At 52.6% G+C, this 70,514-nt stretch overlaps 2 long non-coding RNA genes across 6 annotated transcripts; both read right to left on the minus strand.

Moving 5' to 3' along the window:
* Positions 1-28,166: 28,166 nt before the first annotated feature.
* LOC114209807 (uncharacterized) lies at positions 28,167-41,659 on the minus strand. 2 transcript variants are annotated; one of them, XR_003609419.1, is made up of 4 exons: positions 41,128-41,659; positions 31,994-32,167; positions 29,574-29,752; positions 28,167-28,584 (listed from the first exon to the last, which is right to left on the minus strand). It is a non-coding gene; the product is annotated as an uncharacterized LOC114209807 (long non-coding RNA). The 2 variants fall into 2 exon arrangements; XR_015768967.1 differs by having other exon boundaries at positions 28,167-29,323.
* Positions 41,660-52,246: 10,587 nt separating this feature from the next.
* LOC114209806 (uncharacterized) lies at positions 52,247-57,567 on the minus strand. Of its 4 annotated transcripts, XR_003609417.2 has the most exons (4): positions 57,391-57,567; positions 57,185-57,308; positions 54,797-54,903; positions 52,247-53,823 (listed from the first exon to the last, which is right to left on the minus strand). It is a non-coding gene; the product is annotated as an uncharacterized LOC114209806 (long non-coding RNA). The 4 variants fall into 4 exon arrangements; XR_003609415.2 differs by having other exon boundaries at positions 52,247-54,903; XR_003609418.2 differs by having other exon boundaries at positions 52,247-54,903; positions 57,157-57,308.
* Between the last annotated feature and the right edge of the window lie 12,947 nt (positions 57,568-70,514).

The following is a 70,514-nucleotide window of genomic DNA, read 5'->3' on the forward strand; positions in this document are numbered from 1 at the left end:
GCATGTCCTCTCAGACTCCAAGCCTAGAGTGGATGACTGTGGGGGGACATCACTCAGCTTCCCTAGGCATTTCCCGAGGCCAGAATCCCTGTCACACCCCCTAGTCAAGGACGTGTCTGTGGGAATAACCAGGTAAGGTCTAGCAACCGTGCTTAGTTTCCTTGCCTTTGAGACTCCATGATACTGTCTTTCCTGAAATACCCACTCAGGCATGTAGCACGGACAGCATGAAATTCAGGGGGAGGCCCCTGCTCTAGAAGTAGGGGTGTTTGGCTTGGGGTCTGGCCCTAGCTCTGCTGCTCTCTTCCCGGGGCCTCCATGTGCTCACGTGGAGACCAGGATCTTGCGCTTTCCAGACGGGACTGGAGGAAAATTGACTGTGGTGAGCCTGTGGCTGGCACCTAGCTGGTGGCCTGGGGGCTCCCCACCTGAATGCGGTGGGTGTGGAGGCTGCTGTGGGTGTCCCGCCCAGATCCCTTTCCCCCGGGGGGGGGGGGGCTGTGAGACTTGGCTGCTAAGGCTCAATGCTACCAGCTTCTCCAGAGAAGTACGCTGGCCCAGCCACCTGGGGTACCCCTCCCTGACATTCAGCCCCGAGCTCCGGCCTGTCGCCAGTGACTGACCCGGGATGGGACAGGCCAGGCTAATGCCGCCATGCACACTCCCCAGTAACTCTTTCCACAGGGGTCCCCGTTTCAGGCTCTGCTTCCAGGAACCTAACTAGAGACACAGGCCTGGCCTACAATAACTCTGAGGGCACCCGGTGCCGGGAGCCTTGGCTATGGGGTGGGAATGAAGCTGGTCAGGCAGAGCCATCCTTGGCGGCAGGAACTCAGAGCAGACGGTGGGAAGAAGCGGAAGCTCAGGAGCCTGAGCTGGGGGCTCCAGTCTGGACAGGGAGGCAGGCCATGGCCGGGGCGGCTCGGCCTGCCTTCTCTCTTCCCTCGGCCCCCACCCTGAGCCTGGCCTCTAGAAGCCACATCTTGTTAGTCTTGTCTTAGAGATGTAGCAACTGAGACCGGATAGTCACCTCTCCTCTAGGCTTTTGTCTCTAGGGAAGCTGGGGCCTCTGCCAGCTCCAGAGCCTGGGTCCAGCTCACTGTCCCCTGCAGATGCCCAGTCTCCTCCCTGGGGGTTGGCACAGGCTGGACCCTTGGCAGGAAAGAACCCGGGGGAAATGGAGGACTGTGGGGGTGGCTGGAAAGGCTAGCCCAACCCATGCAGCTGGCAGCAGAATTGTGAAGCTGGGGAAGTGGGCTTCCTGCAAACGTCCTTCCCCTTCCCTGCTGGGAGGAAGGGGGCTCATCACCTCCCTCCCTTCTGCTGACTGCCACTCCCTTGGTGGATGGGCAGATGGGCCAGCACTGAACACAAAGGCAGGGGGACAACGGGGGCATTTCAGGCCCTGGCGTTGGCCAAGCTGGGGACTTCCTGGGGCTCCTCCTATCACATCAGGGAAACCCTGCCTGATCTCAAAGAGGAGGGAAGGCCTGGACACTTGGGCCATTCTCACCTCCTCCTGCACACACCCCTGCCTACCTCCATATGGAGACACCCCCTGGGCATTTAGGGAAGGGAAATGTGGAAGGGGTTCAGAGAGAAGCCAGCACCCGGCTGGAGGGCTGAGGAGGAGGAAGGGCTGGGTGCTGCGCTCACCCATGGGAGCTCCCATGTTGGACAGGGCTGCAGCGGCACTCCTGGGCCAGTGGCCGCTGGTCAGTCACTTCCAGTGCTCAGCCTTGGGGGAGGGGGGGCACCAGCACCAGCAGACACACTGGCCCTAACGGCCACTCTGAGAAGCCTGGGCTCAGCTGGAGGAAGGAGGCTGGTGGCCCTGTGGCCCCGGTGGCCTTGCCCTGAGAGCTATTGCCATTGTGCTTCCAGCATGTTTACCCCAAACCTTCCTTCCCCTGGCTGCCAGGAGTCCGGAAAGCTTGGCTCCCTGGGCTCCCAGGAGGGGGTGGTGGTGTGCATTTGAACAGGGAGTGACTTCTCGGTTCGTGAAAGCCTCAAAGCCACGGTCACATGGGGTCAGCAGGAGGGGAAGCTTGTGCACCTCTTCTGGGGAGAGCATAGCAATGTGGCTCTCAAACCTTGAAGATGTACATGCTTCCAACCCAGCAATCTACTGCTGGGAAGCGACCCTCAAGGAAATAATGGAAAGTTCCGAAGAGGCGTGTGCCTAAGGACGCTTCTCTCAGCCTTGCTTACAACTGCTCCTGCCAATGGGAGATGGTACATTCACACAGTGGAGAGCCTGGCAGCTACTTGCACAGTGATGGAATGATCAGCAAGGCTGCCATGAACATTCTGGGACATGTCCTTGGGCAGACATAAGCACACCTTTCTCTTGGGTATATACCCAGGATGGGATGCTGGCTCAGAGGATATGTGTATGTACAACCTGAGTTGATGTTGCTGAACAGGGAAGGAAGGTTCTAACATGTTCTACCACCACCAGCAGTGCCTGGGAGCCCCACTTGTTCTGCCCACAATCTTTACCAACACTTAGTATTGTCAGCCTGCTTCTTTTAGGCTTTTCTAATGAATATGGAAAGGTGTTTCACTGCGGTTTTAATCTGCATTTCTTAAATATATGTCAACAGAAAAATGGATAACAAAGAGTGATATGTTTGTAAGGTAGAAATATACACAGCAATTAAAAAGAATGAACTACAACTACATGGGTGAAGCTCAAAAAAACATTATGTTGAGTGAAAGAAGCCAAATACAAAAGAGTATATGCTGTATGATTCCATTTTTTTTTTAAAGATTTTGTTTATCTATTTGAGAGAGAGAGAACACAAGCGAGGTGAGGAGCAGAGGGAGAAGGAGACTCCCAGCTGAGCAGGGAGCCCAGTGCGGGACTCTGGGATCATGACCTGAGTCGACGGCTGACGCCCAACCGACTGAGCCACCCAGGTGCCCCAATATGATTCCATTTCGATGAAATTCCAAAATAGGCAAAATGAATCTAGGGTGATAGAGATCAGAACATTTGCCAAGGGGGGGTTGGTATTGACTGGGATGGAAATGAGGTAGCATTCCGCGGTGCCCAAAATGTTCAATACCTTGACCTAGGTAGTGGTTAAATACATGTCTACATATGTAAAATTTTATCAAGCTTAGTTTCTTTGCATTTTGTTGTATCTAACATATATTGAAAATTAAAACAAAGTATTTACCAAAAAAAAAGAAAGAAAATAACAGATCTGTATCATCCTGGAATTACATTATTACTTAATATAAGTGTAAAAAGCAGATTGCAAAATTCTAATGGACCTTTAGTGCTTCCCTCCTACACTTTTCCTTGGACAAAGTCTAGTGAATCTCATTTTAAGCTAACATAAAATGTGGGGGTTATACAGAATAATAGTCTTTGAAAAGGATTCAAAGTACATAGGAACCACTATATAGAGATAAGAAATAACTCAATTGTACATTGATGAGGAAACCAAATATTATAGTTTTCAGCACTGTATTTTGAAGGGCTGAAGAAACATGCTGTGTCCAGAGGGCCATGATAAGGCAGGAAAATCTGTAAATTATATGAAATGGAAACAGTTAAAGAAATTTGGGGTATTTCCTTCCCTCCCTCTCTCCCCTCCACTTCCTTTCTTCCTTCCTTCCTTCCTTCCTTCCTTCCTTCCTTCCTTCCTTCCTTCCTTCCTTCTCCTCCTCTTCCTCCTCCTCCAAGGCAGTTCTAGCAGGGAAACTTGTTTCTTGCTCTCTTTTCTGTGGATAAGATTCTTGGCAGGAAGAGGAAGGATAGAATTTAAACTCAGGTTGGGGTCCTGGTCCTGACGCTGCCACTTAGTGGAAGGGTGACCTTGGGACAATCCCTTGTCCTCTCTGAGCCATAGATTCATCACCTGCAAAATGGGGATGATAATGCCTGCCATGCTAGATTTTTGGCAGAATCAACGAAGCAGATGACTGGAAATATGTTGGTAAATGGCCAAAGAACCACGACCCCTCTGAAGTAGGACTGCCCTTGCCGTGGTGGAGACACAACAGACTTTCATGTCAGGCGCCCATGGGTTTGAGTCCCACGTCCCACACTTGCTGTGTGGCCCCAGGCATGGGGTTTAACCTTTCTGAGCCCTGGCGAGTTTGTCTTTAAAACAGTGTTGGAGAGGCTCCTGGGTAGCTCAGTCGGTTGAACATCTGCCTTCGGCTCAGGATCCTGGGATCAAGCCCCGCATCAGGCTCCCGGCTTAGCCTGCTTCTCCCTCTCCCTCTGCACCTCCCACCTACTTATGCTCATGCACACTCTCTCTCAAATAAATAAATAGAATCTTAAAGAAAAAAAAAACAAAACAGTGATGGAGACAGTGTCTGACATAAAGTTGCTGTGAAGATAAAAGGAGATCATGTTTATAAAGTAAGTAGGGTTGTAAGTGCCTGGATAGAGGAAATGCTCAGAAAACAAAGCAAGAGCAAACAGAAACCCACAGAATACTCCTAGATCCTTCTTATCCTGTTATTGTTCCCCACAGGACTGCACTGAGCCCCTCAGGGTAGAAACGGGGAGCAGGCCCTGAGGCCAGGAGCTCATCCTTCCCCTCTGGGGTGGGAATGGTGGTGACTGTTCTTGCCAGTCTGCCTGCCCCCGACATGGTCTGGGGTCTGCAATGAGTTCATCTGAGTCACCAAGCCTCATCTTGGTGAGGCTGGTTCCTGAGAGAGAGACAGGACAGTGCCTATCAAGTATTTCATTATGGGTCAAGGCTCCTATAAGGCCAGGAATGCCTGGAGGGTCTCTGGAACCCAAGTGCAGGGAGTCTGAACCAGGGTTCAGGGCTCTGCGGGGAATGGTCCAGGAGAGGGGCTCTGGAGTGGGCCCACCACCCCTGACTTGCCCAAGGGGAGTGCAATAGGGAGTGGTGAGTGGTGAGATGGGGGACCCCAGGCCGGAAGCATCTCCAGCCAGTCCCCATCGGGAAGTCCATTGAGCCACCTTCCATGCCCCTTAGCACTGTGGTATTTAGGGTAGAGGGTTGGACAAAATGATGGTCCTCACCTTACGAAAATCTCTGCCTTGGATGAGGACAGACAGAGAGACGTGCATTAATAGGTGTAAGGACAACCATATGACTGCCGACATTAGCATGCCAGGTGCACCCCTGAGCCCTGTCCACCAGCTGTCTCTTTGAATCACTGTCATAAGCCTCGGAGCCCGGTTCTCAGACAGGGGCCTGCCTGCTGGAAGCATGGATGAAGCAGCTCAGTCAGGCGGGGCTGAGAGGCGGGGGAGGGGAGGGGAGGCTGGCCACAGGGAGGGGCCTCTTAGCCCCTGGGGGGAGGGCCTGGCCTCCTGGCCTCCCTTGGAGGCTTATTCTCCGCAGCTACACTACCTCCCCACTCCCCCACCCTGGCTCCATGCTGCCCGTCCTCCCCTCTCTCTGGGAAATCCTCGAGGGGCTGTCTGTGCCGGGCTCCCTGATCCCCAGACTCCACAATCAGAGGGTTCCCCTCCCTAAGCTCCCATCCCCCACGGCCCCACTACCCTGGCTCACCCTACCCCACCCCCTTTCACATATTTTCAAAGCCTAAAGGACCTTGGAGCTGCCCTTTGTGCACAGATCAGAAAGCTTAAAAGTCAAAGGACTGGTCCAAGGTCGCCCAGCTGGTCCTGGCTGAACCTGGAGACCCAGACTTCCTGGGTCCCCAACCCATGTTTTTCCCACCACATGCCCCCATGTGGCTGCCAGTGAGGCTGAGCGGGCTGAGCTCTGGGCTGCAGGCTCCGGGATCCAGAAAAGACCAAGAGAGCCCCTCGAGTCCCCGGGGTTGAGCCAGGGTGGAAGCAACAGGACCTGAGGCTTTTCCCACCAATAAAGGCACTGTTTTTCCAGTTCTGCTCTATTTTCTTCCTTCACTGTCTGCAGTCATTTCAGCCTCTCCCAGTGTTGGATCTGCCCAAACTCCTGGTGGCCGTGGCCGCACCAGGAGTGCCACTGTGTGGCTTGTAATTGGGTGGGAGGGCCCGCGTGCGTGTGTGATGACAGTGTGTGGTGGCACATCGGTCGGTGTAGGCATCTGTCTGGCTGGCTGTGATGTGATTCAAATGCTGAGGCTCACATGCCCTCCCTCTCCCTCCCCATCTCCCAGCAGCTGTATCCCGCCCCTGGGGAAAGAATGTCCCTGGCAGCCGCCATGCCCACCCCAGGCTGGAAGCAGCAACACAGGTGGGGGACACTGCGTCCAACTGGCCCCGTGACAGGGCCGCCCAGGAGGAGACTCCCCTCCAGGGTCCCCCATTAGTGCTGCCTGCAGCAGCTGTCACCCTGAGAGACAGGAATGTCCTGAGAGGAAGTGCCTGGAGGCCAGGGAACCAGTCCACAGGAGCCCTGCTGTGTCTTGCCTCGGCCCCCGTCCAGGGGAGTGGGGTTGACCAGGGACCCCTGGAGCCCGGGGCTCCATCACCTATGCATCCCTTGTGCCCCCTCAACAGATATGTCTCAGCACCCACAACGTGCGAGGAGCTGGGGCCCTGCCAAGGAGCTTGAGTGCGGGCGAGTGGAAGTTTCCACACTAAACCCGCGCTGTCTGGGAGAAGGGGTTTCTCCTGGAGAAGAGTGCTGTGGGTATGAGATGTCCAAAGTCCACTGCACTAAGGGGATAAAACCCAGACACCTTCCACTCTCAGATTGGGATTGTGAGAAAAGCCCAGGAACAGTTTTGGTGATAAAGAGCAAGGCACCTGTGGCCTTCGGGGAAGGCAGGATGACATCTGCGATGGGTGTTCAAGGATGGGTGGGAGGCAGTGGGGAGGGTGGAAAGGGTGTCTGGCAGAGGCACAGCAAAGGCCAAAGTGTGGCCGTCGGGAGGGGGCACTCCTGGCTTAGTTGTGGGACCCCTTGAGAGGCCAGTACGTGCCAGCACATAGATGAACGTCTGTTTGTGAGGTGCGGTGATTCTGGGGAGAGGGTCTTGGCCAGAGGTAGTGGGGCAGAAGACTTCAGGAAGGAGGGGAGGACCGAGATGGGGGAAGGGAGGATGACATCCCTGAACCCTGGAAGGCCCTCCACTCCCTGCCTTGATCCTGAAGGCCAGAGGCCCAGGGACAGAAGGCCAGGGAGTGCTATCACTGAGAGAGCCGGGCCCCTTGGCTTGTGCCAACGAGGGTGCACAGGATTTAGACTAAGGAAACAGGTCGGTGCCTCCAGGGAAACCCGGGCCTGGCCTCGCCTCCCTCTGGCCCCTCTTCTCCGGCCCCGAGGGAGGCCCTTGCCCCCATACCAGCCACATCTGTGGAGCACAGAGCTGAGCGGAGGGCTCATTTTGCTAGGAACTGTGCTGTGTGACCTCACGTGAGTCACTCCCCCTCCTTGGGCCATGGTGTCCTCATCTACACACCGAGGGGCTTGGGCTCTGTGGGATCTCACGTTGTTCCCACCTTACTTGCCAGCCGTGATTAACTGGTAAGTCTCTGTGGAGGATTGTGACCCCAAGTCCAGGCAGGGAGGGATAGAGGCCTTGATCCATTAGTAATGTCTGCTGTGGCCTCCTGGTGTGGGCGGTGGTACACACGCCTTCCTATCTCCCGTCTTCACTCTCGCGACGTGCCACGTTCTAACGGGGGGCGGAGGGGCGGGGGGGAGAACCAACCTTCCATGAGAAGTGATTGTCCCAGGATTTGTGACAAATCTTGTGTGTGTTCCCCCAGGGCAAACATCTAGACGGAAGACAGGCATCTCCAAGCATCTCCCACTTGTCTGTGAAAAATGACACGGCTACAGTTTCATAAGGAAGAGAGAGGGTAAACAACCCTAAATCTGAGTTCTGGGTCCATTTGTTTTTCTGGCATGTTGATAAATTTGCACCTGGCTGCATTTCTGTATAACTAATACGAAGAAAAGTTTCGTCATTGGTGTTGCTTTGTTTGTTTTTTGTTGAAACAGAAAAAAGATATCCATAAATATCGTCAAGAAAGAGGAGACCAAGAGAAGTTGATGGGTTATATAATTGCGTTTAAATAGAAACTAAAATCTTAAGAACTTTAGTCAGAAAATAGAATATGTTGGTCACATACGTGTGTATGTTAGTGTTCTTGTGTTTGCGAACGTGGTGTACGTGTGTGGTGCGTGTTGACGCACAGATTGGGTGTATGCTCATGTGCGTGATATAAATGTGGCATGAATCTGTGTGTTGTGTGTGTGTCTGTGTGTACTGTGTGTGTCTGTGTACTGTGTGTGTCTGTGTGTGTTGTGTGCAGTAGGTATGTCTGTTGAGCACAGAAATGTACGTTTGTGTTCTGTGTCCGTGCTGTGTGGGGAATTATGCAGTGTGCATATTGAATACAGTAAACCGCAGAGTGGTGTATATGTGTGTAGGGGATGTGTACATCATATATGGGTGAGGGCTCTCTGACGTGTGCATTCTGGGTAAGCACATGGCATTCTTGCTCCGTGATGCCCTGGCCTTGAGCAGGGCCTGGTGATGACGTGAAGTAACATCAGAGTTTAAAATAGCTCCCTGTGGAGCCCGACAAAGACTGAGAGCCAAGAACCTTGAGTCTTTTTTGGTGCTTGCTCTTCCGAGAGGAAATCAGGAATTGCTGGAGCCTGTTTTACCTACTCTGAAATCCAGACAAGGAGAAAAGTGACTGGAGTCTTGGGGAAACCCAGCCATCAGCTCAGGAAGGCGGGCTTAAAAAGCTTACCATTTGCAGTTTCCGAGAAAAATTCGTCACCAAACTTTTCAGACTTTTTCTCTCCTTTCGCAAAGATGGGAAAGGGTTCCCAGTGGCCTTTTCTGGGGAAATCGAGCAAGTTCCACGATGGATTTGGGACACTCTTTTCCCTCTTTTAAAGAAGGTAATCCTGTGGTAGCAAAGGGAAGGTTGACAGACATCTAGAGCTTTCCACACAACTGTTGATAGTAAGGGTTGTGTCCCCCAGTGCATTGAAGGCCACAAAATGCAGCCAATTTCTTTTGACTGTCTTCAGGCAAACTGTCCAGAGGATTTCATTCCCCCAGGCCCCAGGCGTAGAGTGGGGAGTGAAGACCCCTTTGCCCTGTGCCCTTGCAAAAGTCATGGCCCCTTCTTGTCAGGAAGGGTTATGGAGCGGAGCCCTTCCTACTACCTAGGACTGTGGTGTGAGCCCTGAAATGACAGTCAGGAACGTTTTGCCGAGTGGAAGGGACAGTCCCCAGGGGCAAGGTTGTTCCTGGCATAGGGCCTGCCACCTAGTAGGTGTCCAATAAATAGTTGTTGAATGAATGAGTGGCCCAGGAGGTGACCATCCAAGAGAAACAGCCTGGTTTCCCCCCATGGCCACGCAGAGCTTCCAGGGCAGGACTGGGGGCGGACGTGGCCGCCTGTCCAGCTGTTGGATTTCCCCTCCTCGTTTCCGGTCCCTCTCCCAGAATCTCAGCTGGTTCCCACACCCTGGCTCGGGGGCTTCTGCTGTCATTGTTCGGCTGTTCTCAGGGCCCGGCCTCTGCCCGACTAGACCTTTCACTGGGCCCGGAAAAGGGGAAGGACAAGGCAGAGCAGGAAGGGGAAGCTTCAGGGACTGTTGCGGGAAAGAATCACAGTAAGAATGGGCTGATCTGGTGCAGCCTCAGGTGAGAAGCCAAGGTTTAGGGAGGGGTAAGGACGTTCCCAAGTTTACACAGATGGTGCTGGAATAATAATGATCATCGGAATTATGGTAGTAGTATATCGACCATATATGGGATGGTATTTTGTGAACTAGACTTTCCGCCAGTATCTTCTTGCACTCCTTAGCTCTGCGCACTTCCTGTAGCTAGTTTGCTTTGAGGCCCACGTGGAGAATGTGAGTATTTGCATGGCCCCTGGGGTTCCCGAGGGGACCCGGTGGCCATCAGCTTTGGGACTCCACGTGGGAAGCCTGGCCTTGACCTCATAGCATTGGTTGCCTCGGGGAATAGGCTAGACTTGTTGGATTTTGAGTTTCAAAAGCCAGTCTGTAGGACTTCCAAAATAAAAAATGATCGTTGAAATTTAAAACTCAGTGGGATAAACAGAGCTGGAGAAGGAGATCTGAGAATTCACCCAGAAGGCCTCACAAAGAGGTAAATAGTGGAAAACAGGGAAGAGGGAGAGCTAGAGAGGACAGAATGAAAAGGTCCAACCTATGCCAAGTAGAATCCCAGGAAGAGAGATCGGAAAGAATGAGGGGCAGTATTTAGAGAGACAATGGCTAAGAAATCTCTAGAACTGAAGACAGAAATCAGTTTTCACATAGCAGAATCACACCAAGCTCCGGGGCGTACCACGGGGCAATTCTAGATCTCCAAGAGAAGCCTTCCTGAGCCCCTTGCTTCCCAAACCCTTCTCTTCTGCCCTCTGACAGCCCTAACCACAGTGACTTTGCATCTCTATCAGTACTGCTTCCATCCGCCATCCTTTGGTGGGCAAGTTTTGCCTCCTCCATGAACCTGGGAGCTTTCTGAGGGTAGGAGCCTTTCTCCTAACCCCAGTCCTGGGGAAGGATGGCAAAATACCTGGTGAGAGATCTAGTTAGAGTCCTGGGCCCATAGCTCAACTTCTCCTGTCTCAGCTTCTTCATCTATAAAATGGAATTAGAAATACCTGGACAGAGCATCCTGAGATTTACACATGGGGTGATTTCCTGCCACACTGTGTTCTTGTTCTGTTTAATCTATAGCATTTTAATGTCACTATTTTTATTTCTAGATTCTGCCCCCACCCCCCAGCCAATTCTGCCTCTTCTTTTCTTTTTCTTCATATATTCATGGGGGGGAAAAAAAAAGTAAAAACAGAAAAAAAAGGGGGGGGCTCCTGTATGGCTCAGTCTGTTAAGCATCTGCCTTTGGCTCAGGTCATGATCCCAGGGTCCTGGGATCGAGTCCCACATCGAGCCCCTCAGCGGAGAGTCTGCTTCTCCCTCTCCCTCTGCTGCTCCCCCTGCTTGTGTGTGTGCTCTCTCTCTCTTTGTCAAATAAATAAATAAAATATTTTTAAAAAGGTAAAAACATACATTCATGAAGAACCATAAAGCGTTGGCTCTCAAATCTAGTTTTAGCAGGAGAGACCTTTCATCAAATAAAAATATATTGTTGGAGACCCAGTTCCAGCAGAATAAAGGAACTGCTGGTTGAATTGGGGTGGGTGTGGTGGGATGGAGACCCAGAGTCCAGCTGACTCATTTCCCCCTTTCCCTCAGACCACCCCTGTGGCACCGTGGCTGGAACAAAGTTAGAAAACCACCCATCAAAAGCTTTAATGCGGTGTTCCCCAAAATGTGTGTCTGGGAACCCTACTTCATGGCGTCCCATGAAAAAAGGGGTTCTGTGGTTGAATACATTTGAGAAACACTGGATTAACCAAAGTGAATTGAGTCTCTGCAGGATTTCTTTTAGAATTTAATACTCACACTGTGCACTGGGAGTCTTAAAGAGGGTAGCTGATGTGCTGAGTTCTGCAAACCTACCTGTTTTATCCAAGAATTACCCCTGTAGGCATGCCTGTGTGGCTCAGTCGGTTAAGCGTCTGCCTTTGGCTCAGGTCATGATACCAGGGTCCTGGGATCGAGTCCCACATCAGGCTCCCTGCTCAGTGGGGACCCTGCTTCCCCCTCTCTCTGCTCCTCCCCCTGTTTGTGCTTTCTCTCTCTCTCTGACAAATAAATAAATAAACTCTTAAAGAAAAAAATAGAATTACCCCTGTAGGCTGGTGTTGTGCAGAACACACTAGGAAAATGCTATATTGGAGAATAATAATAATAATAATAATAATAATAATAATAATAATTTTTCCTATGTCTCCCTTCAAGATCTATAGGGATGGACACTGAAATAGGAGGTGAGGCAATTATTACTCTGGATTGAATATGAGCTTTAGTCTTTTGTGACACCCCCCCCTCCCCATTTAGAAAAGGCCTGTGGGAAGGCCAGCGATTTCCAGGCCTTCTTTCTTCCCGTCTCTGTTCTGCAGCCACAAACACAGCCTGGCTGGGCATGGACATGGGTGAGCTCCCGTTCCACTGGTCAGTTCTTCTAACACCTCAGGCTGGGGCCCACTTTTGTCCCAGGGCTGAGCTGGCCCTTTGGCCCAGGCAGGAGGCCCCAGAGCCCCGGCTTGGCCTGTGAGAGCTCTGGGAAACCTTGTTCCCACTTGCCCATCCCCTTCCTGGCAACTCAAGAGGCTGCCCAGGCTTTTCTTTCCTCTTCTTACTGGCAGGAAGAATTTCTGGAAGTGCGGCTGGGCCAGTGACAATGAGGCAGGATGCCCGTCACCCTTACCAGCCCGGCCGCACAGGGAGAGCCCCCCCATCCCGAGGCCCGGGGCTCACAGAGGTAAGCCTCCCTGCCTGCCCAGCCCCACTTCAGACTCCCGGAACAGGACAGTCCCCTGCACAGGGCTGGAACGCAGGGGCAGGCGCCCTGGAGCGTCTCTCCAGAGGCCAAATCCCACGGTGGGTCTGTCGGGTCTCTCACCCACAGCTTTTCCCTCTTCCTTTCGTACATAGAACAGACAGCAAGGGGTGGGGCACCCCACTAGGTGCTGTGACGCAACAGTGATCAAAGCAGATCTGTCTCAGGGGGGTCTAGAGTGGAGTCAGGTGGTCCAACACGCAATTTGAGAATGTCGATAAAACAGCTTTGGGCTTTGACAGGCACGGAGGCTGCGGAAGCATCTAGTCCGGACTGGGGATGAAGGACCGCCTGCCTGGGGGAACACCGTTTATTATTAAAGCCACTTGCCCGGCTTCAGGGCTGCGGATCCACGAGGAGCTGAGACCCATCCTCGCTTTCAAGGACTTTCCTCTCTGCGTCACTCTGCGTTTCTGGTCTTTCCCTCTGATCCTTGCTCCGGCTGGCAGCCTCTCGCACCTTTCTGTCTCCAGCCCCACGTCGCCTTGACTCCCTGTCTTGCCCTGAAGAATTGCTATTCCCAGGACAGGTGAATAAATACTAGAAACTCAGCAGACCCCTCTGCAAGGCCCCCTGGCTTGGCCTCCCACACCCCAGGGCCCAGGGGGGCTCAGGGCCACTGCCCCCACTACCCACCCCTTAGGTCGGCTAGCTTGCTCTGTTTCTCTCCTTCGTGCCTTCGCTACTACGGCTACAGCCACGTCACTCAGCCATCCTTCCTTGGGGGAGGTTGGGCAGGAATTTTTGTACTTTAAAAAGTTGTTATTGTCTGAAGGGAAGCAGCCAAAGAAAGAGACGTGTTATCTGTGGACTGGACTTGGCTTTCCCTCATAAACGAATGGGCCTTCCAAAGAAAGTATTCAAGGGGGTTCTGGGAGGAGGGAGGAAGGGCCTGGGATGTCTGTGTTTCCCTTAGACCCACGAGGTCCTGATGCCAAAGCCACGTGCCTCAGCTTGGGCTCCTGGAGGGCAGGAGCCCTGCCGCTACCACCTGAGTGGGGCATGAAGGTGCAGAGACCCTGCCTCATCCCCCCAGGTCCGAGCAGCCCTCAGGAGCCCAAGAAACGTCTAGGGATGTTACAGGGACCAGTGTCCCTTCAGGCCCGTAATTCTCCAACTCCCTCCGACCCCGTGTACATACCAGGCTTCTTGCCCCTGCCTCACCTTTGCTCAGGTCGGTCCCTGAGCCTAGAGCAGCCTTTCCATCTCTCTACTTGCCAGTGTTCACCATCCTTCCTGGCCCAGGCCTGGTCGCACCTCCCAGCAGCCTGCCCTGACTGCCCGACCCCACGCTGGCCTCTCCTCCCTCCATGGCCATGTGCCTGTCACTTCGTGGGGACTGACAGCTCCATGCTCAGCCCACACAGTCACAGCCGCTGGGGAGGAGGGCCAGGGCGGCAGGATGATGGACGAGGCTGTAATGGCCCCCTTCCCCGCTGTGGCTGTGGTTAGATCTCCCCTCGAAGAAGCCCAATATTTTCCAGGAATTTCCTGAGGGGAGGGGACCGAGTATTCCGGAATGAGAGCCAGCTGTGGAGTTGAGGCCTGGGGGTGAGGAGCAGGGCTCTGGGCTTCCTGGCTGAGTCAGCGACCATCCCCAGGTAATTTATGGGCTGAGTCAGGGCTAGGGGCCACGGGGCTGGGGAGAGCATGGGGGAGTGGGGAAGGATGGGGTGGGGAGGGAGGGTGCCTCTAGGCAGTCTGTCATGGGGAGGGCAGCCTGACCGGCTGGAAGGGAGTCTGGCTGTCGGGCACAGACCCCCTTCTCCCCACCAGCTTTGGTCTCTTGCCTGGAGTCTGCAAAAGCCGCAAACCAGAGGGAGGAGCCAGAAGATGGATACAAGACTGCAGAAGGGGAGAAGCCTCTGGCCGGCCCTGGGGGCTCAGGAAGATAGAGGAGGCCAGGCTGGAAGTGAGTGGGCTTGGGCAGGCCTCAGGGCTGAGTTGGGGGTGAGGAGAGCCACTGGCGCTAGCATCCTGGCCTGCAAGCAGCCTGCTCCTCCTTCCTTCCTGGCCCAACCCCCTTTCTCCGCTGGAGCAGCCCATCTGGCTTCCATTCGGCTCCTGCCGTGGACCTGCCGGGTGACACGGGCTTGGTGCCTCCTCCTTTCTGAGGCTCAGGTCCTCACTCGGACAAGAGGACCTGGCTCCTCCAAGCCCTGAGGTGGGGCTGCTCGGCCGCTGCCAGGGAGTCCTGTCCAATGGCGGGAGCCTGCAAAGCAAGGCTCAGCAAAAGCAGGTCTGGGAGTGCCGCCACCTAAGGCCCACTGTAGGCCTTGACCTTGAATGGAGATGGGGCTGGGCTAGGAGAGGGGCCAGGGGAGGCTGCGCCTGGTTACTGTCCCCTGCAGGCCAGAGGAGCCTCGGGAGGCAGCACAGAGTGTGCCGTCACGCACATACACCCCACACACCCCAACTTCCCAAGAAACACCTGTCTCTGTCCGTCTCACCCAGCGCTGAGCCTGGGATCCCACAAGAAGACGGGTCCTGACACAGGCTCCGGGGAGGAACCCTCTCCTGCTGGCAGGGCAAGGCAGAAGTGTCCCCCGGGGGAGGGGACCCAGCTTTCCATGTCATTCGTGTGCATCTGCTGCATCGTCACACCTGGATGATTATCCCACGGCAGATTCCAAGCAAGGCAGGGTGCTGCGGGGTTGGGGCTCCACTGGCCCTGGTCTCGGCATCTCAGAGGGGCCCCCAGATTTTTGAGTGTCTTGCCCTGGCTCCCAACCCCAAGTCCCCATGCTAAAGAGAAGCCCCTGTTGAGGATGGTAGATTTCGCAAGCCCAAATTAAGACACGAGATCTGAAGAAGAATTTGGGGGATTTGTGATACCATGTTAAAGATACAGAAAAAGGAATCTCATTTTGTATGTGACTGAGGAACTGCTTTTCTTGGTAAGAATAGTCATGAGGAAATCAAATCTGGACAGAAGGGTTCTGGACACATATGAGGGTCTGTGACATGTAGCTTGACCCCGGACCAGTCCCGCCCCCGTCACCACCCGGTCCTGTCAGGTCCCCGTTGGGGAGAGGTGGTTGGGTTCTGGAATCAGTTGGAATCCAGCTGACAGGATTCTCTGAGGGAGGGGACATGGGTCTAAGAGAAAAGACACAGGGACCACTCCAAGGTTTTGGTCTAAGCAACTGAATGGTTGAAGTTACCACAGACTGAGACAGAGAATGCATTTGGTTGTACATTTAACAGATTGCTTTTATTATGAAAGTCCAGAAACTGGGAATGGATGGAAAGGAGCAGGGTGTCTGTGGGGTCACTGCCCACGGGGACCGTTGGGTCATTACACGCCCCCACCCCCGCCACAGGCCTCAGGGCTCCCACGAGGCCCCCGGGGTAGAAACAGGGAGGCTTACCTTCCTGCCTCCGCTATGGGACCTGGCGGGGGGGGGGGGGGGGGGGGAGGGGGGCGGCGGTGGGAAAGGGTCTGACCCTCCCGAATCCCCTGGGCTGGCACAGGAGACCCGGGGCCCGGGAAGGCGGTGGCGTGTGTGGGCCTCTGTCTACACAGACCCGCCTTTGGCCCACAGAGGCCCTTTCTCCTCAGACCTGGTGCGCTGTTGCCGCCAGCGCCTTCTAGAGGAAGCATCCACAGGACCCCAGGACTATACTTTGATTCTCCAGCCACAAACCCCTGCAGGCCTGGCTGGCCAGAGGCGTGCCTATGCATCCCGGCAAGTAAGCTCCTGGGGGACTCATGGCCAGAGAGGCTGTGAGGATGGCTTTGTGCGGCCGTTCAGGTTGGCCCTGCCAAGTCCCCCTGCCGGGAGAGGCCAGTTTGGCTGCCAAGCCTCCTGAACTTAGGTTACCTGAGAAAGCAGCCTTGAAGCCATCTGTTTCTCGTTGCTTCGCATGCTGTGGGCCTGCTTGCCCCAGGGGCCAAATGCCCTGTTTCCCCCCATCAGCAGAGATGAGGGACGAGGAGATAGCTCTGTGGGAGGAGCCAGGAGGACCAGTCTTTGTGAGAATATAGGTTCCTGGGCACCTCTCCAGCCCTGCAGAATCTGCGTCTCTGAATATTTACCAAGCTCCCCTGGTGATCTGATGAGGGTCAGGGGTTGGGAGCCCTGGCATAGAGGATGCATGCTGTGCATGATATCTGGGGAGACACCACACCTGAGGAGAGTCAGAGATGTGCCACACAGTTCAGCGGGGTGGGTGGGGTTAGGAAGAGTGCTCTGGTTGTCTGAACACAGGAGAACCTGGATCTTTGAGGGGCCTCAAGGGGGCTATTTGGGAGGTTGGAGCTGGGATTAGGGTGGGTCCGAGGTGGGGAATGGGGCCTCCTCAGGCCCACATGGGGTGTCCCCTGGAGCTGGTCTGTATCTCGTGACCTGCTCCTTCTCCCTGTAAACTCTTAACCCCGATCTGGAGGTGATCCCCAAGGCTAGGGCTCACCTGCCCAGAACTACATTGAATAAATAAATGTGCTCTGCCCAGATTTTATCTCTTCAGAATTCCAGAGCACAAGACAAATGGCCTCATGTCCGGCAAGGAGGTGTAATTCATCCTCTGGGGTGAGCCCCAAGCCTGGGGGTGGGGTGGGGTGGGGAGAGGAGAGGTAGATGGTTTGGAGCACGTGGGACATGCAGACATGGGGGCCAGCGGGCCCTGGAGCTCTGTGTGCAGGGCTCAGCTCTAAGACCTTCAGAATAACCCTGCCTTCCCAGGGCTTATGCAGGGATGGAAACCAAACCTAGCATCCTTTAATTTAGGGAGTCTATTTCTGATGTCTAAGAACACTTCAGGACCTAGAAATAAGTTTATAGCATAGTAAGCAGAAAAATGAAAATCTAATAAATATATAAAATAACGTGACTTTGGAAATATGTTGATTCATTTAAAATGTTGCAAGATTATACCCCAAAACATTGACTGGTTGTAAGATAAAAGGTAATTTTAGAGTTTTGGTTTTTAATTTGGTTTTGCTTATCTGAATTTTTAACTTTTCTAGAAGAGTCATGCACTTATTTGTACCCAAATGACACAAATTTTGAAAGTTATTATCGTTATTATTTCATAAACCAGAGCCTCTGAGATGTAGTTCAGGAAGGAGAATTTCTAGGCAGGAAAGACAGCTGGATCAAATAACCCTAGCTGTCATCTGCCCCCGCCCCCTTCTTTGGGTCAATTTCCTCATTTTTACCACCTCCCCATGGTTGGCCCCCCTGGGATGCCACTGTCCTTTCAATTCTCTGGACCAAGCACAGCTAGAGACCCAGGCTTTGGCTTCTTTTAGCAGAGCAAGGCTAAGAAACCTGGGAAGACATACCAGATGGTGTTCCTAAACCCAGAGGGAAGAAAACAGGAACGGAAACACAGTGCCTGGAAGAACTATGAAACCACCAGGTTTCCCCACGCAAGGGTGTGCAGTCCCACCTCCGCTCTCAAGTGGGACCCACCGTGACATAGAAGGAGAGAATGCTAGTCCTCGGTCCAGGCACCCCCAAGCCACGGTACTCATTTCAGAGGACTTAACGCCTTACACACGTAAAAGAGCTCCCAGGAGCTAAGAAGCTTCCAGACTTGAAAAGTAAATGAATTTACTTGGTATGCCCAGGTTTTTCTTAACATCATTCCACCCACTATCTGCCCAAATGAAGGCATGATAGGGAATCAGTGAATTATTAAAAATCACTGATCACATTAAAAAATGGGTAGCTCAGTCGGTTGAGCATCTGCCCCTTGATCTCAGCTCAGGTCTTGATCTCAAGGTTGTGAGTTCAAGCCCCGCGTTGCGCTCCATGCTGGGTGTGGAGCCTACTTAAAAAAAAAAAAAAAAAAATAGCATTTAAAATTGTAATATGAATACAGATTCATCATAAAAACTATTTAAAAATTTAAAAAAATGAAAATATCACATAATCATCACACTGAATGGAGATAAACATTATTGGTGTATAGACACATTTCAATAAAATCAGGAAAATATTGTGTGTATATGTGATATATACACACATAAAATTCTGATTTTATATATGGATATAAAGTCATTTACACACACATATAAATATATAAAATTCTGGGTTTTTTTCCATTTAAATTGCATCATAAGAATTTTCCTAGATCTTTGAAAATAAATTTTAAGTGGTTGCATGCTATCCCATCGCATGGCACACTGATTCTTAAACAAATCTCCTACTTATACCTAAGCTACTTCCAAATCACTTGCTATTATAAAGAATAATTCAATAACATCATTGCACATATGTCTTTGTATGCATCTCTGATTGTTTCCTTAGGATACCTTTTTAGGAATAGAATTGCCAAGTCAAGGACATGAATGTCTCCAAGGTTCTTGGCGTTTCCAATCAATGCACACTTGTTGAATTGTATGAATTTGAACAAAAGTAGGAAAAAACTCCAGAGCAGCATTCTACCATGTTCACTGCATGTTCTGAGACCCACCAAAGGTTCCAGGGGGCCCGGTGAACCCCCTCCATCCACCCTGTGGGACTGTCCTTTCGAGCCCGGGCAGAGGCTGAAGCCAGCTGTCCTTGGGGTTCCTTGGCTGGGCCGAGCCCCTGTTGCTGCCACAGGACTACTTCCCTCAGCTTCTCAGAAACACCCCAAATCCCGCTCAGAAGCCCCTCTGTGAGGATTTCCTTCCAGCCAGTTGCCGTGGCCCCCTGGGGAGTATACAGGGTAGGGGTCACGATCACCCACCCCCTCCTCAGACCGGGCATCTGAGGCCTGGAAGCCAGCAGGACGCCAGAGATGGAACAGGACCGGGGATTCGGAGGCAAGGCTCTAGGTCTCTCTCTAGCAGCCAGTGTTGCCAAACCACAGAGGGGCGCGTCCCGTGGGAAAGTGGCCCAACACAACCGGAGGCAGAGGCCCTGTGAGGAGGCTGGGCTCCTGCTAGAGTCATTTTCAACAAATATTTATTGAACATCTGTCATGTACCAGTCACTGAGAAAATAGCGTTGAACCCACGAGGCAAAGCTCCTGCCCTCAAGAAACAGCACGCGAGTGGGGGAAACAGGTAATAACCCCCCAAAATCATGTCCAGTGGGGTCAAGAGCTGAGAAGAAAACAAGGCAGGGACGAGTGGATAGAAAGGGGCACAGAGGGGTGGGTGACCTTGAGGTAGGATAATTCATATAGGTCTCTCTGGGTTGATACTTAAGCAAAAGCCTGAGGGAACAGAAGGAATAAGCTCTGTGAGTTATCTGGAGGAAGCCGTTCAAGGCCAAGGGAACAGCAAGTACAAAGGTCCCGAGGCAGGAGCAAAACTGGTATGTTTGGGTAGACGTCAGAAGCCGATATGGCTGGAACAGTGTGAACAAGGGACAGTGTAGGGACCGAGGTCATGGAGCTAGCACCATCCCCATTAGATGCGGGAGCTCCCACTGGGCCACAGGCATCAAGCAGGACACTGTCATCTGTCGTCAAGAACCCTTAAGGTTCGGGGACCTTGCTGTGGCAGGAGACAAGAGAATAGCAGAGGGCCGGGGCAGGTTTTTACCACCTGATCAGGTGTTTAGAGCAAGGCTGTGAGGAAGGAGGGTATGTTCTAGAGCTCTGTCCCACCGTGCTGGGTGGGTGCCAAGTGTCCAGGGTTGACCAGGCCACAGAGCTGCCTCCTAGAGGCTCACAACCCCGTGGGGCCAACAGTTGGGAGGAGCTAACAAACTGGCAAGGAAATCCTGTCATTTGTGACCACACAGCTCAACCTGGAGGACATCATGCTAAGTAAAATAAGTGAGGTCGAGGAAGACATGCCCAATCCGCATGGTCTTACTTAGGTGTGGAATCTAAAAAAGTCCAACTCATAGAAGCAGAGAGTGGGATGGAGGTTGGCACGGGCTGCAGGGTAGGGGAAATGGAGAGATGCTGGTCAAAGGGTCAAGGGTATGAAAGTTCAGTTGGAAGATGAATAGGTTCTGGAGATCTAACATATAGCATGGTGACTACGGCTAATAATTCTATATGGCGTGTACTTGAAATTTGCTAAGAGAGGAGATCTCAATTGTTTTCACACGCACCCAAAAAGGAGACTGTGTGAGGTGATGGATATGTTAATTAGCTTTGTTGTGATTATTTCATAATGGTCATGACCTTGGGGTCTGCGAGAGGGAGCCGCACGTTGGGCTCCAAGCTCAGCGAGGAGTCTGCTAAAATTTTGCCCTCTCCCTCTCCCCTTGCCCCTCCCCGTGCTCTCTCTCTCTCAAATAAGTAAATAAATCTTTCAATAAATAAATAACAAAATTAATAAAAGCTGGTTACACAACATCTTGTGAAAAATAAGTGCTACACAGGAACTTTCTGTACTTTAAGCTTCATTTTGCTGTGAACCTAAACCCGCTCTAAAAAATAAAATTCATTAATTGAAAACAAGACAAAACTGTAAAAAACAAGCGTATGGCATGACAGACTGGGAAGACTTCCTGGAGGAGGTGATGTCTGAACTGGGCCTTGAAAAATGAACAAGTGGACCAGATGTCAGCAGGCAGGGAAGGTGAGAAATGCACTTCAGAGAGAAATACTGGTGTGCTGAGGAGGGAGCAGGGGCACCCTCTGGCAGCTGGATATTGGGGTGCGGCCTTGATTTGGGATTATCACAGGGACAGGACCAGCCCCGGAAAGCAGACAGTGAGAAGAGAAGAGGTTGAGAAGATAATGCTGGGGCATACAGCCTCACTGTTGGTTGGGGTAGGGGGGCACTAGGGAGGGGCTGAGGGAGACATGAGGGGGATGAGAAGAGACAACGCACACAGGAAATTTGAACTAGAATGAGGGGGGGACAGATGCATCTAGAGGAAGACCCAGCCTGGCTGGAGACAAGTTGCTTTTAGGATTTTATTTTTGTCTAATCCTGTTGTGTCTCCTTCCCTCCCTTCTCCCCCAAGCCCAACGGGGAGATTAGAAGCATAATCCACATTGTCGATTCCATAAAGTATTGCTTCCCCTCACCCCTGCCACCCACCCGCCCCAGTGCCTTGCAAGCTATGTGAGTCCAAATCCACATTCTTAAAAGATTGGTTCTCATTGTATTTCCTATGGCCGGCTCTCCTTCAATCACAAAACACAGAGCTTATTGTATGATTAATTGTTCGAGTTCAGATAGTGATGCCCGGGTTAGAAAGGTAAAGATTTTGTTCTCAGCCTCCGGTTCCACTCAACCCCTTCTGAAAAGTTTCCTTGTTGTGCAACTGATTTTAGCTCTTCTACTACTTTTATGTGTAACTTCATTTTTTCCCCAGCTTGACGGAGAGATCATTGACAAGGGATCTACATTTTTAAGCCACAAGGAAAAGAAACCCAGAGCTACCAAGAATAATATTTTATTGACTTGGAACCAGTTTTGGAATTTATATTTTTAACCAACTACCCAGGTGATTTTGATGATCAGACAGTTTGAGGATTTTTTTTTTTTCCCCTTCTTTCTCTTCCCTTCAGTAAACTGTTTTTCAACTTTGTTTTTCAGTGAAAACCATTTCCTCCTCACCGTGGACTCCATCCAGAGGCTGCACCCATCTCTCCCACGTCAACAGTCCTGTGTCCTTGGCAGAGGACAGTGCTCTCATTCTGGGCCTTTCCCTTCTTCCTCGGCCAAAGCCCTGCCCCTGCACCTCCCCGCAGCTAATAAAAAGGCTGAGTTCCCCGACGCAGGGCAAGCTCCCACCCGCCGTCCCTCGCAGGGATGAGTGAAATCTGTGGGGGCCACTCTCGTCCCCATGGGCAGCTTTCCTGCCTTCACATGTTCCCAGAGCAGCTAGCTCATCCCAGGCCTCAGGATGTCCCTGGGCCCGGGGGTGAGATCCAGGCACGACCACCTTCCAAAGCCACATGGTTCTGAGGGAAACTGCGGACATGCAACAGTGGGGTGTTTCTGGACACTGAAGCAAAGAGAGTCTCCCCGTGGGAAGGCATGGATTGATTTGGGACAAAAGGCCCTTGTTGGCCCTGGAAGGCAGGGTTTGGGGGAGCCCTGTGCTAAGCAGAGGTGGGTGGGCATGATTCTCTTGTCTGCTGGGATCAGCCCCTCCGGCCAGTAGCCACCTGGCCCAGCGGTAGGAGACGTGGAGAATGAATTTCAGAGTCATTTCCACTGGGCCATGGCACCGAAACAGCTGCAGGAGGGGAGGCAGCTGGCCCTGCCCCCACCCCTTCCAGCTGAGCTACTCTGGAGGAGCGCCACCCTCCCCATGGGAAGGGAGACAGTCCTACTTGCTGCGGTCTCAGGGACCAGGGAAGGGGTCTCTAAGCGAACCCTCCGTTTTCAAGGGCACAGTGTGGCCTTTATTAAAATAAAATCCCATCACCACTTATTCTGGTGGCTCCTAAACCTGGCTAAACATCAGGATCACCCAGGATGTTTATTAAAAAGTAAAGATTAATAAAAATAATGAGCTTGGGGACCCAACCCAGACCTAATCAATCAGAATCTCTTTGGGTCGGGCTAGGGCTCGGGCTAGAAGCAGCATGAATCCTCCATTCCAAAAGTCTGAACCCATAGAATGGGAGCATGGTGAGGGAATGGTGGGGGTTCGGGTGACAGAGAACCATACAGAGAGTCACCATTCCCAGGGATCTCTACGTGCCAGCCAGGGCACCAAAGTCTTCTCACACAATCATCTTACTTAGTGGTCCAAACACACCCATGAGATATGTCTAGTTATTTTTTTAAAGATTTTATTTATTTGTCAGAGAGAGAGCATGAGTGAGGGGCAGGGGCAGAGGAAGAGGGAGAAGCAGACTCCTCACTGAATGGGGACCCCGATGTGGGGCTCGATCCCAGGACCCCGGGATCATGACCTGAGGTGAAGGCAGACGCTCAATGACAGCCACCCAGGCACCCCGAGGTATGTCCAGTTATTGTCCCCATTCAGCTGATGAGGAAATGGGAGCTCCAGAATTCATACGGGTCGTAAGAGGCAGAGCCAGAACTCCAATCCAGATCTTTCTCTGAACATCTCTGCCATGGAAGGAATCCTGGGAAATCTGGGCACCCCCGTGGGAGTTAGGTCAGTATGAGACCATGGGCTTTCTGGGCGCTTGTGTCTGGTGGGATCAGGTCCCCCGTGTGCATTCCCTTCACGTTCGTTCACCAAGCCCTTGTGGACACAGAGGTGGCCAGGACTTGACCACCCTCAGGACAGGATGGTTCACTGGGCTAAAAGCAGGAGAGGGGACTTCTGGTCCCAGCACCTACCACCACCACAAGCTGTGAAAGCGGCCCCCGCATCCCCCTCGGCAGAACTCTAGCGGCCCATCGGCTTTTCAAAGGCTTGCTGAGGAGCCCAGCCCCCCCCAGCCCCGTCTCCCTAATGCTTTCCTTTCCCACTCTCAGCCCCTCCAGGGCCGTGGCCTTCTCTTGTCTATAAGATAAGATCAGTCCCTCATCTCGATACAATAAGCTTCTCTGTGGGGTGCATCAGGGAGGGGATTTAGCCTCCCCAGACTTCAGGGAAGACTTCCTGAAGGAGGTGGCACCTGAGTCAGAGCTATCCAGGAGAGGAGTAGAAAAATAGCAAGTAGTGGGAACAGCATGAGCCAAACCATGGCTGTCTCTCCCTGCATGGTATGTGCAGGGCGACTCAGTGTTTTGGGGTGTGCGATGCAGCACCATCAGCCCCAAGAAGCCCTCCTGACACCTTAGGCAGTCTCATTTGGCTTCCACAGGGCTCTGGGGAACTCCAGGGACCAGTGCCCAACACACCGCTCGGGAGGGGGTGTTTGCATGGCTGTCTCCCCACAGATTTGTCACAGGCAGGGGGGGACTGACCATTTCTAGCTCTACATCCTGTGTCTGACATATGTCAGGGGAAGGAAGGAAGGAAGGAAAGAGGGAAGGAAGGTCTGGCTCAAAGAGGCACTTCACTTGGGAGGCCTCTGAGGGCACCGGCCTGACCAACTGGGTCCCGTGGGACTGCCCGGGCTGGCTCAGCATTGTCCCTCTCTTGCCCTTTTAAGTCCTGGTTGTGACTGGGGTGACCTGAGCTCTGGGAGCTGGATCCGGTGGGGACAACTGCAGGAGTGGGTTCCCACATCTCTGCCTCTCCCACTCAGGCATTTGAGATACCTACCCAGTGTCCTTGAGTTGGGTCTAGGATTCTTGTCCCCATGTCACAGGGGGGCAGTTGAAGACCCTGCCCTGAAGAAAGGTACAATTCAGATCCTAAACTAAGTTGGAGCTGGAGGAATTCTTCACATGTTGAAGATGCCTCTCAGGTGTAGACACCCCCTCAGGGTGCCAGATGCAGGGTAGGGAGGGCTTCCCTTCTGACGAAGCAGAGGAGACGGCATGAGGCCCAGAGACTCAACAATGAGTGGAGCCAGACCCATCTCGCCCAGAGTCCAGTAAGGCAAAGCCTCAGTGTCCTGACATCAGAGCTGGAAGAGGCCAACTGAGGCTGAGGGAGGGTAGGTGAGCTGCCCAAGACGCCCATAGCTGTAAGTCTCACCTTGGAGCTGAGATCTGAATTCGGGCTCACCCATGTTATTCCAAAGCCCAGATCTTCTTCACTTCCTCCCCCTCCCCTGGGAGAAAATGGGAAGACTGAGCCTCTGAGCTACAGCTGAGGGCCACATGCTGAATAACAGCTCCCAAACATGGCCAGGTAATCCCCAGAACCTGAGAATGTTCTTACATGGCAAGAAGAGCTTTGCAGTTGTGATTCAATTAAGGCTCTTGAGATGGGGGTCTGCCAGGGGGGCCCAAAGTAATCACAAGCACGGGAGACGCAGGAGGGTCAGAACAGAAGTAGGCAGTGTGTTGACAGAGCAGAGACTGGAGTGAGGCCCTCTGAAGACGAAGGAAGGGGCCACAAGCCAAAGGACGCAGGCAGCCCCTCGAAGCTGAGCTCAGCAAGGAGACGGAGAGCCTCCCAGAGCCTCCAGGACAAACCAGCCTTGCCGACACCTTGACGTTAGCCGGGTCAGACTGAGCCTAGACATCTCACCTACAGAACTGTAAGAGAATACATGTTTTGTTTTAAGCCGCTTAGTTTGTGGTGATTTGTTCCAGCAGCCACAGGAAATCAACCTTGCCTGGAGACACATGGCTGAGTCTGTGCTCCCATCCTGCAGCCCAGCTATATGGGATCCTTGCCCCATGCTGGATGGGACTGGGCAAGCGGTGCGGATGAGGCCCGGAGGGGGCCCAAACACCACACTTGGTAAGATCCCAGGCCTCTGAAAGGGTGTGTGTGTGTGTGTGTGTGTGTGTGTGTGTGTGTGTGTGTGTGTGTGTTAGAGAGAAGGGATGAACATGCCTTCTTCATGCATCAGGGGATTTTCTGGGCAGACGATTCTCTAAAGGCATGTCAACATTTTTCTCTCCGGGAAAAAATAACTCAATCCCTATCCAAAAAAGTCACAGTTATGTACACGTACACACATGGACGGATGTGTGGGTCCTAGACAGAAATGAACTATGCCACCTACTCCAGGAATCGTTCATTTTCACAGGGCAGGAAGATTTCACAAATCTTCACATTTTCACATTTCACGAGCAAAGTTGAGGAGGGCCGGGCACTATCAGCCAGAGGGCTGTGGACACGCTGTGACATCTGGGATGGGACAGAAGGCATCCCTGTCCCTGAGAATGTTGAGATTGCCCAGCACATCCCCATCACCTGTTTTTCTCTTTCCTCCTTCCAAGCCCAAGCGTAGATACCTATGCCCAAATCACACGGGCACCCGCAGACCCATGGGGTCATGAGCAGTGCTGGTGTGTGCAAAGCGGAAATGAGCAAACACACACATACAGCCCAACTACCCAACAGACTTACACACAAGCAGTCGTGTAAACACACCAGCAGATACATACAAACCCAGATACACGCCCTTTACACACTTACATACACCCACGCTGTGTACAGAAATGTGGACACAGCCATGCAGGAGGAAAGACCGTCCGCGTATGTGGACACCTGGACACCTGTGAGCCACGTGTAAGGCCCTGTTCTTCCTGTACCTCCGTTCAGGGAGGTCGGCCAGATTTCCTTCCCCACCCAACCCTCCTGAGCTCTGCTCTGGAGCCCTCTGCTGGGGAGGCCAGGAACAGGCTGCCAGGTCCTGAAGCTGTGCCCGCCGGTGCTGGGGGTTTGGAGGGAAGGGAAATGAGGAGAGAAAGGGGAGCGATGGGGGGGGGGCAGCCCCAGGGTGCTCGGTATCCTGCCTCCACTTGACCCAAATGACTTTCTGCAGCCTCTGATCTAGGGCTGAAGGAGGGATTTCTCCCGCAAAGATCCCTCCTGCGCTCTTTGGCCTCTTTTTGCCAGACCCCAGGCTTACCCTGTCCCGTCAGTGGGCAGTGCTAGTGTGCCTGCCTGTGGAGGGAAGGCCCTGGCCTGGTTGCATCACACACTCCCCCCACCAAGCCTTCCTCGCCCTCTCACACCCTGGGAGCCCACACTGGCTCTGCTCACCCCACCCTGGGCCATCTTGCAGTGCGGCCGGGCACCCAGCTTCCTGGCACCCACTGGGTCTCTGATAGCTTGTCACAATTCCTTGTTCAAACTTCCACCTCCTGTCTCTCCTCAGAGGGCCCATCCTTCAGCTCTCAATGGCTTTTTCTTCCCATCTTCTCCTAGGGGAGGGGGAGGAAGTGAAGAAGATCTGGGCTTTGGAATAACATGGGTGAGCCCGAATTCAGATCTCAGCTCCAAGGTGAGACTTACAGCCATGGGCGTCTTGGGCAGCTCACCTAACCTCCCTCAGCCTCAGTTTCAGCAGGTAGAATGGAGATCATGAGACTTATATGGCAGGGTGACAGCATGCTCGGCACCCAACACCAGGGCTGGTTTAAGGGGTCAGGCAGCCATGACGGCTAGATAGGGTGCCATCTTTATGAGGCACTCAGACACCACTGGAAATGTAAGGAGATGAAGAAAACCATGCCTGGAACTCCTCTAAGGGACAGTTGCATACTCTGCTTTAATGAGCTACTCGCAATGGGGTGGTGGGTGGACCCCAAAAAGAGCAGGCTAGAGTAACAACAGTTGGTCTCTAAGCGGTTTTCTAAGGAGGGTGGGGCGGGGTTTCTAAAAAGATTTTGTTCGTCTAATTGCAGCATGCAAGTGTGGGGTCAGAGCTGAACCACTCAGGGAAGATGGAGTGTTGCCAATGGGGATCCCCTTCTCTGTCCATGCCCCCCTTCTTCTAAGCAGAGGCCAAGTCCACTGCATTCAAGTTGAACTGATAGTAAAAGAATATCACTTTGAGGGGACATAAAATTATTAGCCTGCCTGGGGCACCCACATGTTTCCCTGTTGGGTCCTTCCTGACGTGTGGCAGGTGCTTGATAAATGTTAGTTGGGTGTGTCTCTCCAGTCCTTGGTCCTAAGACTTCTCTCCAGCACCCTGCACTCAGCTCAGCTCTTCTCACACTCTCTCTACCTGGTCTTTGTGTCCACAGCCTGAGTTCTTCACTCCACACCCCCTCCCTGTAACCTTATTCCACTGGCTGAGCCCATTCTGGAAGCCACAAGGCTTCTAGTGTTGGGGGGGGTGTGTGTGTCAAGATTTCCATTTCTTGGGAAATCAGATCATCCTCCTGCATCAGCCTGTCTAAAACAACAGTAAGCAGCCCCCATCTTGCCCCGGAAAGTATCTCATGATCTTAAATGTCTACAATCGGGCAGTCCCAGCTTACGGATGAGTTATATTTCAAAACTTTGTTTCTGTGAAATGGAATGGCGTTCCACACAATGAGCCAATAGAAAATTGAGGACTCAGAGGCATGAACGGGGCTGTTTTCCAGGTCAGGTGGTAAATGCCTGTCACAAAGCTGGGCTGCCACAGGCAGAAAAAAAGAGAACCCTACTGTTGCAAGACCTGTAGGTAGAAATGGAAAAACAATAATGCTGATCTAGAAAAGTCTGTTTATTTTCTCTTGAAAGCTGGTGCTTGAGGGAAAGCAGGTTTCTTAACAGGAGTAGAAGGAGAAGGGTGGGACGTTCTGAGGGAACTTCGAGCTGTTCTTCAGGGGCTTTAGAGGCTGAAAGCCTTTGTTCTTCATCATTCTAATTAATCTTTCTGACATGCAGTCTGCCTTTTTCTTGACACAGGGGCAAGCCTGGCTCCATCCTGACAGTCAGCGGGGATTGTTTGGGCAGACAGTAAACGGTGGGGAAAGGACTCCTGAGGTAACGGGTAGAGCTGTTAGAAAGGAGATGAAAAAAGCAGATTCAAGGGTGGATGATTTGGGTTTTCAAGATGGCCTGAGGAAGAATGAGCTGAACTGAACTGTGGTAAAAACAAAAACAAAGAAAGAACAAAAACAGAGAGAAAATGGAGATTAGGGCACATATGTGTCCCTATTGCTACAACCCCCCCCCCCAATAAAGGAAGTGGAGGAGAGGTTGGGAGCCAGACAGTTCCAAGGCTGGCCACCAGGTGACACCGCAGGCCCAGGACAGCTTGGTTGCTGTCTGTGGGGGGTAGGGGACTCAAGAGACCCAGGGAATTATGTATGTGTGTGTGGGGGGCGGTCACAGGTTCAGAAATACAGGGCATTCTCAGATTCGGTCCTCATTCGGACCGAGTTGGAGGGAGAAGGCTCCTGCACATTCCTGTCTCCTCAGCCTCCACCCCATCTTGCCTGAGGAGTTTATGCTGGTCTACAAGGTGGGGTGGGGATGGGAGAGTGCCCAGAGGGACCAGGGCCAGGGCCGGGGGATGAGTGAAGAGAAGAGGAAGAGGGGGGCTCAGGAAGGTCTTGGACAGAACCATGATAGTGTGAGGGGACAGAAAACAATGAACCTTTATTGAGAGTCCGCCCCCACTCACAGGTCCTGACGCAGGAAGGCCCAGAGGGGGAATCAAGCACCCCACCTACGGGGCTGCCCACGGATGCAGGTGATTCAGAGTTTAGGTTTGGCTGATAACAGCCTGGACCCGCTGAGAAAGGGCCCTTTGTAAGGGTTGCCCCTCCTCAGGCCCCCTCCTCACAGCTGCGCTGGCTTCTTGCAGGAAACAGGACCAACTGGAAAATGCAAAGAAACCCAGCAGCCAGTTACTGTGAGATGCTGTGTGGGAACTTTAAGATGCTTCGGGCCAAATGTGCAGGAGAAAGATAGGGCTTGGCTGGAGCCCACATTCTTTTCTTTCAGGTTGTCAATCTTAGTTGTGTCTACCTCCCACCCCCACCCCACTGATTCCCCCAGGGAGAAAAAAACATCACTTTCAATGCTGTGATAAGTCAGGACGTTGGGTTGCCGATGGCCAGAACCCACCTTGAATCAGCTTGGCGAAAGGTGGTATTGAGGAGCCGGCTCAATCAGGGCAAGGATAAAAAGCAGGCCCCAGGGAGGTCTAGAATGAGGCCTACTCCCCGTGCTGGGTGATTCTCTCCTCCCTGTGTCTCTCAGAGGCTGGCGGCACCATTTCTTGAGCAGACAGGTTTTGTCTTCCTCTGGTAAGGAAAAATCACTGTGGGCAGCTCAGGATTGCTTTCTCATGGTTTCAGGACCAAAAAGGAAATTGCGCCATGCTACCAGATTTGGTTAGGCAAAAGTCCTGAGGAAGAACTCTGATTGGCTCTGCTTGAGTCATGTGCCCAGTCCTGGACCAACGCTGTGGCCAGGGGAATGTGTTAACTACGATTTTCTCAGACTGAGTCACTTGCCCAACCCTGTGGCCAGGAGGAATGAGGTACAGGGCAGATAGACCTAAGAAGCTCTTTACCATGCACTTGGGGTTTCATGTGGCAGAACTACCAGGTGGCTCCCGGTCACAGTTTTTCCTTTTCTTCAATAGAACAAAAAGTGCTTACCGGATACATGGCTGCCTGGAATAAAAACTACATTTCCCAGGCTCCCTTGCGGCGAAGGCTAGCCCGGTACCTAAGAGTTCTGACCAGTAGGGTGTGAGCAAAACAAGGGGCGCGCTTCCAGAGGCTGTCCTTAAAAAGAGGGGAGCAGTCTCTCTTGACCCTTGTCCCCCCTACTTCCCACAATTTGGAAGCCCTTGTGCTGGTGAACCACCTAGGATCTTCCGGCGAGAACAGGACCCATAGAGGGCACCGTAGCAAGTTAGGCGAAGCCTGAGTCCTTAGTGCCGTTTTGGCCCTGAACTGTTTATGCCGGGACTGCTACACAAGAGGAAATGAACATCTATCTTGTTTGAGCCGCTCTTATTTTGAGTCTCTGTTAACGTCAGCCAAGTGTGTATTTTAGGCAATGTGTCTTCGGACCTTTTCTCGGTACCCACTGCTGTAGGCTGAAAACCATATCGCTTGTGTCCAGCACTGAATTTGTTCCCTGACTCAGATACCTCCAATCCAAACCCAGAAAAACGCTGCCTGTGACCAGCCCACACTTCGCTGAGAATGTGACAAGGCACATCACAGGGCCAGATCTGCTCTGCCTACCTACAAAGTTATGTTTTATTTCTCCCTACATCCTGACTCCGTTCTCGAGGGCCAAGTTCCAAAGTGTTTTGCCTGTGGGTTAGACCAGACTGCGTTGGCCCAGGGCGTTCTTTAATGGGGAGGTCATGGCTCCCTCATCAGACTGGGGGGTTCCTGAGAGCTAGAGCCACAGATAAATATAGTCATTGCCCCTCCCTGCCTCCATGATAGGAGCTGCGCCCCTGCATTAGGGTGGGTGAGCACAGCAGATAGCCCATCTCCCCCTGAGACAGAGAACTGGGGGCACAGATTTCCTGAGAACTAAGCAATGGAGGAAAAGGAAAAACTGCCCGTAACTGCCTCTTCTCCTGCCACCTGGGAGTGTTCCATTACTGGGCTCCTACTAGGATCTTCTATAGCCTGTGGTTCTGAGGGAGGGAAAAGAGAGCATCAGCTTGGAAGGTTCTGGGTTTCTGGGATGGGGAAGAGGCAGTGGCTGGTCATATTTGAGGTCATTGCAGGAGGTGAGGCACAGAAAATAATAGGAGGACTTTATGTCAGATGATTCCTCACCCTCATGCCAAGCTTTTATACTTGAAGGATAATTGAGGTGAGCCCAACTGGGAAATCCAGAAGGAAACATTGCTTCAGACCACAGAGACACAGGCTGGGGCTGGGCTGGGCTTTTTTCCTTTCTTCTGTACGGATTGTGTTTAAGAACAATGGCCGGCAGGCCCATGTCTTTCTTACAGCCATCCTTGGCTCCCAAGCAGCTGGCTTTACCCCTTCTTCTTTCCCTCCAAACCTCCTCCCTCAGAGAGGCCTCCCTGAAAGCCAAGATGGAGTCTCTACCCTCATACTGGTTATGAAAAGAAAACTTCTCATAGGGCAAGTTGGACCAGCCTTGGGCTACGGGAACCAGCAGGCCCTAACTGAACTGGCAGGAAGATGACGACATGAGGTCTCCAGACTGCATCTCTGGATCCCTCTGAAGGTGGAGGCAAGACTTCTGGTCCCACCTCTAACCCGGGCCATTCTCCACACTGGTTTCCCCTGACCCCAGCATTGGACCCAAGGAAAGAGTATTGACTTTTGGTCCCCCACTGCCATCCCCATGAGATCCATCAGGAATGAGGGACAAACAGGGCTGGTGACACAGTGGCGTGGGGGGCATGATGCCGAGTGATGACCCTGCTCCTAGCTTGTGAGGGATAGCCAAGGCTGGCCTTCCATGAGAGCTAGGGTCTCCCTTCCCACCACAGCTTGCCCGCCTCACTTGAGTCCCGGCCCGCCTGCTTGCCTCACCTGCTGTACCCCTCCCCTCTTCTCTTGCACAATGCACTCAGGAGCTCTTGCGCCAGTCAGCACACTCCCCTGTTTTCAAGTTCTTCTTGGAATGTTTCCTCCTCTTCTGGTCCTGAGCCACCATCTCCCTGCAGCCCTCTCAAGGGAGGCTGTTTATTCTCATATTCTCTGCACCTGAAGACCAAAAGGTGGAGTTTGTCTTAATTACTCCTCATTGTCGTTTCCAGCCCGTACTCCCATGCCCTCGCAAAACCCCGCACCATTGACACTCCTGCTTCCAGCTCTACCCTCCTCCCTCCTGATCCTGGTCGTCTCCCAGCCTCCTGGCTGTGCTCCCTCCCCCATGGAAGACCCCCAGCTCCAACCTCTTCATCTTTTCCTCTACTCCCCCACCTGCCACTATCCTAAACAAACATATCCACACCCTGACCTCTCGCTTCCGTCACTGTCATCTCCGATAATTCCAGCCTTAGCTTTCCATCACCACATTTATCCCTGAAGACCTTATGGTCACCTGAAGCCTCACTTCTGAAATCAGAAATTCCAGCTGCCCTCTCCATCCATCACCTCTGAGCCTCTCAGCTCCCTGGCCCAAGAGCCCCTAAATAGTTCTCTGGCTTCAGAGAACTCTCCAGTTTGCTGATTCCTTCACTTTCTCTCTATCCATCAGCCCCCTCCTGCCTTCACTTTCCTTTCCCAGATTCTCTGGCTTGTGGATAAATAAACTGTGGTGTATTCACACAACGGAATACCATACAGCAGGTTAAGAGCCACGGCAACAGAAAACAAATGGATACATCTTGGCAATATACAATTAACCGAAAAATGTAAACCCCCAAGGATTACATGGAGAATGATACTCTTTTATTGAGGTTACAAACAGTTAATATAAAATGTAGGCATATAATATTTGGAAATGTACATAGGCATAATAAAACCATATAAAAGGAAAGCAAGGGACTGTGGTACATAGAATTCAGGATGACAGTCACTGTGGGTCGGGGAGGCCGGGGGTGGAATAAGGAAGAGGAACCATATGTAAGATGTGGGTCATTGTCAAGGCTTTTGTTTGGGTGGTGATTTTGCAGGTGTCTGTTACATCATTACAAATAGCTGATTAAATAAAAATAAGCCATGCAAGGATCAATGGTGAGTGTCAGGGAACCAGTGCTGTGTGGAAGAGTCCAATAAAATACAGATTCCATGTGTTATCATGACATTACTTGCTTGCAAATATATTGAACCTCTCTCATCCTCCCACCGCTTAATCCACAAATCTCTCTGTGTCTACAACAATTTTTTTCTTATTCTTCCTGTCACAATGGAACAAGCATCCCAGTTTCTTCAGCCCAAGAAGAATTCTATCCCCTGCTCCCTGGATCCCGCCCTTTCTCATCTCCTCAAGGATTCTGCTCCTTGGTTATCCCTCCACTCTCTGCTCATCAGTCCCTCTGCCTCTAATTGGGCATTTCCAGAAGCATAGAAACATGTTGTAGTCTCTCCCATCTTAAAAACAGACACACTTCCTGTATTAGTTAGGTTAACAGTTAGGCTGCTATAACAGAGAAGTCCCCAAAGACAGTGCATCAAATAAGTAGAAGTTTCACTCCTGCATGAGAAGGCTAGGAAGGCAGGGTAGGGGTGATATGGTAGCTTCTTCAGTCTGTTGCTCTGAGTTCCCCTACAAGATGGAGGCTCCAGCCCTTGCCAGCACTTCAGCCTCCCAGCCAGAAGGAAAGGGAAAAGGGAAGGAGAAAACAGTCCTGTTTCCATTGAAGGGCACGGCCTGAAAGTGGCATGCATCATGTCCATTCCCACCGCATTGTCCTCGGACTTGATCAAAATGCACACCAAGTTGCAAAGGAAGTTAGGAAATACAGTCTTTTGCTGGGCAGCAAAAGTGGCCACTTAAATATTCCACTATTGAAGAAGAGGAGAGTGGCTACCACAGAAAAACTATCGTTCCCTGCCATGGCCTGCCCCTCTGGCCATCCACATAAACACACTCTTCCCCCACCCCACGGAACATGTTAATCTCCTGCCCACACCCCAGACCCACAGGGTTCCATCCATTATTTATTTATTTATTTATTTAGATTTTATTTATTTATTTGAGAGAGAGACAGAGAAAGCACGAGTGGTAGGGAGGGGTAGAGGAAGAAGGAGAAGCAGACTCCCCGCCGAGTGGGGACCCTGATGTGGAGCTCTGTCCCAGGACCCCGAGCCTATGACCTGAGCCTGAGGCAGATGCCTGACTGAGCCACCTAGGAGCTCCAGTCCCATCCATTACTGCAACCAGCTCAAAGCCCAGGCCCTCTTGGGGACTGTCAGATCTTGGTATGGAGTTCAGATATTATCCAGTGACATATAAACTAAAAAGCAAGTTATCTATTTACCCCTTCCACCAGCAATAGGTATATACAAGAGGAGGTAAGACCCCAAGAACCATAATTAAAACTGCCTTTTGGAAAGGAAAAATTAGAAAACTCGAAGCAGGAACACAGCGATTAGTAGATTCCCTGGGGCAAGATTTCCAAAGATTCCCAGCCTCCCTGAGGAGTAGGTTCCTTGGTACTGATTACCTGAAAACATCTCCTCTATCTATTATTCCCTGTGGCCCCTGGCTTTGCCTTCTGGGAGTTCCTTCCTAGTCCTCTAGGGGCCACAAATGAAGAGGGCATTGGAGAATGCGCCCTTCTGGGGGAAGTGAGGACACAGCTTGCACAGCCGGTTCCTGGCTGGTGCAGGTTTGGGAGCTCATGGTTTTCTTTAGGAGTTGAAAAATCCCAAAGTTGCACAGGCCAGGCTTGTAGACTGTGGCCAATTAAGTCCTCTCAATAACTTACTATAACACTACAAAAATTAAATATAGAAAATAATTTTGTTTACAATCATATATAATAGTATAAAATAGGAGTACATTTAACAAAAGAGGTTCCGGGCTTGTACATTGAAAACTACAAAATGTCATTAAAAGAAATTAAAGAAGACCAGGAGCGCCTGTGTGGCTCAGTCAGTTAGGGGTCCGACTCTTGATTTTGGCTCAGGTCATGATCTCAGGGTCGTGGGATCAAGCCCCGCATCAGGTTCTGTGCTGAGTGTGGAGCCTGCTTAAGATTCTCTCTCTCCCAGGCACCTCGGTGGCTCAGTTATTTAAGTGTCTGACTTTGGCTTGGGTCATGATCCCAGCGTTCTGGGATCCAGTCCTGCATTGGGCTCCCTGCTCAGCAGGGAGTCTCCCTCTCCCTCTGACCTCCCCCCACCCGCTCTTGCACATGCTCTCTCTCTCTCTCTCTCAAAATTAAATAAATAAAATCTTAAAAAAAAAAATTCTCTCCCTCCCTTTCCCTCTCCCCTCCTCCCACTGGCACACTCTCTCTTTCTTTAAAAAAATAAATAAATAAAATATTTAAAAAAAAAAAAGAAATTAAAGAAGACCTAAATAAATGTAAAGTCATCTTGTGTCCTTGGACTGAAAGACTTAATATTGTTAAGATGTCAATACTCCTTCAAATGATCTACAGGGGCGCCTGGGTGGCTCAGTTAAGCATCTGCCTTCAGCTCAGGTGATGATCCCAGGGTCCTGGGATCAAGCCCCCATCGGGCTCCCTGCTCGGCAGGAAGCCTGCTTCTCCCTCTCCCACTTTCCTGCTTGTGTTCCCTCTCTCGCTGTCTCTCCCTCTCTGTCCAAAAATAAAAATAAAAATCTTTAATAAAAAAAAATTTACAAATGATCTGCAGATTCAATGTAATCCCCATTAAAATCTACCTGCCTTTTTGCAGAAGTTGAAAACTGATCTTAAAATTAAAATAGAATTGCAAAGGGTCCAGAGTAGCCAAGACAATCTTGAAAAAGAAGAGCAAAGTTGAAAGATTTACACCAACCTTACTATTTCAAAACTTAACTGCAAAACTATAGTAATCAAGACAGTGTGGTACTGGCATAAGGAATAGAATTGAGAGTCTAGAAACAAACACACAAGGGGGAAGAATAGTCTTTTCAACAAGTGATGCAGGAACAGCTGGATAACCTCATTTGAAAGAATGTAGTTAGATCTCTACCTCACACCAGGTACAAAAATTAATTCAAAATGGGTCATGGACCTAAATGTAAGAAAAGCAATTGTTAAACTTAGTGATCTTGGATTAAACATTATTTTTTACTTTTTCTTTGTTTGTTTTAGATATGGCACCAAGAGCACAAGAAGAGAGGAAAGAAGGAAGTAAAGGAGGGAGGGAGGGAGGAAAGAGTGAGAGAAAGAAAAGAAAGAAAGAAAGAAAGAAAGAAAGAAAGAAAGAAAGAAAGAAAGAAAGAAAGAAAGAAAGAAGGAAAGAAGGAAAGAAGGAAAGAAGGAAAGAAGGAAAGAAGGAAAGAAGGAAAGAAGGAAAGAAAGAAAGAAAGAAAGAAAGAAAGAAAGAAAGAAAGAAAGAAAGAAAGAAAGAAAGAAAGAAAAAGAAAGAAAGAAAAGAAAAGAAAGAAAGAAAGAAAGAAAAGAAAGAAAGAAAGAAAGAAAGAGAGAGAGAGAGAAAGAAAAGAAAAGAAAGAAAGAAAAGAAAAGAAAGAAAGAAAGAAAGAAAGAGAGAAAGAAAGAAAAGAAAGAAAGAGAAAGAAAGAAAGAGAGAAAGAAAGAAAAAGAAAGAAAGAAAGAAAAGAAAGAAAGAAAGAAAAGAAATAAAGAAGAGAGAAAGAAAAGAAAGAAAGAAAGAAAGAAAGAAAGAAAGAAAGAAAGAAAGAAAGAAAGAAAGAAAGAAGAGAGAAAGAGAAAGAAAAAGAAAGAAAGAAAGAAAGAAAGAAAGAAAGAAAGAAAGAAAGAAAGAAAGAGAAAGAAAGAGAGAAAGACTGGGTGGCTTAGTCGGTTAAGTGTCTGCCTTCAGCTCAGGTTATGGTACCGGGGGTCTGGGATCAGGCCCGGAGTCAGGCTCCCTGCTCAGTGGGGAGCCTGCTTCTCCCTCTCCCTCTGCCATTCCCCCAGCTTGTGCTCTCTGGCTCTCTCTGTCAAATAAATAAAAATCTGAGAGGAAGGAGGGAAGGAAGGAATGCAGGAATGCAGGAAGGAAGGAAGAGAAAGAAAGTCATTGGTTTTCATCAAAATTAAAACCTTTGTGTTTCAAAGAACACTATCAAGCAAGTGAAAAGACATCCCACAGAATGGGAGAAAATATTGGCAAACTCTGTATTTGATAAGGGACTTGAATTTAGAATATATATAGAACACTTATAACTCGACAATAAGAACAAATAATCCGATTTAAACGTGGAAAAAAGATTTGAATAGATGTTTCTTTAAAGAAGATCCACAAATGGTCAATAAACACATGAAAAAGAGCCCAACATAATTAGCTGACGAGGACATTCAAATAAAAACCACAGTGAGATACTGCAGTTGAAAAACAGTCTGGCAGTTTCTCAAAAAGTTAAACACAGGATTACCTTATGACCCTGCCATCCCACTACTAGCTGTGTACGAAGGAGAACTGAAAATACACCTCTACATAAAATTTTGTACACGGATGTTTATAGCACGATTATTCGTAACAGCCAAAAAGTGGAAACAACCTAAAAGTCTATCAGCTGATGAATGGATAAACAAAATATATCTATACAGTGGAATAAAAAGGAATGAAATACTGATACATGCTACCCTATGGATGAAACTAGAAAACATTATGCTAAATGAAAGAAGCCAGACACAAAAAGCCACATCTTGTATGATTTCTGTTTACATGAAATGTCCAGAAATAGGCAAATCCATGGACACAGAAAATGGATTAGTGGTTGCCAGCCTGGGGGAGAGAGGAATGGGGATTGACTGCCAATGGGTACATGGTTTCTTTTGGGAGTGATGGGAATGTTCTAGAACTGGCTAGTGGTGATGGTTGCACAACTCTGTGACTATACTAAAAACCACCGAATTGTACACTTTAAAAGGGTGAACTTTGTTAAATGTGAACTGGATCTCAATAAAGCTATTTTAAGAAAGTTAGTTTACTGGGTGCCTGGGTGGCTCAGTTGGTTAAGCGACTGCCTTCGGCTCAGGTCATGATCCTGGAGTCCTGGGCTCGAGTCCCACATCGGGCTTCCTGCTCAGCAGGGAATCTGCTTCTCCCTCTGACCCTCTTCCCTCTCGTGCTCTCTATCTCTCATTCTCTCTCTCTCAAATAAATAAATAAAATCTTGAGAAAAAAAAAAGAAAGTTAGTTTACTTCCCATCTGTTCCATGCACCAGTAACCCCACCCAAAAAGCTGATCTAGACCCAGTTCTTAAGCCTGAAGACACATTGATGCCGATTTACTTACCTGCCTGTACACCAAGTCCATCCTACCCTCTCTTAACTTAATGATAGTTGGTAAGGTTCCTTAACATAGTAAGCCCGAGGGGAAAAGCAGCACCTTTCATGTGATCTGGACCTCTGGACTGACTCTTTCTTATCTGGTGGGGACTTCTTCACTGAGTTAGTCAGGAAAGGCTCAGACCACAGTCTTACCTCCCGGGGAAGCTGCCTCTTGAGGGCCCCCTCATGTCATTGCTTCAGTTTGGGGTACAAAAGCAGTTGGCTTTCTCAGCACGTGCAAGCTTCAAATACTGGATTCTCCGCCAGCTTAGATTACCGGCCACAGGCAGGAAGGGTCTCCATTAACAGAGCTCCATTCGTTTTCATCTCTGCTTGTGAACTGCTGTCTCTATTCTGAGCGTATGTCTCCTAAGGATCTTGCCAAATGTGTGAAGAAGACTATCCCCACCGACATTTGTACCTTTTCCAACCCCTTGCTCTAGAACGAGAGGCTCCAGAGGCATGGGAACTGTCTTCCAAAATACCACAAGACATAGTGTTAGCAATTGTTCGGCAAAACACGGTCCTCAGCTTTGCAACCTGAGGTATTGACCCACTGTCTGACAAGAGCCCAATGCCTCACGCTTACAATTTTGCCACGTCAACATCCTGCTTCCTGAAAACAAATTCTATGTCAATCAGAACGTGTTTAGACTGCCATAACAAAGAGACCTCAAACCCCATTGCAAGTCTGTTTTTCTACCGTGGAAGTTGATGGTTCAGGGCTAATACCGCAGTTAGTGCATTTGGAGGGCTCGGGCTTCTTGTACTGTTTACTTCACTGTCGTCCACAGGCTGCTCCCATCACAGCATAAGACAGCTTCTGTCCTGAGTTGGATTGCTCAGGAAGCCCACTCTGAGGCGGAGATTTGCAGACAGGTGTTTTATGGGGGGTACTCTTGGGATAAACCCTCGTGAAAGGGAGGTTGGAAGCAAGACTTGGCAAAGGTGAGGCAGCCCCAACAGAGGACCCAGCCAGCCTCATGGGAGCACTGGAAGCTGGGGTGGCCTTCCAAGTTGTCTCCGTGGAGGCCAGGAGCTGGGCTTGCAATCCCACCCATCATTGGATGCAGACCCCCATTTGATCCCCCCAGGGAGGAGGCATAACTTTGGGCAAAGTGGTTTCTAGAGAAAGACTCAACTGAACTGTGTGAGAGCAGACAACACTCTTGGCGATGGGGGATGAGGGGAAGGGGTGCCTTGGTTTTGAACCGGGTACTGGGCAGTATCACCAGTGTCCTCTGCCAGGCTGTGGGCTGGAGCGCCAATGGCACCCAGTGGGAAATGGAGAGCCCCCACAGGACTTGTGCGCACATCTCTTCATCCAGACCTAGCCTCACGGTCACACTTACTGGGAATGGCCATGTGCTCGGCTAAAAACTCGAGAAAGAAAGCAAAAGTGAATATTGGAATCATTTGGGAGTTCCTGCCACATGTGTCCTTTGATTCCGTGTCCCTCTCCAGCCATTGCCCCCCTGGCTGTCCTTCCCCAGCACCTGGCTTCCCCCACGTTTGCATCTGTCTCTGCTCCGGGAGGCCCACCTGACTGACATCTCCTCTGGGATGCTGTGGGAGTCTTATGCCTTGTCTTTCAGTGGCAGGCAGAAGTATTAGAACTAGCTTCCAGGAAAATCAAAAGATTTTATTAGTTTACATAATGGATCGAAAAGCAGATCTAACTTTATTTTTTTATTTATTTGTTTTTTTTTTAGGATTTTATTTATTTATTTGACAGAGAGAGGCACAGTGAGAGAAGGAACACAAGCAGGGGGAGTGGGAGAGGGAGAAGCAGGCTTCCCGCGGAGCAGGGAGTCTGATGTGGGGCTCCATCCCAGGACCCTGGGATCATGACCCGAGCCGAAGGCAGATGCTTAACGACTGAGCCACTCAGGCGCCCCCAGCAGATCTAACTTTAGACATGGATGGATCCAGAAGTTCGAAGGGTGTGACCAGAGCTCAGCCTCTCCGAATCCTGACTCCATTTTCCCGTGCTGGTTCCATTCTCTGGCTGCCTCAATCCGTGTGGTGGCCTCTCTACCACCCACCGACAGCTCCAGCCCTCCATTTCCTTACAGCTCACAAACTCAGAGAAGACTGCAACCCTCTCTTCTTCGGCACCCCCGAGTGGCTGTGTGCCCACTCCAAGACCAATCTCTGCGTCCGGGCGGTGGGGGGCCCTGACTGTCCCGCCCGAGGTCCTGCCCTGCTGTGCACTGGGGGAGGGGAGCCATGCAAGGGACAGTCCAACCAGAGACATTTGCCATGGGGGATGTGCTTCTGTGCCACGTCAGTAAGGCACACTGATGCTGGGTTATTTCCCGGGCATCGCAAACATAACGTGCTTCAGCTAAACTCTCGGGTCCCCTCCCGGCCCCAAATATGTGCTGTCTCCACTCTTTCCATATAGAAATGGCTCCTCCATCTACCCAGCAGCTCAGGCCAGAAACCTCCTCCCTCTCCAGCCAGCCTCCGTACCCTCACCTTCAGAGTCTACCATCCAGTCAGCCTGGAACCAGTTCCTTTTCTCCATTGTCCCCACTGCTGGCTTGTCGCCCACCCCCCATCACCTCTTTCTGTACTGTTCCGACGGTGCCCCCCCACCCCACCCCCGCCCCGGGCTCCACACGTTCACCCTCCCTCCCCTGCGGCGGTTCACACGGCCACCAGAGGCGTCCTCCTGCACCAGGCCAGTGAGGCAGCAAACCACACCATGACCGGAGGTGTACGTGGGCCGCAGTGCAAAGTACCCAACGCTTATTTCCACTGGGCGAGTCCTACATCAGCACTCCCCTGTCACTTACCACGACACTGGCCACTGGAAGACATGCTGGGTAACTATGTCCTCCTCTAAACTGGGGGTCCTCGGCCAGCGGGGGTCTGCCGGTTACATACCCCAGCACGTCCTCGCTGCTGTTTGGGGCACACAGCCCTGGGGGCCTGGTGAAGCCAGGAGGGTGTTCTCGGGACGGGCGGGAGGGGGTTCGGAGCCTGCTGCTTCCCCTTAGCTTAGCTTTCCCAGAGAGGGCAAGTCCTGGATGGGACCGGGACAGCAGAGCCTCCATCCGAGCTCCCCCCCGTGGGACAAGACCCAGGGAGAAAGAGAAAGATGGGAAGAGAGGCTGGGCCTAAGCAGGGAGGGAGCCTGAGAAAGAAAGGGGGGCTAAGACCTTCCCTTCCGAAAGGGCCCGGGGGGGGGGGCTCCCACAACACACTCACTCAGAGGTATGGGAAGCCAAGGACGCCCGCCTTGTGCTGTAGCTTTCTCAGTCAGCCCAGGGCCCCTGGGAGGAGAAGTGCGGGACATCCAGGCAGGACCCCCCCCCAGTTAGGAGCCCCCATAGTCTGCGGTGACTGCCCCCCGCATCTTAAGTCAATGTTTAACGGTGGCCGGAGCCCAGGAATGCTCTATCAGGACACGCAATTACAGGGGTGGGGTTGCAGCCTCGGCATTGGCAAGGGCTCGGTGGCAGGAGATAAGAAGGTGGCACCAGGAAGGGTTGTGTGTGTGCTAACCTGCAGGCTCCCAGCATACCCCAGGGGCCAGCTCACAAGGCCTCCATTGTTGGGGTCTGGCTCCCAGCCCATTGCCAGCCAGATAGGAGCTGCTGTTCTGACAAGGCAAGAAAAGCACACCCCAAGTTTGTCCAGATGCTGTTACCCCATCCTTATCAGGCTGAGGGAAGGGAGCTAGCCAAGCTAATGTTGATTGCGAGGAGAAAAGGAAAGGAATATTAGCAAACATGGCAAAAGTCAGTTTTGGCAGCGGGGGTGGGGGGGTCAGGAGCGCTCACCTGGCTCAGCTGGGGGTTTTATAACAAGCAGCTGGAAGCAAGAGGAGGACCCTCAGGAGTGTCCAGTGGGTCATGAGGCGGTCCCACGGTGTGCCCAGCCCCATGCTGGGTGTTATGGTGTAGGGGCAGAAGCCAGGCATGAGCATACTGCTTCCTAGTTGGGAAAAAATAGTTCATTTCTTTTTTTTACTTTCTTTTCTTCTTCTTCTTCTTCTTCTTCTTCTTCTTCTTCTTCTTCTTCTTCTTCTTCTTCTTCAGAGGGAGGGGCAGAGGGAGAAGGAGAGAGAGAATCTTAAGCAGGCTCCACACTCAGCTCAGAGCACCACAACCCTGAGATCCTGACCTGAGCCAAAATCAAGAGTTGGACGGTTAACTGACTGAGCCATCCAGGCGCCCTGCAACAGTTCATTTCTTCACCCAATATATTTGAGAGTCCACCGTGTGCAGGCTGTTTGTAGGTGCTGGGGACTCCTGGGGTGATGTCCTAGTGGAATGAAAATAAAGAGTCCAGAAGACCGGTAGCCAGGGGAGCGAACGGTGGGCCAGACAGAGTGAAGGGGCCAATGGCTCGGGGATGGTGGGTCGGGAGAGGCACAGAGGGCCTGGCACGGCCAGGGGCGGGGCGTGAGGAACGACGCAGATTATTATCAGGAGCCCCGGTGTGAACCCAGCTCCTTCCCCAGCTGGCTGGTTCTAGGAGAGGAACTTTTTCTCAGTGAGCCACAGTTTCCTCGCCTGTAAACTGGGGATGATGAGAGAAACTACCCAAAGGGGTTACCATTGAGGATGGAAAGAGAGAAGGAAGCTAGCACAGAGCAGGCCCTCGGTCAACTGGCATCACACAGGTGAGGCTGCTGACTTTCTAAGGTGGGAGGTAACATGCGGGAAAGGAGGGCTGGCCCCAAGCAGGGGTGGTGGCCAAGGATTGGATTAGCGTGGGTGGGGAAGGCGGCTCCGAGAGGAAGAGCCAGAGCAGGAGCGAAGGAATGGCTGCCCAGAGGAGACAGCCTGGGGTGGGGTCGTTCCCATCTCCCCCACCCCCCCACGACGAGGACAGAGCAAGCACTCTGCAGATGGTAACCGGAATCACCATGTAAAACGCTGCCATGCCATTTGGGGCATGCTTTAAAACACAGATTTGGAAGGAAAGAGCACTTTGAGGAGGACAAGTCCCTAGAAAATGTCAGTTCGTAGAATCTGCTGTCCTCAGAGCAGTGAGTAAAGAAACCCATTCAAAGAAGCTCAGAGGTTGATTAAGAGGACTGCCGTGGGAGGCCGGTTGCTGGGGAAACCCACTGACCCGAAAGGGCCGTGGGGTGAAATCCCGTCCTGTGCATGTGTGTCGGGCGCTGGTGCAGGTCTGAGACAAAGCTGCCATAGGCCAGCGAGGCTGGGGAGAAACAGAGCAGCTTATTAATCCACTCCGGCTGCCAGAACAGAACACCACACACTGGGTGGCTCAGACAACAGCCATTTATTTCTGCCGGTTCTGGAGGCTGGAAGTCCAAGATCAAGGTGCCCACTGATTGGGTTCCTAATGAGAGGCCTCCCTTCATGGCTCATTGACCATGGCCTGCGCACCGCGTGCTCGCGTGGTCTTTCCTCTGGGCAGATACAGAACGACAGAAATCCATCTCTTGTGTCTCTGCCTCTTCTTACAAGGACATCAGTCCTATTGGGTGAGGGCCCCACCCTGATGACCTCACTGAACCTCAATTCCTTCCTCAGAGGGCCCATTTCCAAGTACAGCCACACCGGGTGGTTGGGAGCTTCAGTGTGTGAATTTGCGGGGGCCCCTAACTTCGGTCCATAACAGAGGCCTTCCTTAGCATGCAAAGCAGGGGCAAGAGAAACCAGGTTTACCTGGGATTAGCAGAACTGATCCACAGGTTCAAGTGGTCTGCAGGCTGCAGCCTCCACACCCTCAAAACTCAGGCTCACACACAGTGGCCGTGCCCTGATCTGATAAGCAATCAGAACTCCCCTCCCAGAACTGCAAGGGTCTGTGCCCGCCTCGGACAGGTCAAGTGCAAATCCCAAATCTCCCTTCCCACTCTCTGGGTCCCTGAGGGCAGGAGTTACATCTCCTCCCTCAGCCTGGGGTTCCCCAAGAAGTCCTCCTTCAGAACATGGCCTGTGGGGAGTTTCCCTCATCTTCTGAAACAGGCGGCTGGGCTCCCAGGCCCCCGCGGCCGGGGCGGTGTTGTGGGGAGCAGGCGGAAACAGGCCCTCGTTGTCCCCCTGTGCCTGGGAGCACAATGGGGGCCTGTGTCATGCCAGCAGCTGTATGAGGCTCTTGACTGTGGTGGACACCAGCCTGGGAGAAGCACGCAGCCTGGGGGACCCCGTCTGTTTCATGTCCCTCCAAGTGGGACCTGTGGGCTGGCTTTCTGTGCCTAAGGGAGGACACGTGTCTGGGGGGCACTGGCTGTCTCTGGAGGTGCACGTACAGTCGGTCTGACCAAGTGCAGACAGGCGCGTGTGCATGTATGTCTACACGGGGCGGCACACGTGTGCCTGGGGCTGGCGGGGCAGGTCTGCAAGTAGGGATGCAGGTGAGGGCGTGAGTGCACCGAGGACAGGTGAGGCTTCTGAGCACACGGGAGCACATGTGCCTAGGTCTTCCCCGTGGTCAGAATAGGGTGCATTCCCCACGCACCAGGCCAACGAGGGCGGAACTGGCTGTGAAGCTGCCTCGGGAGGAAAATACTGGAAGATCAAGACGGGGCCCAAGACTGTCCAGTGGAAACTCAGCTTCTACACACACGCACACACGTTCCCTAGGGCTCTGCACTTGGCTCCTCCCTGTCCCTCCTGGCCCCTCCCTCCTGCCGTTTCCCTGCATCCAAGAGGACCAGGGACCCTCACCTGGGTTGGGCACCCTCAGACAAGTAGAGGCAGGCAAAAGGAAGGAATGACTGAAGCTCTTCCAGATTCAGGACATCCCTCCCAGGGCTGAGCTGCCCAGCAGGCCTGGCGTCCCTCCCACCCCAACCCCCCAGGAATCAGAACCCAGCCCACCCAGCCTGCACTTCCAATCTTGCTGGAATCAGGAAATGAGATTTCAGCTCCATTCAAGTAAATCCGACAAGTATTTACACAGGATCTTCCAAGCCCAGGGCTCTGTAAAGCCTGCAGCAGTGAAGAGAAGCCCTTTGCCAGGTCCTGCCTCCTGGGATGACTCCAGGTTTGGGGTGATGAGGCCCCACATTAGGGCTCTGCTCCCTGCCAACACCCGCAGCTGCTACCTGCAGCTCAGTCCTCACCCCTCAACTGGCCGTGAACAGGAGGCTCCTCCTGGGGAGAGGTGCACCCGGGAGCCCCCCTGAGAAAACACCCCACAGAATAGGCAGCCCCTTCCCACCTCTGGTGCCCTCTCCCCACCGTCCATGGTTCAAAGGACCCCACTGAGAGGTGGCCAGAGGGGGAGGGGGCAGAGGAGAAGGTGATCTCTGTCCCTATTAGATGGTACCAGTTGCTGAGGGGTTTGGAAACCTGGGCGTTCCTTCTAAATGGAAGGAAAAGCTGTGACTCCCCCAAAGGGGGGCCCTCCTGCATTCACAGTGCAACCGGCAGGCAGGCTTCTCCCAGCTGATCCCACACAAACTCCCTCCCTAAATCTTGGTCTCCAAAGCAAAGTGTGCAATATGATCCTTTGGGTGAGGCATATAAATACTGAGTCAGGTGGTTTGTTTTTTTTTAATCTAGAAATTTAAGACTTAGCTAATATTTAATAAGTAGATTGACATGATGCCCTCCATCAGTCCCCGTTTCAGGCCATCCTGAGTTCCGGAAGATTGTCTAGGAACCCTGAGGATGAGGGCGAGCTCCTCTGTGTGTGGGGGGGGTGGGGGTGGGGGTGGGGGTGGGGGGTGGGGAGCACCTTTCCACTTTGGCCCACGTTCAATGAATGGTTTCATTTATTACTGTGTAAGTGCTCCAGCGGGTTATCAGTGTGGTTGGTTTTATAAAAACAATGCCTTAGACAAGAATATTTGCATACTTTGTAAACAAGAGGGGTATAATAGGAAACTCTTCCTTAGCTCACGGGCCTTCTGGGAATCAAATTTAAGGATGACTGGGGCACTTTTCTCTTACGGAAATGTGAATGGGTCCTAGCTTCTCTGACCTTTTCTACCATAAGCGACTATTAGTAGTGTGTGACCCCAGCAGATATTTCAGACAAAATTAATCCACCCTACCATGCTGTAGGGAATATTTAAACAGTAAGAGAGGAACAGCTTTTCAAATAAAATGTATGCTAAGAAGAGGGCATTTTGAAAATAATTACTTGGAAATGTTTCCATCATAAGGTTTCCATCATAAGTTTTATTGAAAACTATGTAATATGTCACCTATTAAAAATTCTATCTACACAGTTAAAGGAATAGCTTGGAAAATTTTTCAGATAAAGAATTTAAGAGAATTTTGAATCCATTTGTTAAAAATATGAACACACAAAACCTTCCAATTATTTTGCAAGAGTAACTGTTTCAGATCAGGAAAGGTGGAAATGTACCAGCCAAATGTCAATTAAATTGCACAATGGATGGACGGGAGTGAACTATAAATGTCGTGATTTAATGGGCACGACACATGATGTGTGCCCATCATTTGGTAGGTATCTCTTACAGCTATGGCCATTGTGAATACCAAGACTCAAAATGAATTGGATCAGACATTCAGATTGCTGTATCACAAAGTATTAAAAAAGAATTTAAAAGGTAATGCATTCAATCAGACAGAATAGTGAGCATTTTAGTTGAAAGAACCTTGATAGCATCCCTGAGCTGGTGCATCAACTCAGCAATAGGGACTCTGCCTCCAAGTCTCTTCAAAAGTTCGCCATGAAAATCTTCCCCAAAAGAGGACTTCCAAATCCCACCACTCTGGTGTGAGCGCTCTTGAACCTTATGAATCACTGCAGGATTAAAGCAAGAACAGGATATGCACATAGAGAGGCCGTGGAACATCACAGCAAAAGCACAGGCCGCTCTGGGAGATCAATCTCAGACATCAATCCCGGAGATCAATTTCCGGGGAAGCGAACTTGGGACTGGTTATTCAACCTTTTTTTTTTTTTTTAAAGACTTTATTTATTTATTTGATAGAGAGAGACAGTGGGAGAGGGAGAAGCAGACCTCCCTCTGAGCAGGGAGCCCGATGTGGGGCTCGATCCCAGGACCCTGGGATTTTGACCTGAGCCAAAGGCAGATTCTTAACGACTGAGCCACCCAGGTGCCCCGTTATTCAATCTTCTTGTATAAGTGAAGGAAAATCACGGTACTTACATCATATGCGTGTTGAGAAGATTAAATTCATCAACATTTGCAAAGCAAATATTAAAGCAGTACTTGAAACAGTCCCTGGTAAAGTCTATAGAGAACTTTTACGACTCATTAGCAAGAAGATGAACAGCCCAATTTAAAAACAGGCCAAAAATTTTAACAGACTCTTCATCAAAGAAGATACATAGATAAAAAGTAAACTCATAAAAGATGCTCAACCTCGTTAGTTATTAGGGAAATGCAAAGGAAAACCCTGAAAAATGCAGCACTACATACCAGTTAGAATGCTGCAAACACCAACAGCTAAGGAAGATGTCAGGTGGCTGGAACTTTCTTACATTGCTGCTGGGGAATACAGAATGGTGCAGCCACCTAGGAAGACTTGTTGGCAGTTTCTTAAGAAGTTAAACATACACCTATCGTGTGATTCAGCCATTCCACTCCTAGATATTTACCCAGAGGAATGAAAGCATATGTCCACACAAAGACTTATTCATGAATGCACATAGCAGCTTTATTTGTAATAGTAAAATACTGGAAACAGTCCAAATGTCCACCACTAGGGGCACGGATAAACTGTGGTATATCCATACAATGGAATATGACTCAGCATTAAGAAGGGATTAACTGTTGATACATACTGTTAACATGGATGAGTCTCAGAAATAATTATGCTCAGAGAAAGGAGACAGACAAAAAAGAGGACATATTGTATGATTCCATTTATATAAAATTCCAGAGAATGCAAGCTAATCTCTAGTGACAGAAAGCAGATGGGTGATTGCCTAAGGATGGAGGAGATGGAGAAGGGGTGGGAGGAAGGAATTACAAAGGAGGAAGCTTCTAGAGTGATGGAAATGTTTGCCTCCTTGACTGTGGCGATGGTTTCAAGGGCTATAAACATGTCAAAACTTATCACATTATACACTTTAAAAATGTGCAGTTTATTACAGGTCAATTATACCTCAATAAATCCATTAAAAAATAAACAGAGATTGCTTTTGTGATACAATAAATTTCTTAAAAGGCAGAAATGAGACTGAGGACTGTATTATATTATACATACACATCTTTGTGGTTGGTTACTGTGTGGCCCTATTTAATTATTCATATGCTATTTAGAAACTTTGTAATGTACAGATTGTGGGTATATCATTATCACTACTTGCATTTGGTTTTATAGTCAGTTCTATAAAAATTTGCATATCAGGCCCTTGGCCAGGAGCATAATCCTCTATTATAATACTGTTTCTGTGGGAAAATCAGAACTGGCTTATATTATATTTACAAAGTTCCTTCCCTCTGCCCCCAAGCTCTCTCTTCTAAATCCATCTTACACACTGTTGCCAGATTTATCTTTTTTGAAAACAAAACAAAAATTAGATCATGGTACTTCCCTGTTAAACCCCTCAGCAGTTCCAAATGGCAAAGTCTGAACGGCATATCATGACGTTCAAGGTCCTGCACAGCTAGCCCCATCTACCTCACCAGCCCCATCTCCCTGGATTTCCCCTCTCCTTATGTATCTGAACCATTTGTCAGGTGCTTTCGCTACTTTGAGCCTTTGCTCAAACTGTCCAGCTATCAAGGATGTCCTTCCCTTTCACCTCACTCGTGTGTCTGAAAAAGTCTGTCATCCTTCAAGACTCATTTCAACCATCCCCTCTTGGAAGTCTCCCCAGATTTCCCCCAAACAGAAATAAGGACTCTTTCCACTGTGCTGCCGCAGCACCTTACATGTGACTCTACTAGATCACGTACCCCATTGTCCTGCAGGGATTGAGGTGCATCCACAGCAGCTTAGAGGCTCTGCTGCTCTAACAAAAACAAACAGAAACAAAACCACCCCCACCCCATACCAGTGGTTTGAGCAAGTTTATTTCTGTCTCACATAAAAGTCCTAACTGGCATGCTGGCTCAGCTCTGAGGTGTTGGGACCCAAACTTTTTCTGTCTTGTTTCGCCCTCTTGTGTGTGGACCAATATGGCTGTCTAACGTCTCTGCCCTCCAGCCATCAGGCAGGGGAAAGGGGAGGGGAAAGTACCTTCGGCCTCTCACAGTATGATCCAGAACTTGTACCCACACTCTATGCACATCCTATTGGCCAAAACGTAGTTGCTTCATCACATATAACTCCACATGAGACTGTTGAAAATGCAGTTTTATCCTGGGTGGCAAGGTGCTTCACTAAAAGCCAGCTGTTACATGATCATGAGAGGGAAGGGGAAAATGGTCTTGGGCTCCATTAGCAACCTCTGCCACAGTCCACCCCTTTAGCAACCCAACTGTCTGTGATTACCCGCTCCTTCACATATAAAACTCAAACCCCACCTTTCAAGGCCAACAACCCCAAGTACCCTACTGTCCTGCACCCAACACCTCAATCAGGTCTGAATGTGGTTACTTGCAGCCTGGAGACCAACACACTAAAAGACAAGTTATCTGCCCTCCCACCTCCTCCAATACACGACGATGGAACAAGAACCACATACCACAATTAAAAAACAATAACTCTAACTCAGAAAAGAAAACAATGGAAACTATGTGGATGGCACGAGTCCATAGCAATTACCAAATGAGGCCAGTTAGAAGAAAGACTTCCCGCCCGTCTGTTTTCTAGAAGTAACCCCTTTGGTCACTGTCCTCCTTGGCCCCTGGCTGTGCCCTCTGGGAGGCTCTTACTAGGGTCATGATGATCTTCCATAATTACATCTGAAGTGGACGTTAAAGAATATGCCTCCCTTAGGTTTCCAGACTATTTGCTTCTAGTCAGTTCCATGTGCAGGTAACTCCAGCCAAAGGTCTTGTCCCGACAGAGTTTGTCAGGCTGAAAACTCTGGCTGTATTTTTACTGGCTCCTGTACTCCGCCCAGACCCCTCTCTTAGCTTAATGGTTGCTATCTTCAGGCCATCTGAGACAATAGGCTTGGGTGGGAAGGAAACACCCTTAATCTGATCTTGGCTGTGGGGCTGGCTCCCATTGCCTGGCAGAGAGCAAGTTCTTAACCAGGAAAGCTTGGGAAAGGCTCAGGGCCATAGTCTTAACTCCTACTAAGGCTGTCTTTTCAAAGCCAGCTTAGGTCACCCCTTCCATTTGGGGTAGAGAAAGAACAGTTGGCTTTCAGCACTCAGCAGGGCTCCAAGTTACCAAACCCAGACTGCAGGCAGGACGTGCTCCCTTAGCAGACCGGTACCGCCTTCCATCGCCTCTTACCAACTAAGTCACACCTGAGCTCATCCGTCTTTTCTGGGAATCGGCTGAAAGAAGCATGAAGCAATCAGCACTCAGCCATTCAGAGGGCGTGTGGTCTTCCTATCACGCTATCACTCATAGAGGACAGGTCTACCAGATCTGCTGCCAGAGCCTCACAGGGGGCACTGACTTTCCCGTCTGCAGATCTGTGTCCACCCCGCCTGACTGGGAAGCCAGTGCCCCACGCGTGAATACGTTCTATGACAGTACTCTACGTCCCGGTTAGCCTAAATTAGGCAAGGAATAGGTTTTGGCAGCCCTAACTCTAACTGGGAGACCAAATATAACAGCAGCTTGAACAAGATGGAAGTACATTTTTCTCTCCTGAGAGAGCCCGAGCAGGTAGGATGGCTCTGCTCTGCGAAGTCATCAGGGTGCTGGGCTTCCTTTGTCTTGTTCCGCCGTCCAGGAGGGTGTCCCCGTCCAGCCTGGCTCGCCACCCCCAACGTCTCTTTCCAGTGGCCCGGAAGGGGGAAAGGGTCGGGACAGTGTGCAGTCTACAAGTCCGTCTGCTTCTCTGCTGGCCCATGGCTATGCCGAGGTGCAAGGGAGGCCGAGAAACGCAGTCTTTACTCTGGGCTGCCACACGCCCGGCCGAAAACTCAGGGGTTCTCCCACAGTGAGAGAGGAGGGGAGGAGGTGACGGAGGGGAACAATTTTTCACCTCTGCCACAGCCCGTCTCCCTTTGAGAGAACTCTTTGAGAGGCAAAGACCTTGTCTCTCCACCTTCATCCTCCAGGCAAGTGCCGAGCCCAGAGCCAGTAACTATATAGATTGAACTTGGCTTTTCCCAGACCATAAACCCGTTCCATCATGAAGGGACATTTGTGGCATGACTTGTGTTTAAAAGGCACCTTCACCAATGTCACCTGCAGCATGCTTAGCCTGTATGTCTTCAGGCTCTCCAGCTTTGTGGAATCACCTCCCGTGCCCGATATTCCCGAGGGCTTTCCGGGCGGGCACTTTCTCCGGATGGAGTGTGCTTCTCCAGGGTCCTCAGCCCCATGCCTGCCGTCCCCTCTCCGCCCTGCGCCCCCCTCTCCGCCCTGCCCCTGCTGAGCTGACGCCGGTCTCCTCCTTCCTCCCTCCCTGTGTCCCAAGGACCAAGGCTGAGGTGTGTGGCAGAGGTTCTTCAAGTTCAGGACTAATGGTTAGTGATAACAGTACAGGGTGGAAAACGGCTTCCCATTCAAGGTCACGTAGTACCGCCTCAGAATGTGCTGGTCATTCCCCACTGCCGGGAATGTCTCCTCGGAGGTGCGCCTCCGTCGTTCCCACTCCGCCCCCCGCAGTGGTTTTCACCTTTCAGCCTTCTCTCAGCGGCCAGCTGTCTCTCCATTCTTGCCCATTCCGGGTGCCGGGGGGCCCCCCCTCGATGTCCTGTGCCACGGCAACCCCGTTCCCCTCACGTTTCACCAGCCAGTTCAGGCTTGCTTCCTCTCAGCTTGCCCCTCAGGCTACGTGCCGGGGCATCAAGTCTTCCAAACCCAAGGGGCCCATCCAGAGATGGTTCCCTCAGCAAAAGGGCCATCACACCCAGAGGTGAATTACTCCCAGGGGTAGAAGGCAGAGAAGACTCCAATCCGCTTGAATTATAGTCACTTTATTTTCTCCACACTCTTAAGGACAGGCAGGATCTCTTCCGATCCTTGAACCCACCCCTGGAAAGAGAGGTGAGGTACCTGAGGCCCGGCGGGGTTAAGCCAGCCTCCAAGGCCGCAAAGCAGGTGAATCAGGGCTGGCGCACGTGTTGGGGAATGGCCGGCAGCACCTCGGGTCTTCTCTGTGTGCTCTGCCACGTGAGTCTTATTTCCTGTGCGCACAGCTCCCGAGGGACAGGGCTCGCTCCCTCTCACCGCGCCTGACCTAGCTGGACCCACGGCAGCCACGTGCAGGCGCCACCTGTCCTGCCAACAGATTGCCGTGAAAACCACCACGCACAGGGCAAAGGGCTTCAGGGATGCTTTCCTTGGATGCAGCCTACTTCACAGCGCCAGCACCCCCCCCCCCCGCCCCCGCAACTCAGACTCCAGCCTCAGATCTCCAAAAGCCCTGGCCTGCCCCACTGGCTGGGCCAGGTCAGTCCCATGGATGGCAGGGACGGGGTGAAAGAGTTGGGCTGGGGAGGGGCGAAGGGGCCAGGCCGAAGGGATTGAATTGAATGGGTGCTTTCTTCTCAGAGACGAAAGGTGCTACCCCCACCCCCAGTGGTCACTGATTAACCCTCCAGACCAGATAACCCCTCCATGGGAGGAAAAAAGTGTGTGTTTATCCTGGGTCATAAAACATCAATATTGACTTCTCACAGGTGAAGTCAAAGGGGAAGGGGAGGTGGGGTTGAGGAGAGGGGGTGAGGCTGGCGGGCCCTTCCTTTCAAGGCCTGGGACACACTTGCCTGACACCCAGAGGCCAGGCCCCCCGAGGCTGCCTTCCCCTGGGGAGAACATGGGGTGGGCGATCAGGCTTCAGTCTCTGAAGGAGCCAGAGCCCCACCCACCTCCACCCCGGGGACACCCTGAGCCAGGGGCTCAGGCCCCTGGGCTATTCTCTTCTTTCACTCTTCCTGGGGGCCTCTCCTCTCCCTGCCGTACCCCCTACCCTGCCCCTGGCCGATAAAACAACGGCACAGGTCTGGAGTCAGACCGCCTCGGCTCTGCCTCAACTCTGGGACGCTTGGGCAGGTGACCAACTTGAGCCTCCGTTTCCTCATCTATCAAAAGGGACCAGTCATTGGGCCCAGCTCTCAGGGCTATTGAGGGTGACCAACTGGGACCGCTCACACTCTGAGGAGCACCAGGAGCGGGAGGTCCCGTTAACAACATGGCTCTTGCTCTCTCCTCTCCTCCTCTACCTCCTGTCTCCTGATGTGCAAATCATTCCGTGCACCCTCCTCCTCGCTCCTGGCTGAGGCCTCCTCAGGTGGCTCTGGAGCAGTCCATGTCAGAATTACCTGGAGCTCCTGGTCAGAGGTGGTGGGGCCAGGGCTGGCGTCCTTAGCCCTCTCCTCTCGGGCCCGGAATGAATCAACCCCCCAAATGCTCTGTCAGGCTGCTGCTTCCGATCAGAGGGTCCGTGGCCCCGTGCTGCTCCGGGTGGGGCCGCTGTGTTGTGACCTCCCCAGAGAACCTCACACCCTCACCTTCTGTCCATCCTCCATCTCCTTCCTGTTGGGGGTTAAGGTGTTTCTATTACCCCCCTCCTGTCCTTCTGGAGGGTCAGAACAAGGCAGTTCCATACACAGAGTTTTCAGCTACTCTGGACTGGGCCCGTTCTGCACCTCACTTAATACTGGGCCCCAGGAGCAGTGGGGGAAACACTTGGGTTTCCTTGATCCTCACCCAAGGCCAGGGTCCTCTCCTCACCTGGACCCAGGTGAGCCCCACCTGATGCTGTGGGAGGCCAAGGCCCCAGCCCTGAGTGCCCTCCATGCAGCTGGCCAGAGGGGCACTGTCCCTGGGCACCTGGTCAATAATTAACACTGAGCAAACTCGGGCTGGCCGGGCCTCCCAGCAGGGTCAGGACCAGACAAAGGCCCTGCTGTCTTGCTACGCTGCCATCTTGGTAGGGGGTTACTGGACGGTCTGTCACCTCCGGGGTGACAAACACCCCTGCCTCCAGCAGGGCACTAGAGGAGCTGCTGCTTGGCAAGAAATGAGGTGGAGACAGGCCCTGAGGAAGAGGCCCAGGGGTCGGGTTTGGCCACATTCCTGTTCTTAAGCCTCAGCCTCATGTTCCGAGCAAGCCCAGGAGGGGAGCTGGGGGGATGAGGGTCTGCCCTAGGGCCGTCCAAGTAGGGTGCTTTGGCAGCTGTCTGCCACAGGGCTGATGGGGCTTGGGGGACCGGCCTCTGAGAGCAACTCTCAGCCCCTCCGTTCTCCCACCACCTTCCATTCCTTCCTTAGAAAATCTGCTTGGTGTCACTGTATGCCAGGTCCTTCTTCAGTGTCCCCTCGTCTCTGCCCATCCTCCCAAACTTCCACCCCTTCTCAATGCCTTTGTTTGCACAGCTACAACCTCAGAAAGCCTCCCCCTCTCCCCAGCTGAATGTTGTTCCTCCTCCAAGAAGTCCTCCTAGAGCCCACCCGGATCTCAACCTCCCGGTCCCTCCTACACAGATGCTCCTTTGCCGCTTCTTACCTCTCACCAGCTGCGCTGTAAGCCCCCTCAGGGGCCGGGAGCCATGATTTCGCCTTCCTCCCACCGTGGACAACGAGCAGAATTAGTAGGTCTGTCATCAATATCACCTCCAGCCACAAATCAAGCAAGAAGTTACTTTCTTGCAGAGCAACCGGGCAGGAGACAACTTATAAATTCCAGACATGCAGCAGAGTTCCCAAAGCCGGCCTTGCCACCCCAGACCTCCCCCAGCCGCTGCCCGTCGTGTCTGAGAAGTCTGTCCTCGTGCCCTCCCGCCCCCACTCCAGCCCAGTGTGCTCGCTGGTTCCAGAACCGATGAGGACATTTCTGGCTGGCCCTGAGGCTGCCCACCTGGTCCAGCCTCAAGTGCAGTCCCTGCCGCCGCCGGGCCCTTTCCTCCCCTGGGCAGCCCCGCGGTCACTGCCGGGTGCTTCGTGCATCCTCTCGAGAGCAGTGACCGCAACCGTCAGTGGCCTCTTCTTGCCCAGCCATTCCTGACCTCCCCTCTCAGGTACCCTCTCTCTCATCGCTCCCCTCTGTTCACACTTCCTCCCTCCCAGCCTCCTCAGCACCAACCCGCCTGCCCCTGCCCCGGGCGCACTTGGAAACAAGAGCTCACATGTAACCTGCAGACGCACCGCTGCTCCGCCACACCAACCACCCCAAAGTTCAAGGTGAACAAGAAGGGATTAGAGACGGCACCCCATCCTTAGGAAGACAGAAGATGGCAAATTGGCTTTTCTTTTTTTTTTTTTTTTAAAGCTAAAATGGAACCGGATGTAGGAACCACCAACTGAGCTAAGGACCTAGGTGATGGCCAGGGGCGGCGGGTTGCGGGGGGCGGGGGGGGAGGACACTGGGGGTGTCCAAGCCGGGCCCAGGGAGCAGGCACCTCTGGCTACCATACAGCTCTTCCTTAAAATATTCTGCCCCGTTGTCTCCCAGGTACCCTCATCCCTTACCAAATCCATGACATCAATTTAGAATCTAAAAAGACACAACAGCAATCCATAAAATCTAGGCTGAGGGAGTGGCTGGTTGGGGGCTGTGCAGGGCGGATGGCCCCCGGGGGCCTTCCTCTTCCTGCTCTTATCCCCCCAGGCCCTTGTGCCCCCCACACCCTCAGCCAAGGGACTCGGGGTCCCTTGGGATGTGTCCCTGGGGGCCTGCCCTGCCCTCACCCGCTCCTTCAGAAGGGCACCCTGCTTCTGCGGCCCACTGCCCACTTGGGCCCATCTGACTCCCTGTACCACCTGGGGCAGCTGCCATTCACCCTGCCATGAGTGGGCCGCCTGCCCAAGGCCACGAAAGGAAGAAGTGGGGAGAGAAGAGGCTCCTCTGGTTTTTCTCGTTGACTGAAGTCCTCAGATTAGGAGATGCAAGGGTTCTCACCACCCTGGGAGCTGCTGTAATTTCTTTTGTCAGAGCAAATACTCCCTCTGCCCTGCCCCTCTTGTCACTAGCAGATGTTCCTGGGAACCCACTGGGAACTCCCCTAGCGGGGGGCATGGAATACTTCCTGAGGGTGTCAGGGGTGGGCAAGCCTTTGGGAGCTGCTCAGGCTAGACCCCCACGGTGACAGTCCCATTGCCAAACACAGCTCCCTGGCTTGGACCTGGAGTTCCCTTACCCTGCCAGGATGGCTCAGAGTGGACCCCAGCAGAAAGAGGAAAGCGAAGCAGGAATGGTGGGGCAGGGGACAGCCAGGGGAGCAGGGACAGAGGGGAGAGGCAGGCAGACCCTGGCATGAAGCCAATGGAGGGGTGCGGGGAGGAATGGAACAGGTAGGAACGAGGGAGGGAGCCCAGGGTCCTCCAGAAGGTAGAACTGGAGTGCCCCCACCCCAGCAGCTCCCTGCTCTGGCTCCAGGCCTCGCCTGCACCTCCCGCCCCCGCCCCCGCCCCCGTTGGGTTTCTGGCCCCTCGGTCACCAATCCCAGCACGATGGCGCCACCTGCTGTGGGGAGAGAGCAACACAGCTGACTCCACGGAGGGGTTTGAGAATTTGGGGGTGGGGGTAACTCTCGCTGGCCCTGGGGAATCACAGGCTCTGTTTGTGACCAGAGGACGTAGACTTCAGTACGGGGCTATCTCCCTCACTCCCAGGCACCTCTCAGGTGGACAGCGAGATTCTCTCCTATTGCTCATTTCCCAGGTGCCCACACTGCTCCTCAGGCTCCCCAGAGCGGGCCTGAACTGTGGCCAGGTCTCTCATCTTTGGCTGGACCTCCCCACACTGCCTTCAGCCCTCACCTCCTTTCCTCAGGCTGCCATGCAGCCATCGGCCCCTGAGTGGCCTCCCCACCGCCTGCCAGTTTTGCCCAGCACGTCCCAATTCACAGGCCTCCATGGCGTCCTCACCACTTTCCGGTAAAGGCCGGCTTCTTACCATGCTGCGCCTTCCTCTGGGATGAGGGCAGCAGACCGGGGCAGGGGTCGGCTGGGTCAGCGCGGGGCCAGGCTGTTGGGGCCAAGAGGTCTTTCAAAGCAGAGGGCTGGGCTCAGTGCAAGACCTGAAGGAGACACTGTGTCTGAGATGGGCTGCGGCATCTCATTCTGTAGGCAGATGGGGGGACTGCTCGTCCTTCTACAGACCTTTCGGGCTTGTTCTCCCCTTTCGATTCCTTCTTCCACTCACGCACGCATAGCCCGCGTTACCGCCCTCTCCTCCTGGACTCACCCTGTCTACGGCATCCTCCCTACTGCCTGGACGATCTTTCTAATTCACCACGCTTATCCCTTCATGCCTCTGCTTACACTGCACATAATCTTCCTGTTGTGTTCTAGAGGAAACCCAAACCACCCAAACCACCTGCATAGCACCTCCTCTGGCCCCTCCACTCTACCAGATGTCCCTGCCACAGCCATGCCTGGGACACCTCCTACTCTGCCACACCTGGGCACCTGTTAGCAGGCAAGGAAGGAAGGAAGAGAGGGAGGGAGAGAGGGGAAGAGAGGGAAGGAAGGAGGGCAGAGGGGAGGGAGGAAGGAAGGAAAAGAAAAATAAGAAAAGAAAGGAAAGAAAAAGGAAAGGAAAGGAAAAGAGAAAAGAAAAGAAACAAGCAGAAATCTTTAGCTGGCTCATTAGAGATATCTCCATTTCTGTATGTTAACTCAGTCTCCCTAGAGCCAGATGCTTAGTTTTCCGGGGTTTTCTCACCACTTGCCCCTCCTCCTAGTCAAGATAATTGCCTGGTGCAGAGAGACGTGCATGTGACCTTGTGGAGGTGGGAAGACGGGGTCCAAGTTCTGTATGGAAGTCTCTGCATTCTTCCACGCACGTGGGTGGGACAGGGCTGGTCCCTTCTGGCCCCTGAAGGTCACTGGCGTTGGGGGGCAGGTGCTGCCGAAGTATGGGGTCCCCGCACATGGCTACAGGTCTTCCCCCTGTGACCCCGGGGATCTGGGACCACCCAGCCTCATTCTCCACAGCCACCCCAGAAGAGGAGGCAGGGTTCCCTGAAGCCACTTCCAGACCCCCCTTCCTTGGCCAGCACCTCATGGCACTGGCGCTGCCCTGAATCTCAGGTTTGCTAAGGGGATGCGCTAAAATCCCATAGCTGCAATCTGAGAGTCAAGCCCCACTTGCCCCATTGCCAGGAGAGTTACCCTCGGACCTGACTGGGGCTTCCCACGCGAGGCCTGCCAAGGCTGCCCGCTGGGCAGAGGATGGCGCTGCCTTTTTTGGTTCTCATCTTCCCTCTTCTGAGTCCCCCATTCCTGTCCTACTGCCCTATTGCAAGAGCAGAGACCAGCACATTCTGCTTGACCTCTCCTTGATGCCTTACTTTGCATCCACCCTCTGCTTCCCTGGGCCATAAGCCGCACCTTAGACTTTACTGGGAGGGGGGCTGTGGGAGAAGAACCACAGGGAGAAGCAAATACCTCCCCTCACGGGTGTGTGCATGAAGCACGCATCCACATGGAGAGACACACAGGCTGATCCCAGGACCCCTGCATATCCAGGCACTCACCACAGACACCCTGGGAGAGGACTGGGACATGCTTAGGGAGCACTCGTCTGTGATTCCCAGCATTTGCCAGGGGACAGGGGGGACCCACCCCTCCTGGTTCGTCCCTCTTCCCTCCCAAGCTTATTTTTCTAAGCCTATCCCTCAAAGGCCTTGGGAGGGAGGCAAAGAGGAGGGAGATAGGCCTCTACTCGGATCCTTCTAAGGATAGAAATCTGGAGGTAAACCTTGGCTGGGGGACTTGCGCGGTTTAAATTGTCTCCTGCCCCTCGAGGGCTCTCAGATGGGCAACCGGACGCTCCAAACCCCTCCATTAGCTGCTCTGGGGCTTCTCTATGTGATTTCCCGGACTGACCCCTCCTTCTCCTCAGATGGCCAGCACCCCCTTCCCCAGCCTGACATGCACCGTCCCCCACTCTCCCTAAACGTTTCTCATCCCTCCCTCTCTCCTGCGGCACCAGGGCATCAGCCTCCACTCCCCACCTGGACCTCCTCTCCCCACCTCCCTCCAACCCCTCCTGGTCACTGTAGGTGGGAACTTTCTTAACCAGAAGGTGGACCTTATGAATTCCCAGCCCTGGCCGGGAAGCTTTCAGAGCCCCCCAGTGCCCACAGGATGACACCCTTCGGCGGAGTGACCAGCGCCTTCCTGATCTGGCCTGGCCCACCTGGCCACCCCAGCCCTTCTGCTCCACGGTGACCAGCTACTTCACGGCTCCCCAAACAGCCTGGCTCCCTTGCTTGGCCCCCGTCACACACACACTGCTGGAACACTCCAACTCTCCAGTGTCCGCTGAGCTGCTCATTTTTTTTCAAGATCCTGCTTGAGTCACCTCCCCTGGGAAAGCACCTTAGTCAGAGTGAATCACTCCCTTCTCCGAGTCACCGTGGTTCCTTATTCAGGTTTCTCTCTGGGCACTTCTCGCACCTTCCACCATCTTCCACCACCATTGCCTGGCTGCAGCACCATGGCCCCCCACCTGGACAGTGGTATGTGTCTCCCGACCAGACGCCTTGCCCTCGCCCTCACCCCTTCCAGGCCACTGTGGACACAACGGCCCAGTGGCCTCTGATAATGCCCATCATAACGCATCTGTCTGCTCAAAACCCTCCAGCACTTCCCAGCTCACTCACAGGAAAAGCTACAGCCCCACAGAGGCCTATGTGATCTTCCTGGCCCAGGCCCCTTACCTTTGGGCCTCCACTCCCACTCCGCCCCAGCCACAAGGGCCTCCTAGCTGAGGATCCTGAATACCCTGGCTGCCCCCTGCATCCAGGCCTCTGCATGCTCCCCAGACTCCCATTCTCATCTCCCTTGCCAGCTTCAAGTCCCTCCTCCAGCCTCACCTCCTCAGGCAAGCCCCCCTACACTGCCCTGGGACCACATTGGGTGGGCGAGAACCATTCATCCTATGAATGAATGAGGCCCTGCCCCTTTGGCTGAGGTATAAAATCAGGGACCTGAACAGATCAGAGACCACCCCCTACACACACACAACAACAACCATTGCCAAGCTGTTCCTGGGCTCCTAGTCTGTGCCAGGATCTCACTCCCTCCAGTGGCTGTCTGTTTGGAAGGAGTTGATCAATTAATCTCCACTCAGGTGAGGCTGTCTGAACACTGCATGAGAACAGATGCTTTCCAAGAAAAGGCGTGCATCGCCACCAGGGGCCAATCCCTTCACCCAAAGGACTGAGGAAGCAAAGTGATGACAATCAGGTGTGGTGTGAGGCTGTAAAAGGTATTTGCAGGCCTGGGCAGGGCCATCAGGCCAACCCTGGGTGGAAGACTGCTGTGCTGGAGAGGGTCCCTTGCCCCGCCTGGGCAGCCTCCTAAGGGCAGGGCTCTGAGCTGAGAGCAGAAACCAAACTCCACACACTTCTCGTGTGAGAGGGAAGGCACAGCAGTCAGGGACCTGCTCTCCCCCAGCTCCTCCCGGCTCACCCTGTCCCTTCCAGAATCTCAGGGGCTCCCAAGAAGGTGCGGGGTGGGGGTGAGGCTTGGCTCCCCAGGCCTGGGCTGGACCCCTGATGTGAGCCTTGGGGGCTTCAGGCTGTTTTTGTAACCACAGTCACGTGTTTCTTCATGTAACCAGAGCCCCCTGACACCGCATGAGTCTGCACCCCAGCTCCCGAACCACATCTGCTTCTCATTTCCGGCCAAGGAAAATGGCCCAATTTCCATTAGCCGCTGGCCCAAGCCAAGCCTGGAGCCTCTCAGTGGCCAACCCCACCCAGCCGGGTTCCATTACTGGGGTGGGGGTGGGGGCTGAGCGCTAGAGGCGACAGGGTATGTTGTGGAGCTGGACAGGGGCCAGGAGGCCTGTGTGCTTGGGCTGGCCCAGGTCAAGACCTCGCTGTGTGTCCTCAGGGGAGTCCCTAACCTCTCTGAGCCTCAGCTTTCTCCGCTTTCTCATGAGTAATACCAAGAACGTGTCACTCTATCGATGGAGGCATTGTTAGGATTTGGGGACCAAGGTGGCTCTTTGGGGACAAAAACAACAGAATTTCCCCCAAAAACAGAACTGAGGGGGAACTGGCCTACGTCAGGAAGCTGGTGGGGGCCCAGGGCCACTTTCCTCCCTGAGCAGTGGGTGTATTGTGTTAAGTGATAGTTTACATGCAATAAACGCACAGGTTAAGTGCTAAATTAGCCTGTAGCCGATGTAGCATGTAGCATCAAGATCTAGAACTATTCCCTGCACCGCAGAAAGCTCCTGGTTCTGTGCTTGGTTTTCCCACCTGTGAAAGGGGCAAACAGGAATTCCTGCCTGCTGGTGTGTTAGGAAAATCGAACAAGATAATACCAGCAAGATACTCACCCGACATGAAGCAAGCACCTGATAGAGATGAGAAAATACATTGCTTTCATGACCTCCTGTGGCGTCTTGCCACCCGGTCCCCTTGTGGGGGCTGAGGCATGGATCAGGACAGGTGCTGATCAGGAGATGGTCTCTCTGAAGCCTGCGGGCATGAGCCCGCCTAAGAGGAGACTTGAGAAAATGTGATACTGTGCTGGAGGAGCCTCAGAGTCCTCTGTCTGCTTCCAGAAGCCCCAACGAGGCTGGGGACAGAGGAATGGGCCAGCTTTTGCTCTAATCCTGGCCCAGAAGATGGGTCTGTCTCAGGCACTGGTGGCAGGGCCAGCTTCATGAGTTTACAACCTGTGCAGTCGCTTGGGGCCCCATGCTCGGAAAGGTTTAATGCTCCAATGTCACCTCGTTGCAGTCCTTAATTATTTTTAAACAGGGGCTCTGCCTTTTCATTTTGCACTGGGTCCCACAAACTATCTAGCCAGTGGCCGGGGTGGGGAAGGTCGTACCTGGCTGGTGTCCGCCCTGGAGAGGTTGGTACCACCACCGCCACCCTCACCCCCACTCACTACACATGCTCATACAGACGTCATGCTTATCCGGCCACCTCCGCTGTCCCCTCTCTGTCCCTGCCCATAGTGGGACATCCAGGACGGCTTGGGTCTCAAAGAGCCCTCAGCCACCAGGATGCACCAACAGAATCTGGAAGCGGGCTTGCCCTGGAAACCCCCTCAGGGACACTCCTGCTCCCAGGGCCTGCTGGCCAGGCCACGCAAATTCCCATCCTCTGACAGTCCTCCCCAGCCGCCTCCGCCCACTGGGCAGCTCAAGTGTGAAACCACAGCTGGGTGCCTGCCAAGGGGGCTTAGGTTTCATCACATTCAACCTCCCACACCTTGGACAGAGGCCAGGGTCCGATGGTGCCACTGGCCAGAGGCCGGGGCTGGAAGGCAGACGAGGGATGGGTTCCTAGGCATCCCAGAGGACCCTCTCTCGCTCTCATGGGCCTCAGTTTCCCCTCTGCGTAATGGGACAGGATCCTGTAGGGCTGCCACAGATGCCAAAGGTGTACAGAAGATAGATCTCAGAGACCAAGGCATTGCAAGAGATTCTAGAACTTCACTGTACAGCAGCCGTTTAAATCTCAATTAATTTAAGAAAGAAAATCACACTTTTAGTTCCTCAGCCACCCTAGCCACATCTCACATGCTCAATAGCCACATGTAGCTTGTGGCTGCCATATTGGACAACACCAATCTAGAACATTTTCATCAATACAGAAAGGTCTGTTGAGAGGTGCCTGCCAGCTGGGGAAGCCACAGTTCTGGGAACACTGGTAACTTTATGGACCCCTGGTGGGGTGGCGGGGAGAGGGCCATGGGCGAGGAATGTTTGAGAAACACTCTCAGTCCTCTCTGGACTTCATGAGTAAGGTGGGCCCGCCATAAAGGGGACCCAGAAACCAAACTCCCACCATAAAGGGCAGTCAGGAACCCAACTCCACTGGGCAAGGAGCCACGCCTGGAGTGGAACACAGGCTTCCGGGCCCCAGACAGGGAGGCAGTGGCCACAGCAGGGGCCCTTCCTAGCAAAGGGCTCCTGAAGCCAAATGAGGTATGTCATCCCTTCTTCCTGCCTCACATCCAGGGCTGGGGAGCCCGTGCATGCTTTAGAATAATGGCTCTCAAACTAGCCTGCCTCAGAATCGCCTGGAAGCTGGTTAACGCACAGCTAACTCAGTGAACACTCTAAACATGCACAGATTCGCTTTGTTTCTAGGTCAGATTGAAATGTAGGTGTCTGGGCTCTGTTCACCTTCAGGTTCATTATCATTTGGGGGCTGTCTGGGTCAAATCACTGAAAGATGCTGGGTTGGTTTCATGTGGGCCCGCTATAAAGGATGCAGCAGAAGGGGGACATGGCAAGCCTCAGGAAAGACCGGATGGGGAAGGAGGAAGGGAGATGGGTGGGAAGGGAAGGAAGGAGGAGAGGGAAGCAGGAGGAGGGGCATGGCGGGAGCCCTTTTGGGGCTTCTCCTTACTGAGGTTGTTCTCTCTATGCATTATCTCATCTATTCCTCACTACGCCCTTCTAAGTTGGTAGATGTGCAGCTCCAAGAGGTTACACAACCCCACAGCGGACACAGGGTCACTGAAGACCCAGGCTGGACTCTGTTTCTCTTTCCTTCCCTCTCTCCAACTCTGAATATTTTCGAACGAAATGAGCCTGGGAAGGGGGGAAGGCTCAGAGCTGTGAATACATTTTTTGTTTTGTTTTGTTTTCTGGGCTCCTTCGGCTTTGACAGGAAGCTTGGCTGAGTGCGGGCGGCTGAGCTCGGGCTTTCAATGGTGTTTTTAGGCATGCCTTTACAGGGAACGTAAAGAGTCGCCGTTACAAACGTTGGCAGGCCTTGGTGGCGCACTCGGTCCCCGAGCCCCACGCCCAGCCGCCCAGCCGGGACCTGGTGGGACTTCCCACCTCCCCCTCACCCCAACCAGCACCGCCCTCGCTCATCTGGGAACGGTGGGGAACTATGGACCCTGAGTCGGGCAACGAAGGATGGGTGAAACCCAAAACCTGGCCTCTCCTATTTTCGGGAGAAGGACTGTTTTCAGCATTGGGAAGCCATAATCACATAGCCAGCTGTGAAGATTCTAGAATGACCCTCATTTCACAGGTGAGGGAAAAGAGGCCCCCCGTGGAAGATTTTTGAACGTCCTCTTCCTACATAAACTCCCTGCAACTGGGAACAAAAGTCCAAGCTCCTACTTTGTCACCCACCACACCACTCCCCCAGGATGCCTCCACGACGTAATGACCCTTTTGATGGCTGCTTATATTCGGGTAGCACCTCAGACTCTTCTTCACCGCTCCCCCTTCCACAAGTGCCTCATGTGGAAGGCAAGGCAAGACATGCTCCCATTTCACAGATGACCAAAGAGATGACGTGGCCACACAACTCATCCCTGGGGGGGCTACCTGTCCCTGAGTCTCCTGACGGCCCGCCACGGCCACCACACCTCACACAGGCGGGTTCTGGTGGCTGCCACCCCCAATCCCTCACTGCACACCTCCTGTCTCCTCACCAAGGCCCAGGAGCACAGTTGATTTAGAATTTCCTGCCCTTCTGACAATCTGCGTGCACAAAACGGGCTTTATTTTAAACCACTTCGGAGGGCATCTCCTCTACCCCTTCCTCTGGCTTCATTAATCTGAAGTGGAATAAATCTTTGGCATTTAACTACCTGATTACAAACATGTTCCTGGTTCCTGTCCCTGCCCTGATGGGAAGCTCATTTCTCGAAGGGTTAATTAACAGCCTTCACACAGGCTGCATTTAGCAACGAGTACAAAGCCACACACATAAATAACGTCTCCAGCGGAAGAAGAGTGTGCAGATGGTTTGTGACTTTGCCGTCCAGAGTTTTTTAAACCAGTGTGAACCACGTCCTGTCGGGACTCGGGACTATGAGTCAGGGTCAGGCTTCGAGGTGGGCCAGGCCTGAGACTCCAGCAGCCAACACTGTGCTCTGTTGAAAGGCTCACAGGAAAACAGAGCGCTGAGCCAAGATGGGGGGAGAAAGGGGAGCTGGGGAGGGGGATGGGCCCGGCGACTGACCAGGACTGAGAGGAGCCCAAGAGAGCCAGAGAAACAAACGGGGAAGAACCAAAGTCAAGGCCTGAGGTCCAGCTCCCCCGTGCAGAAGGTCAGAGCCGGGGGCATGGGGTCCTGCTCAGGCCCCGCAGCCTGTGGTGCCAAGAGAGCCCAGGCTAGGACGGCGTACTGTGGGCCTAGGCAAAGGGTGGAGCGAAGGACAGCCCTGAGGAGGCCAGGAAAGTTCTGGAAGTGGGACAAAGGCCCTCGAAGTCTTCTGCCTCCTTCGAGGTTAAGCTCTGTTCCTCTACAAAGCCTCCCACTCCCACCTGGGGCTCGAAGGCCCGCCGTAGGCCCACCGTCCCACGGCCCTGGGGACACAGCTACGGTTTTATAAGGCACGACCGTGGCAGCCCGGGAGTCACCTCACAGCAACCGGCCCTGCTGCAAGGTACCTGAAGCCAAAAATGAGGAAAACAAAAGCCAAGGAACAGAGGGAGCAATGTAAATACACACTGGACATCCGGGAAAATGAGGAACAGAAAGGGGAGAGAGGGGAAAGATTGGAAAGCAGGCTTTTGGCTTTCAGTCTTTTACCATCCTCCCTCTTTCTCGGGTTCCTTCATAGCCACCCCCTCAGCTTGGAATGCCCCCCACCCACCTTCCTCATGCAGACCCTCTGCTGATGGGAGCAGGACCGGTGTCCTGGGGAGGGGGCACCCAGGGCACTTCCACCCTGGAGATGAGCGCGCCCCCTGGTGGCAGAGAGGGGCCCTGTCTCCACGGCCTCCAGAGCCGCCACTGCCGACCCAGGGCTGAACCAGCCGGGCAGGCGCTCAGGCCAGGGGGCCGGCTCCAGATGCGAGGCTCAGCGCCCTGGGGGCAAGAGAGCAAAGAAAGAAATGGAGGCCGGACGACACAGGCCTAACAGCGGGGCTCTGTGTCCAGGAGTGGCGGTTTCTCCCCGAGTAATTTTCCACAGTTTGCCTTTCCCTCTGCACACAGTTGTGTTCACAGAGTTCATATGGTGGCTGCCATCCCCCAGAGGGTTATTCTGGGCCAGTCACCTGCTCAGTGACCCTACCTGCTCTGACTTCTGCCCTCTTTGCTTCTCAAAACCCTTGCATCCGTCTCCGGGATAGGGCCCCCTTCCCACCCCATCAGGGCCTAGAGCTGGGGGTACTTCTGGGAATCCCAAATGCACCATTGTTGCCGGGCTGAGGCCAACATTTCTGTTTTCTCAGAAGGATCAAAGCCCCATCCCAACCGTGCCAGGAGGAAGCAGTTTTGACTCGTGCAAATATCTGCAGTCCATTTGGGATTTTACTTTGGTGAGAAATAAATACACAGCCATCTGCAGATGATGGAAATATGACTTAAGTAACTTTTTGGTCAAGGCTCTTGGGCCAGAGCCCAGATGGAAACAAGACCTTGTATCTCAGTCTCCCCTGCACACTTTTGAAAAAAAGAAAAAGCAGAGGGGGGGGAAAAAGTTGGTGGAAACCAAAGTTCAAAATGGAGTGTGCTCTATTTCTTGGCCTGGGAAAAGAAAAATAAACCCCAAACAGCTACTCCATTCAAGTGTGCGTTATCTTGCTCACCCTCGCCAAGAACTGCCTCTCCTCCCTCTCTGACCGGGAATTACCTCGCTGACAAACAGCCCCCACGCCCACCCCTAACCCAGGGCAGGCAGACAATGGGCCTCTCCCTGCAGCCCCCAGAGGCCGTAAGATTGGGAAACACAAGGCTATTTTTAATGTCTTATTTGTCTACCAACTGCTGCTCCATGGGCCTGAGAAACGGTATCATTTGTGGGAGGTGGCATTGATTTTTTTTTTTAACTTGCTCAGACAAAGCTACATTTTTTGAAACTTCCAGAAAAGCCAAAAAAGCAAAGCTCTCCAAGGGTGAACGCTTGCTTGGCTTGCCCTTCTGCCCTAAGGGGAATGCTCTCTCAGGTGTGCCTGGGAAAGGAACCCTCCACTGCTAGGTGCCAGTCAGGAGCAAGCACAGACCCCCAGGCCTAGGGCCCCGGGAAATGGAATTAGGCCCAGAGATCCCAAAGGAGAGCCACTGAAACAAGAAGGAGCAAGGGAGGGAGGGAGGGAGAGAGAGAGAGAGAGGGAGATATAGGGTCAGGGAGGGGTAGGGTCCCCACTGGTGGGGGAGGCATGAGACTTGCCCTCGGGGGCCAGTGTGATGGGGTAATGGGGCCCCTGCCCTAGAAAGTCCCTCATGGAAAAGGATGAAAGCTCACACACACAGAAACTGGCTTCCCAATAGCCATGCAGCTCCCCAAATCCATGAGTTGGGAAGCTTGCAATGGATGTGTCCAGGGGCTAAGAGGGAGCCCCCAGGTGGGTCTGCCCAGGCTGGGGCAGAGCTTGGACTCTGGGCTGAAAGGGTCTAACTGTAATAACAGGAGCTTTTCTGTTCTTGGGGCTCCGAAGGGCTTTCGGCTGTGAGGATATGACTGCACCTGGGCTCCAAAGGCCTCCCCCACCCCCTGTCAGGACAAAGAAATAGAGAGAGATGGCGGGCTGTTTGCATGACTGGATGGATGGATAGATGGATGGATTGATGGATGGATAGAAAGAGAGAGAGAGATTGTGGGTCGCTGGATGACTGGATGGATGGATGGATGGAGAGAGAGAGAGAGAGAGATCAAGTGAGACAGAGATGAAGGAAACCACAGCATAAAGATGCAGAGAGACCGAAACACAAAGTGAGGAAGAACACTGAGAAGGTTCTTTGTTGATCCCCACACCAGCCCACACGTCTCAGGACAGAAGGAAGGGTGACCACTCAAGAGGACCAGAATAGAGGGATACCCACAGCGGGCCATTCCTTTTCTCCATCAGCCCCATGGCCCAGGGCCTAGAGGTGGGGGAGAGAGTGGGGAGGTCACCCAGCTGCCCAGACACCAGCCCTAGAGACCCCCTCCTTCTGCACAACTGAAGCTCCCCACTCAGCCCATACTGCAAGAGCTGGCCTCGAGCCTTGCCTGCCCTTTTTGGGCTGACCCAGTGACCTTGGAAGGGTTTCTTTCCCTGTTCTCTCGTCTAAATAAAATGGAGATCATAACTGTACCTTCCTCAGTTGGGTATTGTGAGGATTAGTTGACTATGTGTGTGAAATGCTGTGCCCAAGCCCAGCACATGGTGAGGGCTTGATAAATGGCAGCTCTCATGCATGTGGTGTGTGGTCAATAAGTGGTGGCCATTGTTGCTAGAATTCTGGGGTGAAGTGGGGCTGGGAATTCCGGGAAGGAGAGCAGAGGGACAGGCAGAAGGGGGAGGCAGAAGAGTTTAGCAAGAAGTAGCCAGAGGAAGGCAATGCAGAGTTAACAGAAGCGTAGTCTCCCAGCAGGATGGGCCTTGAGACCTTGGCCCATCAGTGGCACCTCATGGTGCAGAAGCCACCAGGAACACCATGAAGGGCCTGCAAGGGGGGCTGCTGCTGGCCACATTTCCTTGGTTCTAGGCGCCCCCCGTGAGTACAGGTCAGCCTCCCACCAAACCCTAACCTCCCTGCCCTGGCATGTCTTTCCTTGAATGGGACGTTTTGGAAAGCCAAGACCCCAGAGGAATAGAACAGCACCCAGAAAGGCCAACAGTCTGGGACTCGGGACCTAGGCTGACCCCCCAACACATCTGTAGGGCAAACAAGAAACCAAGGATACTCCATCATCCTCAGAGATGTCAGTTCCTTGTGAATAATTGTTCCCTGCAGCCATGTTAGCTGCTCCCCGCACCACTGGACGGGGTCTGGTCCTTCTGTCCCAGGAGGCTCAGGTTGGACAGAGAGACAGGATTCCATCCCTTTCACCAGGTGCTTCACTTCAGGAAGCACCTCCTCTCCATCCCCGGGGCTGACCCAGAGTCTGCTCTGCCTCCACAGCTGCCATTTTGGGGGCCAGGTGCAGACTCCATCTCCCTCCCAGAGAGGGGCCCTGGACGGTGTGGGCTGCGGGAGGACCCCAGACACTTGAGCCATAATCCTGGCTTTCAGCCCTTCAGGGAAGTCAACCTCAAACTCTCAGAGCTTCATTCTCTTCATCCAGAAAATGGGAATACTAATTTGTACATGTGGGGGTTCAGCAAGACAATGGCGCCTCTATAGCCACTTGGAGGACATTCGGGCCCGTTGCCTTCGTGGGTGGGAAAACAGCACAAATGAGTGCGTGTTCGTTGGCAGTCTAGCCCGTGGCTTTCAGCAGAACTGGTCAGAGTTTGCATTAAAACCACTCCCTGGAGGGAGGGGTGGATAAAATCAAGAAAACCTTGAGGCAGTGCAGTGCCGTTTCTGGAACGTGGACTGGGTTAACTCTGCCCACCTCCGTTTTCCTATCTGTAACAGGGGATGATGAGAGCACACTAGATATGTAGTTTGGTGTGATGATCACATAAAATGAGCCACGCAGACCCTCTCGTACGACGCTTGGCTCCAACAAATGCTCAGTGCACGTGCCGTGCAACGGGGAGACCGTCCAGGGACTGACGGGGAGACACTGCCAAGATCCATGTTGAGCAGGAAAGCATGGTGCGACAGCATGAGTCACAGGCTACCATCTGGGCAAGGAGTGGGGAAACCAGACAAGGTGCCCTATTGGCTTGGCATTTACATAAGGATGTTCTGGAAAGACACCTAAGAAACTGGTAAACAGGGTTACCTTGTCGAGGGAAGCTGAGAGGGGACGGGGTGGGGCAGGGCTTCTGACTACACTTCCATACAATTCTGATTCATCAACCATGTGAGCAAATTACCTATTCCAAAAAATGTTTAGTTACCATGAGCAATGGGAGCTACTAATGTTATTACTCTGTCTGAACTTCATTCCTAAGTGAGGAACGGGGTCCTATGCTCACCTGCCTAACTAGGGTTTGTAGGGATTCAGAGAGAAAGTGAATGTGCATGTGTCCAGAGACAGAGGAGGCTGGGATGAGGAGGCGGAGGAGGAAGAAGCAGAAGAAAAGGGAGAAGACGTGGATGGGGGGGGGCTCTCCCTGTCACTCTTCCCTGCATGGGCCCCGTGGGAGAATCACAGAGCCGTTGTCCTAGGAGCTGAGCCTCAGTAAAGTTGAACACACCACCTGGACAGGGTGCTCCAGCCTCAGCCTCAGGCTCTTTCCTCCCACACCCAGGTGCAAAGGAGGCCCCTCAGCCTGCCCAGGATTCCAGGCAAGGTGGCTACGAATGGGTGGGGCCAAAGTCGGGGCCCGTGGGGACCTGTGTGTGACCCTGACACCTGGCCAGAGCTGTTGGGAGCAGGAAGGGGCCCCAGGAACACGGAGTTGTGAGATGGAAGGGGGGCCGGGGCAGAGGAAAAGAAGAGATTCG

Source organism: Eumetopias jubatus, unplaced genomic scaffold (genome assembly GCF_037043125.1).
Source record: "Eumetopias jubatus isolate StellerSeaLion01/CBP00866 unplaced genomic scaffold, mEumJub1_p1.0 scaffold_9, whole genome shotgun sequence".
NCBI classification, from domain to species: domain Eukaryota; kingdom Metazoa; phylum Chordata; class Mammalia; order Carnivora; family Otariidae; genus Eumetopias; species Eumetopias jubatus.